Raw genomic sequence first — 72,089 nt, forward strand, 5'->3', positions numbered from 1 at the left:
AAAATTCTACAAACAATAAATGCTGGAGAGGGTGTGGAGAAAAGGGTACCCTCTTGCACTGTTGGTGGGAATGTAAATTGATACAGTCACTATGGAGAACAGTATGGAGGTTTCTCAATAAACTAAAAATAGAACTACCATATGACCCAGAAATCCCACTACTGGGCATATACCCTGAGAAAACCATAATTCAAAAAGAGCCATGTACTACAATGTTCATTGCAGCTCTATTTACAATAGCCAGGTCATGGAAGCAACCTAAGTGTCCATCGACAGATGAATGGATAAAGAAGATGTGGCACTCACGGGAACATATGTATATGTATAACTGATTCACTTTGTTATAAAGCAGAAACTAACACACCATTGTAAAGCAATTATACCCCAATAAAGATGTTAAAAAAAAAAGAAGATGTGGCACACATATACAATGGAATATTATTCAGCCATAAAAAGAAACAAAATTGAGCTATTTTTAGTGAGGTGGATGGACCTAGACTCTGTCATATAGAGTGAAGTAGTTCACAAAAAGAAAAACAAATACCGTATGCTAACACATATATATGGAATCTAAAAAAACAAAAACAAAAATAGGGGCAGGATAGGAATGAAGATGCAGACATAGAGAATGGACTTAAGGACGCAGGGTGGGGGAAGGGTACGAAGTGAGAGAGTGGCATGGACTTATATATACTACCAAATGTAAAATAGATAGCTAGTGGGAAGCAGCTGCATAGCACTGGGAGATCAGCTCAGTGCTTTGTGACCACCTAGAGGGGTGGGGTAGGGAGGGTGGGAGGGAGAAGCAAGTGAGAGGAGATATGGGGATATATGTATATGCATAGCTGACTCACTTTGTTATAAAGCAGAACCTAACACACGATTGTAAAGCAATCATACTCCAAAAAAGATGTCAAAAAAAAAATATATATATATATATATACTGTTCTCTAAGAACTGCATTGGGCCAGTGTATACATTTTGTTATTCAATACACTGCAATTCAATCTTAAATAGTTTATTTTTTCTATTTTTTCCTCTTTAACTGAAGATGTATGTCGAAATATATTCTTTAATTCCCAAAGGAAAATAAACTCTGTATATTTACTTCATTTCTTTTTATTGTTGCTTGCCAGCAAATACGTAATATTAAATATTTTTAATTTATTGAAATTCATTTTGCTAAATTCTACGTTAAATCTTATATTTCAAATATATTTGAAAATAATACTGATATCATGTATTGTTTCCTAGATTCATAATTCCATATGTTAGACATGTGTTTGTATCTCTATACACCCTCATAAATGCATTAAAGAAGCTTTTAAATTATGACATTGATATTATCTTTATTTCTCCACTAATTTTTCTATCACTAAAATTAGATTCAGGGGCATATAGTATAAATACCTATATATTTTCAATATATAGGATTTATTATTAGTAATACATGATTAATTACATGATAAAATGTAAGTATGAAGAATTTGAGTAGTTTATGGATGGACTTTGATCCTTAATAACAAGTATTTAACATTTTTAGCAAATATAATAAGTAAAGATAAAATTACATAGTGATCCTCCATACATTAAATATATAAGTTAATTGCATTAAGGAGAAGAGTTACAGATGATGGAAGATGTATCTTGACTCTTTTTTTGCACATCTGTTTATATTTCTTTTCAAGTTTAGTCCAGGATAGCCTGAGTATGATGGGCACTGATTAATTCATGTGTCCTTGTAACTAGAAAGATGGATATTATGGAAGAAAATAAATAATTCTCTGAGTGCTGTCACATTCAGGTGAAATAATTAGTTCAAACAATTTCAAAACTCTTCACTTCTGTGTCCTTGTTCCTCAAACATGGGACCTTGACACTGTCAAAAACAGTCCTAAATAGAGGAGACAAATACTTTTTATCCCCCAAATTGTACTTTTCACATCAGTATTGAATTATTGGGCTTTAGTTTATAAGTCAGTCTCTTTAATGCATAGCTTGTGTGAAGCATTTAATCATCGCTTAATAAACTGACAAAAAACTTTAAGCAACAGACCTCACAGAGCTGCCAATCACTTGATCACTCTTGGCCTCCCTCTAATCCCACTACAACTGCAGATGTACCCATGTTTAGTAGCACAATTCCAATTTATGGAACATACCACACAGAAAAAAAAAAGTTATAGACCTGTTGAGGACCAAAGAAATATGACTGGCAGTAACTGATGTCCACTAGCCATTTACTGTCAGTAAAGTGTGATATATACAAGAAATGCATTCCATTCTTGATTAGTTCTGTTAATTGGGGTCAAAAATAGCATAATCTGTTTGAATCTAAAAATAAATTCTTAATATTTCATTATGCAAATAACATTCTTTCCCAATCTAACCTCTAAATGAAGACTCTAGGAAGTTTTACTTTTTTTATGTGTAACAATTTGAAATGCACTTCATATTTCTGCCCCTGTCAACCTTTTGGTGGAAGCCTCAAATCAGTTATATGACCATGAGCAATTGGGTGGCCAGAAAAAAAGTCTTTATACTTCCTCTGATACCTCATGGGGATGAACAAAGAAAAGATAAACAAATGGTACCTCTCTCAGGTGAATTTTGTAACCAGACATAATTTGACTAACCTGCTCCATTCAGTATCTCGCTGCTTCTCACAGAGGGCACTATATGGCAGTAGGTTTACCAAGGAGTCTCTTTGATCTTCTGCTGTACCTCGTAAGTATTCCATCTGGAGGATGGAGATGATAACAACTAAGGGGGACAGAGGTAGAGAGAATGTGTACACTTGTGAGTAAAATACTGTGGAGGAGAAAGATAACCTGTTTAATGATTGCTTGTCCATCATCGTACCAGCAAATTCCCTATAATTTCAGGGAAAGATAAGCTCCAGCAGGAAATCATTCTCCCTACACATAAGACTTACATAGCTCTAAAGATTTTCCCATTGGCCAACCTCAAAGCCATTTTTAAAAAATATATCCACAAAGTTCATTCCTGCTTTGGGCCTTCTTATCTGTTGTCTCTCCTTCTGGGATATTCCTATTCTCCTGCTCTTCACTTTCCTGTTTCCTTTTCAATATTCAGGTTTTGAACTAAATATCTGCCACCTGGAAAGGCACAATATTATTTAATGTAGCACCTTAATAGACCATTAAATCTGTAATACAATACTCCATAGTCTTATCAAAGAGGTAACTGTCTTAACAGCAGTCATCACAAAATGAAGTTACCTCATCTAATTGTTCATTCTCTGTCTCTCTATACTGACATGTAAGGACTTGTCTACTGTGAAACCCTTCTTCCTAGAACAGTGTCTGGTACCAAATTGATACTATTAAATGTTCACTGAATAAATTAAAGGAACACAGAAGAGGTAACTTGCTGAGGTAGAGGGATCACTGCCAGGAAAATAAGGCCTAAGTCTTACTGGGCATGACCACACATTGCTGACTGGTGGCAGAAAAATCAGAAATACCGTTACCCATTGGCTAAAAATCGATAAAATGAATTCTACAGATATAAGAGATCACATTAGAGAATCAGACTTGATATTATATAACTATATTTTTAGTTTTTAAAATAAACATGATAAATGATTTCAGCCATGTTTGTATTTTATAATTTTGAATATTTTTCAGAACCAAGTGAAAAATCTAGTATACTTTATTAGTAATTAACTATATTAATTTATTTATCTGAAAAGATATCCTTCATAGATTATAGCCTCTTATTTTTAGTTGCACATATGGTATTTCTCTGATTTCCTATTCACGAGAAATTGTACATTTTACTTTGTCATGTGGTGGTAATTTTATTTGGAATTAATAAGTATTAACAAATATATAACAAATATAAAGACAATTTAGTTTTAAAATACAATTTAAATAGTATTGGAAATATCAAGACATACATTAGCAGCTGCGAATAAAAAGTGGTTTTAAATGTGAAGAGATGGTCATTTGGAGTAGATTACTGCTAGAACCTGTAACATTGCAGCATTCACCTAATTTTTCTAACTTGTCAGACTACTAGTGCTTTAGATTCCTAGCAATATGTATTGCTTCTCAATCCCAAACCTGAATTACAAATATCATTAATATATCATTCCACTGTTACCACCACCATTATCAAAATCACCCATACTTGGCCATTTAAAAGATTTTGAAGAAAAAAAAAAAAGAGGAGGATGTTTATCTTGTTATAACATATAATATGTATCTCTAGCTTGATCTCCATTTACCATTAATTTCATTTTACCTGCCTGACAGTTTCCTAATCAACTAATATTGAAATATTGATTATTCCTACTGATGGGTCACTGAACATGGAATACCCTCTTCTCTGTCTGGAAATTCCTCTCTTTTCCAAATTTTGTTTTTATTTCCTTTAATATCTTGTTCAAGTAGCCAGCACCTCAATAAGGTATCTTTTTTACTTATAGTACATAGGCTTTCTGATTTTGAAATTCTCAGTGTTTGTAAATTTTATATCTATTATTATCTTTTGTTTTTTATTTTTCCTTATTGGTATTTTATTCAGGTCCAGTGCAGTGATATGCTCATTTAGTAAGAAGAACATATATAATAAATGAAAATGGAATTGATATTTAATCAAAAGAGAAGGAAGCAGGTAAATCAGAACTAAAGACAATCTCCAAATAATATTGACTGTGAGTTTATGTGTCTGTACACACATAATACAGTTTCATTAGGTATCTAGGAACATTCTTGGAGTAACATATCTTCTCAGAGATGTTGAATATGTTTTCCACATCTAACCCTTGCAGAGATGGCAAGAAAGGTGTTAACACAAAGATTTGACCTGAAATCTTTCAGCTTTGTTCAGTTGTGGACTCCAGATTAAGATCTAGAAGAACTATTGGCCACACGGAACATTTTCAACTATAGGTTATGGCATGTGCTTGCATCCCAAGATTATAGCAGAACTGCATGGCAGGGAATCACACATTGCCAGAGGATTTATTTCATTTCCCTTAGTTGATTCTTCCAGTATATAAGACGTAGCTCTTATATACTTACATATATGGTGCCAAAATTATTTTTTCATAAAAATCCTGTTGTATCAGTACTAAAAATCCAATAGAAAGCAGAATAATCATCACTGTGTTGAAATATCATTCAGAATTTACCTCCCAAATAGTCTATGCTGCATAACCAAAATAGGCAATTTTTCTTCATAGGTTCTTATTTCAAGGTCTGTGATAGTTCTCTATAATTTGTCACTAAATCTTTTTCAGTTCCTTCAGATTTTTTTTAAGAAATTTAGTCTATTGTTTAAACATATTACTGATATAGAGAAAAGTCAATGAGGCTCAATATAATTTACAAATAGTATAATCTTCTTTTAAAAATTGTTCCCCCCAAAGATTTTAAGTCCTTTTTTATTATTTTCACTTATAGTATTATCTTATTCATCTTAAAATTTGCAGTTAATTTAATTTTTTGAAAAAGTTCTTTCAAATTTTACATTAGCACTCTATCCAAAAATGCCTCAAAAGAAAATAATAGTTTCTATTAAAGGTGATCTGCATCTTTGATGCAACTTGATTTATAATCTTTGCTCATTTGTTGTTGTTGTTTATATTTTTAATTCTGTATTGAATTATAACAAATACAGAGGAAAGTACACAACTCATAAGGCAACAGCTTGATGAATTTTCACAAAGTGAACACACCTGTGCAATCAGCACCTGGATCAAGACACAGAGTATCACCAGCCCCCAGAAGCCTCCCCATGTGACCCTCGAGTCACCACCCTTCCTTCGTCCCCCGAATAACCACTATCTTGATAACTAACACCGCACATGAGTTTTTGCCTTCTTTGGAACATATTACAAGTGAAACATAGATGGTCTCCATTCCTTGGTCTTCATTCCTCGACATCATCCCCACCAGTGACCTTTACCTTCACCCCACCCCCTGTGACCTTGCCATCTTTAATAACTATTCCCACATCTTGTTGGCAACGATTCCACTTTCTGACCATTCACTTCACATGATATGCTCTTTGTTCAAAATTTCTTTGATTTGTTGTCTCTGTGAAAACATCAGGTCTACCATGTTCTCACCATCCATCACCTCCCTGTGCCCTCACTCCTTCTGGTTCATCTAAGATTCAGTGCTCTCCAAACTCCCTGGCCTCTTCTCATTCCAATGCATTTACTGGGCAAAACCAACTCAATTTAACCCAACTCTGCACTTAACATGCACCTGCCCCCAGAGTTGAGTGTGGCTTCAGGAAAAGCACACACTGGGCTGACTGGTCTCACTGTAAGTTCAAGTCTTAAGATCTCAGATTGCGCCACCAAGCTTCCCTGGTAAACTTCATTCCATTCTCAAAAATAATGCTTTCACACTTCTGCTTCCCTTTTCAAGCTTCCCATAACTCCCCTCTTCTCCCACTCTCAGCTCATTACCTAGACTCATATTTCATTGAGCAAACAAATAGACAATAGTTTTCTCAGCTTCTCACCACCTAATCTTCAAACCTACCTACCTCTGCACCCATGCCCTCTGCCTTCTCTCTTGGTGCAATGTTTGATGTGTACCTTCCCCTATCAGAATCCAATCCCTCACTTGTGCCCTGCCTCTCACCTCCTCCTGCCTACTCAAAAGCACTTCCCCCGTAACTCTCTCCTCTGTTACACCGTCGGCTTCTCCCTCTGCACTTGATAGGTCCTACCAGAGTACAAATACACCTCAGTATCTGCTATCTTAAAAAATAACACTCTTTTTGATCCCTTATCTCTCTCCAGCTACCACCCCAATTCTTAACTCTTCTTGATCAAACTGTCTAAAGTGACTGCCTCTGCACTCTTATCTCTTGTACTCCCCTTTACCTTCTTCAGCCAAGTGCCTAAACTCCAGTTCACTATTGAAACTACTCTTGTCAAAGTCACCAGGGACCTCCATGTTGCCAAAGCAGTGGTTTCCTTCCAAAGACCCACACATATTTTTGTTGTTTCAGTCCTGATCTCTTTTCTGAGTTTCTCACTCATACAACATAGTGCCTACTCACTTACAACACCAAGATTTCCAATAGGAAACTCCAGCACCAGTACACATCAATTACGTACACTGAATCATATTTGTTCTGTTTAGAAAAATACCTCTTCAACCTCTTCAACAGGTTCCTATGAGAATATCAACTGTTAATTATTATTATTTTTTTATTATTATTATTATTTTCAGTACGCGGGCCTCTCACTGTTGTGGCCTCTCCCGTTGCAGATCACAGGCTCCGGATGCGCAGGCTCAGCGGCCATGGCTCACGGGCCTAGCCACTCCGCGGCATGTGGGATCTTCCCAGACCGGGGCACGAACCCGTGTACCCTGCATCGGCAGGCGGACTCCCAACCACCGCGCCACCAGGGAAGCCCCTCAGCAGTTAATTATTTTAATATCACTCCTTACTTCTGAAATATAACATGTCCAAATCCAAACTCTTTACCCTCAAAACTGTTCCTCCTCCACTCTCTGCATCTCAGTTAAACGGCACCAACCACTACTCAGTTGCTGTGTGCTCTTTATCCTTCTTTTGTTTATAGTATGTCCTTCTTCCCTCCATCCCTCCCTCCCTCCTTCCCTCTGTGGCTTATACTTTAACCCTCCTCAGCTCTCAAAGACCTGAAATGGGGCTTCCCTGGTGGCACAGTGGTTGAGAGTCCGCCTGCCGATTCAGGGAACACGGGTTCGTGCCCCGGTCCGGGAAGATCCCACATGCCGCGGAGCGGCTGTGCCCGTGAGCCATGGCCGCTGGGCCTGCGCGTCCGGAGCCTGTTGCTCTGCAACGGGAGAGGCCGCGGCAGTGGGAGGCCCGCGTACCGGAAAAAAAAAAAAAAAAAAAAAAGACCTGAAATGGCTGGCAGCTTCCAAAAGAAAGCGGCTCTTTAGGTTTCCTTTCGCAGCCTTCCCCGCCCCTCCGTGGTTCTGACAGTCTTCAGTGGCTCCTGCAGCCTATACATGTACCCTCACCTTATTCCGGACAGAGCGCCGTGGGGTAGGCTCCTGAGACCATGACGCTTACAGCATATCTGCCAGCGCGTCTTTGCTCTGCTGCCCCAGCTCGCCTCTCAGGTCTACGCTCACGCAGTCACCTCCTGAAGGCGCGCGGCCCACTTGTCTGTCAAGTGCGCATGTCCGACGTCCTCTGTCAGGTCGTCACGTCGGACGTCGTCTGTCAGATCCGCACGTCTGACGTCGTCTGTTCCGTCGCACGTCTAACGTCATACCCTGGATCTGAGCGTGCCACATCTAAGGTCAGTGTTTATTTTCTGTTGTTATTATTAGTGAGGGGCGTACAACACAGAACTCAGCTCTAGGGCAGCTCTTAACTTGATCACCTGTAAGTTGTGTATCTCCGTGTCATAGCTGAGGAAATCTATATTGTTGATAAAATCCTTATGTCTGTGAACAGGTACCTGAAAAAATGGTTGAGGTGGAATCATGAGAGAAAATGAATTCTAATTTAAATGTTGAAGGAGAAAATTATTTACTTAAAGAAAATTTGTGATGCATCCTTTAAAAAGTTAAGTATATCTCAGTTTGCAAGTTGATAATTTTCAAATCAGATTTTCATAGACTGAAATAGACTGAATATACAGACAGCACTTGCACTGTTTTATGAATATAATTCATGACACTTTATGTGGACAACAAAATTCTACCTGTTTCCTGGTTATTTGGAGAAAACAGTGTAAGGAAGGAGACAGAAATCACTAGGAGTAGTAACACCTCTCTATGAGACTTTTATTTTTTACCCTGTTTTATGAGTTGTCAGAGAAATTGCACCTTGTGATTAATTTAAGAAATAATGCAGCCTGTCCTAATACAGTTATCCATTACTGTTCAAGTCATGTTGGCAGCATTGTTTCCTGGAAACACTTAAAAAGTGAAAACATTATAAACATTTTGCATTCCATTAATAGGCAAATAGGTACAGAGACATTAAAGAACTTGGCAGTAATCACGAAACAAATCAATGGTCGAGCTAGAATTTAAACCCTTAGATCTAGCTTCAAAGCTTCTTTACTTTTTACTGCTTTTTTACTTTTTACTTCTGTGCTATGGTATCAATTCACACGAATTAGATTCATGTACCTATATTTTAGGGAATCTAGGATACTTTCACGATGACTCTTTCTTAATCTTGTCACAAAGTGTCAACCGAATTTTTCACGCAACCAAGTTATGTTAGGCCCTTGCCTGTTAGGAATTGTAATCTTGCAAGCCACAAACTTTCGTAATATGTACTCATTTTAGAGAGGTTAAATTGTGGGGGAAATGCATATGAGAATTCGTGAAATAGATGGTAGTCCTTAAATATCTTTAAATAAGCCTTATTAATTTTGACAGGACCAAATAGTTAACATTTTTGTAGAACTAATTCCTCCTTGCCTGTGTCAAGTCTTTGCTCAATGTTCACTGTCAGTGGTATTTTCTGGAACACTCACCACTCACCCACAGTATTCCTAATTCAGTATACTCTGCTCTGCTTTTCTTCTTTTCCATAGTTTTATCATTTTGTAACATGCAATAGATATTATTAGTTATGTTGAATATTGATGTCTGCCTTCGCTGATCACTGTCCCCTTAGAATACAAAGTCATTGAGGGAAAGACTGCTGTGCTGTTCACTGATGTATATCTAGCACATAATCGTTGTCTGGTACATGCCAGAAATTCTATATGTATGTTTTTTAATGTCAAGAAAAATTTATCATCATCAAAAAATAAATTCATACTGTGTGATCAATGTTCTTATAAGACTGGCTAGAGTTACATTTCTTTACTTATTTTTATCTGAGATATATCTGTACAATTTGCTTGTGTAGAAAAAGTGTATAACTTTTATGTATTTAATGTGACATTAAAACTGCCAATATACATCATCAGTGATCATCCAGCTGTTGAATAATTCTTTCAGTTTACAATTCGGTTAGGGAAGAACCACACACTAAGCTGAACAGTAAAAAAATAAACTAATTGGCAAATGTGCTTAACATCTCCAAATCTCAGTTTGCCTATCTATAAAATGCAGTTTGCCTATCTATAAAATGCAGACCGAAATAGTACACATCTCATAGGGTCATTATTAAGAATATGTGAGATAACTATTTCAAGGATTAAAAAATAGTGTTAACTATGATGTTGTTACACAAGAGTAGATGACAACTTCATCTGGATGGTTATTTTGGGGGATATTTATAAAAGCACTATCCTTGATGAGGATTTTTTTTCTTAGATTCACTTAAATAGATTCACTTAGTTATTGATTACTTCTCTTTAAAATGTCTTAGAATGGCAATATGTAACATAGGTAAACAGACTATATCTGTGTCCATCACAACATTCTAACCAAACTTCAAAAATATATCTGCACAAACATTTGTTTTCCCCACCAATAAATTTCTAGTACTCAATCTCATACTAGTTGATAATTATGACTTTGAGACCAATGGACATCAAGGTGCCAGTAATGTAGATTGTGTTTGTGTACGTGTAATACAGTTATAATAGAATCATAACCTCATTTTTACAAGAAACAAGATAGTTTCTCAGACTTTGCTACGGTAGACCAATATCAATTTGAATGAGGCATCATACTGTAGTCCTTAAAATAGCTCTGAGAATGGAGGGTGATGATATATCTCATACAAAGAAAATGATAGAATTGTCTTGAGAATGAGATAACTCATAGGTGAAGAAAACCTGAATAGTCACTCTACAACAGAGCGACTATATGTTTTTGTAAACTCTGCATGGTCACCATTTTGAATTATTTGCATACAGAAAGACACTGAGCACAATTTAACGATTAGCCTATAAGCAAAAAGTTAAATCAGACACAGAAACTATTCCCAGCTTTCAGGAATATGAAAAAGATTAATAGGGGGCTTCCCTGGTGGCAGAATGGTTGAGAGTCCGCCTGCCGATGCAGGGGACACGGGTTCGTGCCCCGGTCCGGGAAGATCCCACATGCCGCGGAGCGGCTGGGCCCGTGAGCCATGGCCACTGAGCCTGCGCGTCCGGAGCCTGTGCTCCGTAACGGGAGAGGCCACACAGTGAGAGGCCCGCGTACCGAAAAAAAAAAACCCAACAAAAAAGATTAATAGAGCATTTGGCATCTAAAATATTATTTATTAACCTAATTTTATAAGTTAATCAGTCACCAGTCCTCTTAATACTAAAAATTATACATGAGTTGGTTGATACTTTAGTGCTCTAGATAAATGTGATCTTTTTTTGTATAAAAAAATGTTCTGTAATACTGTGATTCTCAAACATTGATATATGCCAGAAACAGCTGGAGAACTAGTTTAAAATGCTGATTTTCTGTACAGTTTTAACTCTCCTGTGATTCAGATTCAATAAATTTGTTGTAGGTTTGGGAGAATCTGGATTTTAATAAGCAAACTCACTAATTGTGGTGCTGTTGATGGTAGACCACACTTAAAGCAAGACTGCACTAAGCCTGTCATTCAAAAATTTAACTTGTTCTTGGTGCAAGGGAACAAGAAGCTGAAGAAATGTCAGTAAAAATATATAGATGCTTTTTGGACAGTAAATTCACCTGAAATTGGAGCCCTTGGCATAAAATATGTCTCCATCAAAACAGTATGTCACGGGCTTCCCTGGTGGCGCAGTGGTTGAGAGTCCGCCTGCCGATGCAGGGGACACGGGTTCGTGCCCCGGTCCGGGAAGATTCCACATGCCGCGGAGCGGCTGGGCCCGTGAGCCATGGCCGCTGAGCCTGTGCGTCCGGAGCCTGTGCTCCGCAACGGGAGAGGCCACAACACTGAGAGGCCCGCATACCACACACACACACACACACACACACAAAAAAAAAAACAGTATGTTACTGTGTCTTTGCAAAACAAAGTACTATACTCTTAGAGAGAGAAACTCAGTTTGAAAATCATGGAGGATGTGGGCTAAAGCTGAGGTTTACTGCAGTAACAAGCAACCCCTAGTATCTGAGAGGCATAAAGCAACAAAAATTTACTTCCTGTTCATACTCTACATCTATCATGGACCTTGCTTATTGCAATCACTCAGGAACTTAGGATGATGGAGTGGCTGCCTACGTATGTGATATTGGCTTCTATGTCAGAGAAAAGGGGAAGGCTCTAAGAGTCCATGTTTTTATAAGTAAATACTAAGTTCTGGCTTCAGCAATTAAATGCTTATGACTCATTGGTCAAAACTAGGCACCAAGCTATTTCCAACTTGGTAAGAACCAGGAGTGCAATCCTACTATGGGCCTGAAAGGTGGGGCAGTGGGGGGAAATGGGACGATTTGGCTAACAGCAATTATGACTATCAAAAGTTGCCAAAGTCTCTTCTGAGAAGTGCTCCCGTGGCCTAATGTCTGAACAGTCAGTGAACCATTTATCTGTTAACTAAAGACACTTTATGACTCAGAGAAATCTACAGGTGAAAAAAGCTGTGCATGAGCTGATTAGACATCAACATTATGTCTACTCCAAACAGATGGCAGAAATGTAAAATCTTCTGAAATGGAAAGAAGAAGCTTTAATTATTGAAAGATGTTCTGCATATTATCGACAGAGAAATCTGTCCTATTGACTAATTTTTTTCTAGACAGAGATTCATTTTCTGACCAGTGCAGCTTCACTAGTTTTTCTGTAAACAAAATTCATCATCACAAACTGCCCTTTGATTAGCTTAATTAAAATTTCTGCTTCACAGTCACTAAACAAGTGAAACTTAAGGAGTGGGAAAAGGTCAGAAAGTTGCCTTACCATTTAGTTATTCAACAGAGAAAAACATAAAATTTGTTTAGATAATGGAAGATACCTAATTTTTTAAAGCATAATTCCTTTCCTCTAAAATTTTTAATAGACTCCGCACTTAAAATTTTGTGAGTCCCTTTTTCTTTTGAAGCAATACTTTCTTCTTCACTTTTTAAAAATAATTCTATTGCTTTTATAATTTTGTTTACTTTTATCTTATTTATCAAGACACTACTTTTCCACTGTACAGTGAGGAGTCAGTGAAGCAATTGTCTGTGTTTTTATTGTCTTCTTAATGTATTTACCTGAATCTATTCAGTTCTTAAAAGGAAACCAGTGTCAGTAAAAAATTAAAAAGTGTTCAAATTGTGCTTGCAAAAGAACAATTTAAAAATGTTTGTCTAATTTAAGAGGAGTTTCAAGTTCCATTTTCTAAGATGGAACATTTCTAAAGTATGAAATATATATAAAAGTGATTTTAAAGAGCCAGTTATTTCAGTAACCTCTTTCATTATTTTTATTAACTTCATGCTATTATAAGGTCTCAATTCTTTAAGGGAAAACTAAAAGGTAGAAATTTGAATGAGATATAATGTTAATAATTATAAGCTTGAACAAATTATTGACAAACTTGAAATTATACCATAGAGCTAATGGACAATTTAGGGTTATATTTTCTTCATACTGATCAAGGCCTAATGTACATTCTGATTTGATACTAAAAATAAGTTCAGTTTCATAAGTATCAGTTAATTAAATGAAATTGTAATGTAGTCCTTGTAGACATCAATAGAACAAAGTGTATGGACATTTTTGTCATGATCCCATATGTCTTATTAGTGATAACAATTTTCACACTGCATTCAGATTCACAAAGAAATTCCTTGAGGACCTTCCAGCATTCACTAAGTCTCCTGGAGGCCCTTCCAGCTCCTCCTTATTGCTGAGTCTCAAACTCAATGTCCCATGCTTCAGATTTCTACTATGGCATCATGCCACTTTTGATATCAAAAATTGTGCTAGTTAGATATTGATGCATTAAAAAAAAACAGATGAAACGAAACTCAAAAACAACTTATTATATCACAATTTTGAGATTCAGAAATTCAAGCAAAGCAAACTAGGAATAGCTTATTTCGGCTCCCTAGTGATTATTAAAAATTTTAAATACACAAAATAATTTTTAAGAAGGGGAAAGGGACAAATGGGAGTAAAATGTTTGTGTCTTTGTCTGAGAAGTGATAAAATTACCTATTTATATATTAAATTGGAATAAATCAGGGATATGACATATAATCTCTTGTATAATCATTAAAGGTTGTTAAGGAAAGTTAAAAAATCATGATAGTAGAGGAGATAACTGATATCTAAGGTTAATGCAAAAAAAGATAATGGAGGTAAAACAGAATACAAATCAAGTGGATCAAACAGCAAAAATATAGTAAGATATTAGATTTAAACACAAACATACTAGTAACTACAATAAATGCAAATATATATTTCAAATAAAAGACAAAGATTGTCAGATTTTTAAAATTCAGTCATATGCTGCTTACAATAGACACACTTTAAATACAAAAATATAGGAATATTGAAAGTAAAAAACATGCAAATATCAACCAAAAAAAGATGATATAGCTACATTAATATCATATAAAAGTAGACTTTAACCAAAAAAAATAGTGATAAAGAGGGATATGTGATAATGGCAGAAGGGTCTTAAAATTTTATGTGCCAAATAATAGTTTTAATTTTAAAATGCAGATAAATTGATGTAGATTATAAAGAGGAGACAAACCCAGAGTCATACTGGAAAACTTAAAACTTCTTTATTTCTAGAATTGAGGGATCAAATAGACAAAAAATTTATTAAGAATATAAAAGATTTGAGGATCAAAATTAATCACATTGACCTAATTGACATATATAAGACATTACACCAAGCAACTGCAGAATGCATACTCTTTTTCAAGAGCACTGGAACATTTACCAAAATTGACCAAATGCTGGGCCTCAACAGATGTTAAATAAATTATATAGAGTATGTTATCTTACCAAAATGGTATAAAGTTGAACCCAGAAGCAAAATATAACTAGGAAATACCCAAAACACGGTAAATTAAGTTATACACCCTGAAATAAAAAGTCATCAGTCAACAAGGAAATCATAATGGAAAATAGAAAGTATTTTGAAAAGTATGATGGTTAAAACAAACACATTAAAATAGAAGGGTCAACACTAATGGAGGATTAGAGGGAATTTTATACCCTTTACTGAATGAGAAAAAAAAGAACCAAAAATCAGATCGAATTATCTGTGTCAAAAAATGAGAAAAATGAAAATTAAACACGATGAAATGGAAAGGAGGCAATAATAAAAGTAAAAGCTGAAATTAATGAAATGCCATATGAACAGACAACAGAAAATTAACAATACCAAAAGTTTGTTCTTTTGGTTGTACTATAGCAAAATGGACACAAGATAGAAAAATCTAAAAATTGTTTGTTTTAAACTCTTCTGGCCTGCCTCACCTCCACTTGGTTGATCTTTTTATAGGCTCCCTAAATATATTACAACTCAGAAGTGCAAGTTTGAGGAAGTTAACATCTCATGGAGCAACCCTTGACCAATGTTGCAGAAGAGCTAATAAGGAACATTTCTCATTTCCAGGGCTAAGGCAGACAGTTCTGAGATGCATTCTTCACACCTACCTACCAGATTCCAGGGAGTCAAAAACCCTCAGTTCTCAGAGTAGTTAACAGTTTGATTATGCAAATCTGCATTGCTTTCCTCTTTCTCTCAGTTTCTTCACTCTTGTTTTATGGGATACTTTACTAATTAAGTTACTTCCATCTAAGTCTGCTTTTTTTTTTTTTCAACTTAGAAGTCAGTCTAATATATTTTAGGTAACTTGTATCTGTAATTTAAAAATTCTCACAAAAATTCCAGGCCACATGTTCTCATAAGTGAATGCTGCTAATCATATACACATTCTCCCAGAGAAAAGGAAAAGAGGGAAACTTCCAAACATTATATAAGGCAAGCATTACTTTGACATCAAAACCTGACAAGGAGATTTTTTAAAAAATCAAACCAATCTCTTTCACAAATATAGATACAAAAAATTCTAAAGAAAATATTAGCAAAGTGTTCTCTTTTAATACATAAAAGAGGACAATGGATCACAACCCTTTGGGATCACTGCAGTAATATAAATATAGTTAAGCATTTGAAAACTTCATCAATATTAATCACCATATCAACAGAATGAAGGAGAAAAACTATACAATGATCTTAATACATGGAAAATAAGTATTTGAAAAATCTAATATTCTTTCATGATAAAAATGCTTAGCATGCTATAAATTAAATGAAATTTTCATAATCTTTTAAAGATATCAAATTATGTAGGTCCAAATATCCTAGAGCAAATACCATACACAATGATGAAATGTTGAAAATTTTCCCTATAAATTTGGGAATTAGTCAAGAGTGCCTGCTCTCATCATCCACTAGAGGGCAGACAGCAGAAGCAAGAAGAACTACAATCCTGCAGCCTGCGAACAAAAACCACATTCACAGAAAGATAGACAAGATGAAAAGGCAGAGGGCTATGTACCAGATGAAGGAACAAGATAAAACCCCAGAAAAACAACTAAATGAAGTAGAGATAGGCAACCTTCCAGAAAAAGAACTCAGAATAATGATAGTGAAGATGATCCAGGACCACGGAAAAACAATGGAGGCAAAGATCGAGAAGAGGCAAGAAATGTTTAACAAAGACCTAGAAGAATTAAAGAACAAACAAGCAGATATGAACAATACAATAACTAAAATGAAAACTATACTAGAAGGAATCAATAGCAGAATAACTGAGGCAGAAGAACACATAAGTGAACTGGAAAACAGAATAGTGGAATTCACTGCTGCAGAACAGAATAAAGAAAAAAAGAATGAAAAGAAATGAAGACAGCCTAAGAGACCCCTGGGACAACATTAAACACAACAACATTCGCATTATAGAGGTCCCAGAAGGAGAAGAGAGAGAGAAAGGACCAGAGAAAATATTTGAAGAGATTAGAGTTGAAAACTTCCCTAACATGGGAAAGGAAATAGCCACCCAAGTCCAGGAAGCACAGCGAGTCCCATACAGGATAAACCCAAGGAGAAACATGCTGAGACACATAGTAATCAAATTGGCAAAAATTAAAGACAAAGAAAAATTATTGAAAGCAGCAAGGGAAAAATGACAAATAACATACAAGCGAACTCCCATAAGGTTAACAGCTGATTTCTCAGCAGAAACTCTACAAGCCAGAAGGGAGTGGCATGATATACTTAAAGTGATGAAAGGGAAGAACCTACAACCAAGATTACTCTACCCAGCAAGGATCTCATTCAGATTCGATGGAGAAATGAACAGCTTTACAGAAAAGCAAAAGCTAAGAGAATTCAGCACCACCAAACCAGCTCTACATCAAATGCTAAAGGAACTTCTCTAAGTGGGAAACACAAGAGAAGAAAAGGACCTACAAAAGCAAACCCAAAACAGTTAAGAAAATTGTCATAGGAACATACATATAGATAATTACCTTAAATGTGAATGGATTAAATGCTCCAACCAAATACACAGGCTTGCTGAATGGATACAAAAACAAGACCGTCACAAGAATGGATACAAAAACAAGACCCTATATGCTGTCTACAAGAGACCGACTTCAGACCTAGGGACAAATACAGACTGAAAGTGAGAGGATGGATGAAGATATTCCATGCCAATGGAAATCAAAAGAAAGCTGGAGTAGCAATACTCATATCAGATAAAATAGACTTTAAAATAAAGAATGTTACAAGAGACAAGGAAGGACACTACATAATGATCAAGGGATCAATCCAAGAAGAAGATATAACAATTATAAATATATATGCACCCAACATAGGAGGACCTCAGTACATAAGGCAACTGCTAACAGCTATAAAAGAGGAAATCGACAGTAACACAATAATAGTGGGGGATTTTAACACCTCACTTACACCAATGGACAGATCATCCAAAATGAAAATAAATAAGGAAACAAAAGCTTTGACATTATAGACCAGATAGATTTAGTTGATATTTATAGGACATTCCATCCAAAAACAGCAGATTACACTTTCTTCTCAAGTGCACATGGAACATTCTCCAGGATAGATCACATCTTCAGTCACAAATCAAGCCTCAGTAAATTTAAGAAAATTGAAATCATACCAAGCATCTTCTCTGACCACAATGCTATGATATTAGAAATGAATTACAGGGAAAAAAAAGTAAAAAAAACAAACACATGGAGGCTAAACAATACATTACTAAATAACCAAGAGATCACTGAAGAAGTCAAAGAGGAAATAAAAAAATACCTAGAGACAAATGACAATGAAAACACGACGACCCAAAACCTATTGGATGCAGCAAAAGCAGTTCTAAGAGGGAAGTTTATAGCTATACAAGCCTACCTCAAGAAAAAACTCAAATAAACAATCTAACCTTACATGTAAAGGAACTAGAGAAAGAACAAACAACCCAAAGTTAGCAGAAGGAAAGAAATCATAAAGATCAGAGCAGAAATAAATGAAATAGAAACAAAGAAAACAATAGCAAAGATCAATAAAACTAAAAGCTGGTTTTATGAGAAGTTAAACAAAATTGATAAACCATTAGCCAGACTCATCAAGAAAAAGAGGGAATCTCAAATCAATACAATTAGAAATGAAAAAGAAGTTACAACAGACACCGCAGAAATACAAAGCATCCTAAGAGACTACTACAAGCAACTCTATGCCAATAAAATGGACAACCTGGAAGAAATGGACAAATTCTTAGAAAGGTATAACCTTCCAAGACTGAACCAGGTAGAAATAGAAAATATGAACAGACCAATCACAAGTAATGAAATTGAAACTGTGATTAAAAATCTTCCAAAAAAAAAAATCTTCCAACAGGCCCCCGCGCATCTGGGTCGTGGAGCCGTCGGCCACGGTCTTCTGCGCAGATGGTCTCAGTGGCCTAGCACCCCAGTCCCCACCGTCTGTGATCGAGCACCGAGGCCCATGAGGGGTCACCACCGAGGTTTCTACCAGCCCACAAGCAAGAGCATGGCAGCCATCCCCTCCAGCGGCTCGTGCATGGCCACCCACAACTACTACCAGCACCGCCTGGACTCCACTTCCAGTAACAGCTCCTGTGGAAGTGCCGAGTACCCTGGGGAAGGCATCCCCTGCCACCCCGGTCTCCCCAGAGCTGACCCGGGACACTGGTGGGCTAGCTTCTTTTTCGGGAAGTCCACTCTCCCATTCATGGCCACAGTGTTGGAGTCCCCAGAGCACTCAGAACCAGCCCAGGACTCCACTGGCATGATCACCTGTGACCTGGCTCGGGAAGCCATGGGGAAGCAGCAGCCTGGCGGCCAGCCTGGCCAAACCAACTACAGGCCCCCATCCTGAGTGGCCACTACCAGCTGCCGGGCTTCCTCCCAAGGTGCTAGGCTGATCAGAGCGCCCCCTCCTTCCTCTCCCTGAGAGTGAGCAGGCTGCAGCCAACAGAAGCAGTTGGGTTTTTAACATCAAAACAGCAAAACACCAAAAAGGAAGTTTAGAGAGCCCCACACTTTACTATCCAAGCCACATGAGAGACTTCCAGCACCCTCTAACCTGTGCCTTGCACCGAGTAGAAAATAAACTCCAAGCAGCCAGCAAAAAAAAAAAATCTTCCAACAAACAAAAGTCCAGGACCAGATGGCTTCACAGGTGAATTCTATCAAACATTTAGAGAAGAGCTTACACCCAACCTTCTCAAACTCTTCCAAAAAATTGCGGAAGAAGGAAGACTCCCAAACTCATTCTATGAGGCCACCATCACCCTGACACCAAAACCAGATAAAGATACTACAAAAAAAGAAAATTACAGACCAATATTACTGATGATTATGGATGCAAAAATCCTCAACAAAATACTAGCAAACAGAATCCAACAACACATTAAAAGGATCATACCCCATGATCAAATGGGATTTATCCCAGGGATGCAAGGAGTCTTCAATATACACAAATCAATCAATGTGATACACCATGTTAACAAGTTGAAGAATAAAAACCATATAATCATCTCAATAGATGCAGAACAAGCTTTTGACAAAACTCAAAACCCATTTATGATAAAAACTCTCCAGAAAGTGGGCATAGAGGGAACCTACCTCAATATAATAAAGGCCATATATGACAAACCCATAGCAAACATCATTCTCAATGGTGAAAAACTGAAAGCATTTCCTCTAAGATCAGGAACAAGACAAGGATGTCCACTGTCACCACTATTATCCAACATAGTTTTGGAAGTCCTAGCCATGGCAATCAGAGAAGAAAAAGAAATAAAAAGGAATACAAATTGGAAAAGAACAAGTAAAACTGTCACTGTTTGCAGATGACATGATACTATACATAGAGAATCCTAAAAATGCCACCAGAAAACTACTAGAGCTATAAATGAATTTGGTAAAGTTGCAGGATACAAAATTAATGCACAGAAACCTCTTGCATTCCTATACACTAATGATGAAAAATCTGAAAGAGAAATTAAGAAAATACTCCCGTTTACCATTGCAACAAAAAGAATAAAATACCTAGGAATAAACCTACCTAAGGAGACAAAAGACCTATATGCAGAAAACTATAAAACACTGATGAAAGAAATTAAAGATGATACCAACAGATGGAGAGATACCATGTTCTTGGATTGGAAGAATCAACATTGTGAAAATGACTCTACTACCCAAAGCAATCTACAGATTCAATGCAAGCCCTATCAAATTACCAATGGCTTTTTTTATGGAACTAGAACAAAAAAATCTTAAAATTTGTATGGAGACACAAAAGACCCCAGATAGCCAAAGCAGTCTTGAGGGAAAAAAATGGAGCGGGAGGAATCAGACCCCCTGACTTCAGACTATACTACAAAGCTACAGTAATCAAGACAATATGGTACTGGCACAAAAAGAGAAACATAGATCAATGGAACAAGATAGAAAGCCCGGAGATAAACCCACGCACCTATGGTCAACTAATCTCTGACAAAGGAGGCAAGGATATACAATGGAGAAAAGACAGTCTCTTCAATAAGTGGTGCTGGGAAAACTGGACAGCTACATGTAAAGGAATGAAATTAGAACACTACCTAACACCATACACAAAATAAACTCAAAATCGATTTGAGACCTGAATTTAAGACTGGACACTATAAAACTCTTAGAGGAAAACATAGGAAGAACACTCTCTGACATAAATCACAGCAAGATCTTTTTTGATCCACCTCCTAGAGTAATGGAAATAAAAACAAAAATAAACAAGTGAGACATAATGAAACTTCAAAGCTTTTGCACAGCAGAGGAAACCATAAGCAAGACGAAAAGACAACCCTCAGAATGGGAGAAAATATTTGCAAATGAATCAACGGACAAAGGATTAATCTCCAAAATATATAAACAGCTCATGCAGCACAATGTTAAAGAAACAAACAACCCAATCCAAAAATGGGCAGAAGAACTAAATAGACATTTCTCCAAAGAAGACATACAGATGGCCAAGAAGCACATGAGAAGCTGCTCAACATCACTAATTATTAGAGAAATGCAAATCAAAACTACAATGAGATATCACCTCACACCAGTTAGAATGGGCATCATCAGAAAATCTACAAACAACAAATGCTGGAGAGGGTGTGGAGAAAAGGGAACCCTCTTGCACTGTTGGTGGGAATGTAAGTTGATACAGTCACTATGGAGAAAAGTATGGAGCTTCCTTAAAAAACTAAAAATAGAATTACCATATGATCCAGCAGTCCCACTACTGGGCATATTCCCAGAGAAAACCACAATTCAGAAAGACACATGCACCCCAGTGTTCATTGCAGCACTGTTTACAATAGCCAGGTCATGGAAGCAACCTAAATGCCCATCGATGGACGAATGGATAAAGAAGATGTGGTACATATACAATGGAATATTACTCAGCCTAAAAAAGGAACGAAATCGGGTCATTTGTTGAGATGTGGATGGATCTAGAGACTGTCATACAGAGTGAAGTAAGTCAGAAAGAGAAAAACATATATCGTATATTAATGCATGTATGTGGAACCTAGAAAAATGGTACAGATGAACCGGTTTGCAGGGCAGAAGTTGAGACACAGATGTAGAGAACAAAAGTATGGACACCAAGGGGGGAAAGCCATGGGGGGGTGGGGATGGTGGTGTGATGAATTGGGCGACTGGGATTGACATGTATTCACTGATGTGTATAAAATTGGTGACTAATAAGAACATGCTGTATAAAAAAATTAATTAAATTAAATTAAAAGAGTGCCTGCTCTCATCGAAACAAACCATTAATAGTAGGAAAAATTTAAATCATGTGCCAACTGATAAGATGCAATGAGAACACAGCATTACTTTTGTAAGATTCCTGCCACGATAAACAACCTAGACTAATATGACAACAATCAGGCAAACACCAACAGAGGGATCTTCTACAAAGGAAATGCCTTGTAATCTCCAAATGTGTCAAGGTCAAAGGAGTCAAGGAAAGAATGAGGAATCAAGAGACCAAAAGAGATTGAAGAGACATGACAATTAAAGCAAAATGAATTTGTGAGTCTGAACTAGAGTTTTTGCTATGAAAAACATTGTGACATTTGGTGAAACCTGAATAGGATGATTTTTAGTTAATAGTAATGTATCATGCTACTGATGGTTGTAATAGGGTTACTTATGAGAGTGTCCTTGTTTGCAGTAAAATATTCAGGGCCTGTAAGGGCTTCACCTCTTCAGTTTAGTCTCAAACGGTTTAGGGGGAATAACGAAGGCTTTGTATTGGTTACATGGACAACTTTTCTGGAAGTTTAAGAGTTTTTTTAATTCTAAAATTTACAGGGAAAATCTACATTGTTAAGGTGATTTTACTTTTTAATCATTTAAATAACTAATTGATTTCAAATTACGCTTCTTTAAAAGGAATCACAGTTTACATGGATGATCCTTTCTGGAGTTATAACTGGATCAAATCAGTCAGTGTTTCAGAATCAGCTTTTTTCCAGACAAAATGAAAGAATGGGTGTTTACTTTTTGATTTTACTTCTTCTCCTATTACTAAGCATGAATATATTTTTTTAATCTTTTTGGTCTTTAGCCTTAGGTTCTAAAAATTCATTGCATTTATTAAACATGCTCGTATTAATATATAATATATATTTATATTATATAATAATATAACTTGATATGATGCAAGAGAAAAACATAAACGGTGCCTGAAAGACTATGCTGTTTATATTTAATAAGCTCTATTTCTGAGGATCTTTGCTTAATTATAATGACTTAAAACCCACATTATGTTTGTGGATTTTAAGAATCAACATTTGATATATTGTGGTTTCATCAAAGGTGGATTTTATTTTACATTTTTTATTGCTAAAACTGAGAGAAAAGTGAGTGGACTGCACTGTATATTACTAAAATACTTTGGTTTTTCTGTTAAGAGCAAGGTATTGATATTTATCAGACTTTACAGAGAGACCATTAATTCTTCACAAAGTAATCTACTGTGAAATTTCCCCAAATGGTATTCTAGCTATGTATTTATTTTATTATAAATAAGAAGTTTGCCTGATCAATAAAATTATGCATATTCTGTGTGAAATAGAAGTTAATTTTTCACTGGAGTAATAATGGTATTAGAATTAAGAAACCTAGAAAATTGAACTTTGAATGACCAGTAGAATCAGTTTTGTCACGGTTATAATTACTTCCACAAAATATCATTTCTCCTTTTAATATGCACTTGGTGTGAATGACATGACTTACGATTATCATGAAATTGTTTTGGTCACTTTAACAATCACTACATAAATTTTCTATTTAAATGAGGAATGAATTGCCATTAATTCATTTAAGGGTGTATTTATCAAATGCTTAACTATTTTCTGCACGTAGTACATGGGGGTTATTTAGGATGAGAGACAGATGCTGTTACCATATGAGTGTTTTCTTATGATCCTAAGCAAACTCTCTTTTTCCTTTCAAAAGACCTGAAACTAAAAGTAATTTTAGTTTTTTTAACTTAATTAAATATCTATCGAGTGTCTATTATCTGCATTACTTCATCACTATATGAAATATAAATGTAGATGAAGTGTAACACTGGATTCATAGAGTATAATAAAATAAGGAAAATGGATAACATTAATACAATTTGCATGTGATAAATTTTATATGAGCTAAGCAAAGCCAATTGGCACAGCATTGGATAAAGGATAGATCATAAGGGAGATATAGTATTTTGAATAAATTTCGTGGGCCAGGAGACTAGGGTGACTTACTTGGCTTTTGTCTCTAAATCTATGAAAGGCTTGTTGATGCTACTTTCTTCTCAGCCCTTTCCATGGACTTTCCTATAATGTTTTATGTCCAAGTAATATTTTTAAAGTATTTTGAAAATATCTATTTATGGAAAGTGAATTTTCTTTTGTATAATAATTGAACAGTCTCTTTTGAAATTTAAAGAAGAGATTTTAAGTACAAAATAATACAGGTATTCAGCAGATACAGCAAAACAAATCATGAAAGTGTTATACAATGGTACATGGTCATGTCAAATGCTAAGATCATGGCACCAGAATGAATGAAATTTGAGTATCAGAGAAATTAAGCTGATTAAGATTTGATGAAAGAGTAACCAGGCAAAGAAGGAAGAGCATTTCAGTGTGAAGGTACATCATGAGCAAAGATCTTATGCCAGGCATAGATATGGAATGCTTGATAAGAGAGCAGGCCAGTGTGGCTGAAGTGAAGATACATGGCAGTGAAATATGAGATTGGACATAAAAGTAGGGATTGAATTTTGTGGAACCACGCAGGCCATATGAAGAATGTTGGTATTTATCATAAGAGCAATGGGAATACCATAAGTATTTTCAATGGAGAGGTGACGTGTAGCTTTGTAATTTGAAAAGATTGCCTGCTTAAAAGCAAAGCATTACTAGAAAAAAAAATTCAGTAAAATGATAATAGTTTAAGTTACACAGTACTACCACTTCTTTGAATTTTAGAAACATGAAACAGTTTAAAACAGTTAAAACATTCTTTCAATTAAGTGCTCAATCTTTGGTTCTCTTTCCCCTTCTTTTGCTTCGCTACAAAGGGTTTCCAGGTGTAAGCATTCACACTACTCTTGAGTTGCCACTGGTCTCTGACAAAATGGTTTTTCCGATAGTTTTCTGACCTAGTATCTACTGTGTTGTAAATGGTTTTATTATGCTATAAACCACTCATCCAATTCTGGCTAGACTGTGCTGAACATTGGTGGCTCCTTATTCAAATTCCAGCATTCTTTAGATTCTTGGATATTCTTAGCACCTCCATGTTCCATCCCTCAACAACCATCCCTCCCACCATTGCTACCTAGGAAATGAGAGTGCATCTATATCCTCTACAGAATTGTGTAACCCATAGGAGGTCATTATGTCACCTCTGATTCTCCTCTGTAGCCACTGCCTCCACCCATATGTATGGTTGTAGAATATGGCAAAAGGCCAAATGGAGCCTTACATGGATTTCATCCAGGGAGCTGGGTCACTAGTTCCAGTGCTCTCATGTTTCCTCTTACCCTTGTGGAAGTTTCTACTGAATCCCCAGAAATATCATCATATTCATCCACCAGAACCACAAATATGTACACATTGAATTTCCTTACATAGAAGTCCAGAAATAAGAGCATTGCTGTTGGATCCTTTGCCCTTCTCCTTCTTCTGAGGATAGGATTGCCCCCAGATACCCCTGTGATATCCTGAGTTCTCTTTATTTCTTGCTTATAGTAAAACAGATATCCAAGGATACTAGTCCAGGCCCATAATTTGTTAATAAGAGGATAATAAATTTAGACAGTCCTTCCAACTTTACACTATTATACTACTAGAGAATTTTAAAAATCCCCCAAAACATTTTTTTCATTGGTCATAAAAGCTAAGCATTGATATTTTTTCATTCTTTTCATTTCCTACCACAACAGTTTTAATTCTCTCCTTTCATTCTGTTTCTACCTCATAGAATATATATGACATTAGTTAACCAAAAATTGTCGAATACAGGGACATTCAAAAATAAAACAATGTAATATATTTTGGTTGAGATTTTATAATTACACGAGGAAAACATTGCAGTGAAATTAGGTGTCTATTGCAGTGATCTAGAAGGGAGAGGGTTAGAAATTGTAAAAAAGTTGTTGGTGATAGAACTGGTAAAAAGTGAATGAATTTAAGGGACAAATCTGGCCCACAACCTATTTATGTAAATAAAGTCTTATTGTAACATTCATTTATGTACTCTCTATGACTACTTTGCATTACAAGAGCAAAGTTCAGTTGTCATGACAGAGACCACATATCAACAAAGCCTAAAATATTCACTGCTTTGTCCTTCACAGAAAAATTTTGCCAACTCCTAATTAATAGCATAGATACAAATTCTATGAATTATTTATACTAATTTTTATTAAAGATATCAGCAAGGAGATTTTTACCTGTTGTGAACAGTTGGCTTTGATCTTGTTTTTAACTTGGTGTTCTAGAAGCAGCATTGACGTAAATATTATTAACTTCATTTGGAAAGGAACTTTTTAAAATTTTATTTATTTTTTTATTTTTGGCTGCGTTGGGTCTTCGTTGCTACGTGTAGGCTTTCTTTTAGTTGCGGCGAGCGGGGGCTACTCTTCGTTGCCGTGTGCAGCCTTCTCATTGCGGTGGCTTCTCTGGTTGCAGAGCACAGGCTCTAGGTGCGCGGGCTTCAGTAGTTGTGGCATGCAGACTTCAGTAGTTGTGGCTCGCGGGCTCTAGAACACAGGCTCAGTAGTTGTGGTGCACGGGCTTAGTTGTTCTGCAGCATGTGGGATCTTCCCAGACCAAGGCTCGAACCCAAGTCATCTGCATTGGCAGGCAGATTCTTAACCACTGAGTCACCAGGGAAGCCTGGAGTCCTTTTACAGAGTCAGTAATAATTTATAACCTCCTTATGATTCCATTTGACATGAATAGCTCAGTTTGTCCACATCCTGTTGCAGATCTGGAATTAGCTGTTTCTCCAAGGAGTTCTGTATCCTTTTAGTGAGAAATGTTAGTTAGTGAGCACAATCTTGATACTAGGAATGCTCATTGGTTATTGGGTTGGTCATTATTTTTAGTATTTTTTAAAAGACAGAACTAGAGTACACATTTTGTTTTAAGATAACTATATTGATGCTTCCAATTCAATATCAGAATTATTCTTACTTAATCTCATTGATCTTACCTCTGTATTTCCTCCTATCGATGTTAAAAATCCTTGTTCTCAGTGACTCCAACATACTCATTTGTTTTACCCTGTGTAAGAAATATACTACAGTCTCAGAATAATAAAACCAATAGGACCTACAACAATATGATGACTAAAATAATGTTTTTAATATACCTAGAAGTTTCCTTTAAGTCAACTTTACTTTTAACAATTACTCAATATATTTTAGTAATTACTTTAGTAAATTATTTTTGACTTTAGTGGATTTCCATTAAAATTGTCTATAGTTCTGGAAATTCCTATAATATTTTGAAGTTAAGTAAACACAAAACCACTTAATAAAATATCTTGGGGACGTGCAGGCTCAGCGGCCATGGCTCACGGGCCCAGCTGCTCCGCGGCATGTGGGATCCTCCCGGACCGGGGCACGAACCCGTGTCCCCTGCATCGGCAGGCAGACTCTCAACCACTGCGCCACCAGGGAAGCCCCCCTCATTCTTTATCTGTCTTCTGTTTCAGAAAATCTTTATTCCACCTCTATAAGAATTTCAAATCTCTTTCTTTCCACCCCCCTCTATGTCTTCTACACAATCCCCACTTAGAACATTTCTTTAGATCATAATCAGCCTAAGAAACTATGATGAAGAGGAAAATATTATACCACATTTATTTAAGTACTGTTTTTTCAAAAGAAAAACAACTGCATATTTTTCCCAAACAGTACTTGAAATATATTATTGAATGCTACTTTAGGAGATCAAGAATCTATACAGATATAATAAAGATATATACATATGTATTTTAAATAGGACTTATTCTTGTCTCTATGGGTTATAATGTTTAAATCATATTAATATGAACTTCGTTTCTTTTAATACTCCTCAACCTTCCCTTTTTCGGTAATATCTTATCCTCTTTGTTGTTAGACACGTTAAAAGGTACAACATGCAATACTTATGTGATGAAAGCTTTATTTTTTTCTTAAATATGGATTTGGAAACATGATGAAAGCTTAATGTTCACTTAACTATGTATTTGGAGATATCGCAGTTGAAAATGTGATGTATCATGAGTATTTCCTCTTGAGGGCTTTGAAAATGTGTCCTTACTGATTGTAATGTAAAATCCACAGTCAGCTGCAAGTTACTCATGACTATATAGCTAAGTATAAATGATTTGACTGAGTCAACTTCTTATGCATATAGAAAAATGCCTTGTATCACAATTATATTTCAAGAGCAATTCAATTATAGCCTTTTTCAAAATCAAGGAAAGATATTCTGAGTATGCTGGGTTATTTGCAATAACTGCCTCTCAGCTTCATATTAATATAGATGATAAACACAGTTCTTTGTATAAAATTTGAATTTTATGAATTGTAAATTTGAAAGGTTGTCTTTATTGGAACATTATTTATATTAATTATTTTACTTAAAATAGTTTATATTCATAATCACTGATTTAATATACTTCTGATTTTAGTGAATGCTCAGACTACTGCTATAAATGATACTGAAACTTTTATTTAAATTATGAGGGATCTTTCATACAAGAAAATTAAGTAGCAAGACCAAGATCATTGATAGAAACTTGTGGTGGAGAGAACACCAGTTTCCATCTAATTATAGCTGTATAATTCATTTTATTTATACTACATTTATTTATACTAAATTACAAAACCAGATTTGAAGAAAAAATTGAATTTAGGCAATTAGAACATGTATGGCTAAATGAAAACCAAAGCATTTATAATTATTTTTCTCTTCTCAATGTTATCTTGGATCTTCAGATTTGGTCTTCCACCACACTTGACCTTGTGTATACCTATTATGTGTATGCAATTCTATTTGAAATATGGGGGGGGGTTATTTTGTTTTGTTTCATTTTTAATGTAGGAGTGGAATTTTTGAAAAATGACTTAAAATCTTTAAAATTTAATAAATTTATAAAAACTGCAGTATGCCAGACAGAACTTAGAGCCAACCAACAATGTCCTCAAATTTCTTCTGTTCTTGTTCAGTACTTCTTATCTCACACCAAGGTGTTCATCCAGGTGTAATCAAGTTATAAAGAATCTTAAGGAAGGCTCTTAAAGAGAAATCACAGAAAATTATTACAGAGCCTAGAGCATATACACTGAAATAGATGAAAGGCTCTACTCCTTGTCATGTAGATAGTGGTGGATAAGTGCCCATTGTTTGCATATAACCTCCAAATTTCTTTCAACAGCTAAAGTTGAATTCTTTAATGATAATTTGGTAGCTCCAGTATTTATAGCAGGTAACATGATGACAAGTTCTTTAGTTTGTGAATCAATAGTGATCTATTGGTCAGAACTGATTTAATACAGTAATAACCAATAAGTATAATATTGAGTTATGGTTAATTATATCCAATAACAATAAGAAGTAGAAGGAGGAGGAGGAAGAAAAATAGAAGAGGAGGAGAAGATGGAGGAGGAGGGAAGGGAAGAAGAAGTAAATGCAGTTATTCCTCATCCAAACACTTTAGCAAGGTATATAGGAAGAAGGGGAATGCATTTATTGCCATTCAGAATTCTGCTTGTCTGTGAGGGTGAGTAGATCTCCCTTTAGCCTGCAAGTGTTATCAGGAAAGAGCTAGTCTGGGCCTCTTTCTTAGAGGAATCAAATGGAAGTCCAATCCACAGTGTTCAGTTTGTGACCTGCAAAGGCAAAAAAAAAATGTCTTCTCTTTTAGAAGATTCTTGGTCTTGTTTGTGCACTATGTAATTCAGACTATTTGGGTTTTGCAGTAGGTATTAATATACATGGAAGTTTTAGGAGAAATAAATTTGACATTCAAATATAGCAGTATTCTACTTTTTTAAAATAGAATTTTCTGTATTGTCATCTATAATTTCAAAAATTCTCTCATAATCTTAGTTTAACGTATACTCACTTGTTTTCTATTTCCATTTCTTCTTCTATTTCTTTAAAAAGTGCTTCATATGCTTTGGGTATGCAACACTAGAACTTTCAATAAGGAAGCCATAATCTATATGCTTTGTAGGGAGTGTTTAAGAAGAGTTAACAAGACTGTAAAGATATTTGTCCTTAAAAGTCTCATTTTACTAAAAATTTGGAAACTGGAATAGCCTGAGGAATGTAGGAAAATACGGAAATTTACAAAAGATAACTTAGTTCTTAAGAATGACATGAAATAAAGTTAACAGTTTTGTAATCCTCATTCCCTGAATCAATTCCCTTTGAAAACCTCAATAAGAGCCTTTTACACTTGATACGCATCTCTAAATTTGATCAAAGAAATGCATTTTAAATTACACAATTTTAAAAAGAATTTGATCGATTGCTTTGCTTTTTTAATCAAACTACTAAAAGGTTTAACTAATAGAAAATGATTGCAAAGGAAATAAACCATTTATAGGTGGATATTAAGCATGTTTTGCAACTAATTGCTCAATACTCAAAACATATTTCTTATTTTATTCTGTTTAAGAATGTTAGCAGGGCTTCCCTGTGGCGCAGTGGTTGAGAGCCCGCCTGCCGATGCAGGGGACACAGGTTCGTGCCCCGGTCCGGGAAGATCCCACATGCCACGGAGCGGCTGGGTCAGTGAGCCATGGCCGCTGAGCCTGCGCGTCCGGAGCCTGTGCTCCGTAACGGGCGAGTCCACAGCAGTGAGAAGCCCGTGTACAAAAAAGAAAAGAAAAAAAGAATGTTAGCAATAATTTAAACATCTCTCCTTTGTTCTGAATAAATTTGTATTAATTTACTCTCCAAATTATTTTTACATATTCTTATTCTCATATATATTTATTGTGATCAATTTAAATTTACTATATTTTAAGGATATGAAAACAGTTTTAAAGCTTATTTACATGGATGATGATGCATACAAGGTGGCACAGACCTATTTAAATTAAATGTAAATCAGGTATAGAGTAAAGTTAAATTTAGCAGATTTGAACAAATTTTACAGCACTGAATATGTTCCCTATTCATTAATAGGCCAAACAATTATTAGAGCTTTTTGATAAAGTTTTGTGAAGTCCCTCTTTTCTTGTAGTGGCAATTCAAAGGTACAAACTCTTAGACTGAATATATCCTGTTGAATTCGCTATAAGAGCTATTTTAGGAATCAATACAGTTGACTCTTCCATTTTTAAGGTTATATGATCCAAAATTCCAAATTAACATAGCTCTCCAATCAGAAGTCTATAGGTTCTGGCTTCCAATATTAATATAGATGTCTTAGCATAGCAAAGGTGATTAATTCTGGCACCTTTAAGAAGTTATGGGCTGCACAGTAGTGGAGCAAAGTTTTTTGCTTAGTTTTGTTTTTTCTATTCTTACTAGTTTTATGAGAAATATGGTTTTGTTCTTCATAGGATGTGCTCTAGTAAAGTTCATCTACGAAAAGTTAAGCTTGCAAGATTAGATGGATCCACAGGTCTAGAAAAGCAACAATAAAGGGGTCCAAGTCAGTAGGAATTTTGAAACTGCTAGGTGGCATTTCAGGGGCTCCAAGGAGCTCTGGTTTTTTATGTCTCAGTGCAGAAAAAATTCAGCAAGAGGCAATGCGATTTATTAGAATAGGACGCTTGTGAAGCTTATAAGTAGGCAGGTGAGTGTAGCGCTGCCCCGAGTACTTAGCGGGTTATATTTTTATAATCAAAGGAAAAGAGAGGAGGGAGAGAAGACCACCTTCTTCCTCATTCTTCTAGTCTTCCATCATTAACTCCTCCTGTGTCTTGGGAAGGGGAGTTTTTGATCCTATATGGTGCATCTGGGACTGTCATGGCACTATGGAAAAATTATTTCAGGTCTCAGTACAATGAGTCTTTCATTTTGAAATGTCACCTTTCCATAAATTGTTTTTTTGTGTGCGCAGAGAGCATGTCCTAGGGGTCATTAACTTGTTGACATCACTGGGAAGGTTGTAGGCCTTATTTTCCACTATTATTTTATTGTCTTGAAGCATGCCTCATGCCTCCATTGCATGGTTTTGTTACTAAGCAAATTAGCTTGGTTTTGTTGTTAGGCAAGCCAGTCTGGCTTTGATGCTAAGGGACTCACTCTGCTTTATGAGTCAAGCAAGCCCATATTGTTTCAAGATTTTTCCATTACTTTCTTGAGTGATCATTAACTTACTGCGGTCTCCCAAAGCCCCCTAAAATTTCCAGTCTATCTACAATCCCCTAGTGGGATCTAAACTAACTATTTGATTATCCTATTCTACCCCTATCAATTTGGCATGAAGAAAGTTCTATAATAAATGCTAGATGTATGCTTCATGTATATAGAGCATTACAGCAAAAGGAAACCATCATCAGGCAACAGAGAGAAGTTATGTACAAAGTGCCTCAAAACCAGGAAGCCTGACACATACTAGCAAGTGCTGGTCAGGTAGCATATTCCTGCCAGCTTCAACAGCGGAGCCCTCCAGGAATCTCATTGAGCCCAAATTCAAATCATCAGTCTCACTGTAATCAATGAACAAAGCTGACGAGCTAGTACAAACCCCACAAATCTCCTCAGTTCCAGGTCACAAAGCAACACTATTTTTTTTTTTTTAAGTTTTATTTATTTATTTATTTTTGGCTGTGTTAGGTCTTTGTTGCTGTGCGCGGACTTTCTCTAGTTGCAGCAAGCGGGGGCTACTCTTCGTTGCGGTGCGTGGGCTTCTCACTGCAGTGGTTTCTCTTGTTGCGGAGCAAGGGCTCTAGGCACGTGGGCTTCAGTAGTTGTGGCACGTGGGCTCAGTAGTTGTGGCTCACAGGCTCTAGAGTGCAGGCTTAGTAGTTGTGGTACACGGGATTAGTCGTTCTGCGGCATGTGGGATCTTCCTGGACCAGGGCTCGAAGCCGTGTCCCCTGCATTGGCAGGCAGATTCTTAACCACTACGCCACCAGAGAAGCCCCAAAGCAACACTGTTAATCAATATGTTCGTACCTTGACCAGAGGGCAGTGTCATACATGTATATTTCTTATTTCACTAAGAGAGCTAAGGCTAATTCCAGACCTCCTGAAATTAATTCTTACAGTATAGTCAACCTGCCAACTGATAGTTAAAGCCTCCTTGTGACAAAATGCTCATTCTTAGTTTGTCAACAGTACTTGCCTTACAACATCATATAGTCAGATAATCAGAAGTTACATACAGATTCCAAATGTTTGTAATACCCAAATGTTTGGGTTTAGATGGAATTATACAGCTAAACCATCCAGTAATACCAGCATAAACTTTTTCATATTTTTGTGCTAACAGTAGTGTTTCATCTCCCTGATAAACAGCTTTCTGTACTTTATGGTATACGTTTGCTGAATGGCTAAGAAAACAATCTACCATTAATGAGGTCTAAGTCTTCTTCAGGCCCATTCTCCTCTATAAGGATAATATCCTGAGGGGGCTTTAATTCAGTGTCCCAGTACATATTGCAAAGATTTCCCAATTTCGGAGATTTGAAAAGCTTACCATATTCCACACAGCATACTTATGTAGGTCTTTATTTAAAAGCAAATGAAAGAGACAATACAGGCAAACATTGAGGTTCCACAAAACATCCCATGAGAAAGCTCCTCAGGAGTCTTAATTCACACATGCTGACCTTGTTCTGTCTCCAGCTTAAACCAGCAAGATCTGTGCAAAGACTGTTAACTTTGGGAGACCTCAAAGCAAAAGTCCTGAGCAGGGCTTTTATGCCTCTCTGGCTGCATAATAAGCCAGACTGACTTAACTGGTTAGGCTGGTTGCAAACCATCAGTAAAGAAACTAAGTTTGGGGGATTTCTAGGGGTAGTTTAGAAGTTTAAATAAATCTTCATAAATTCTACTGCCCTTACCTTAGCCGGGGGTCAAAAACCGGACATTCAAGAGTCCCCAGAATATAGTGTCTCCAACCTACCTGTAACTGAAACTTATCTCACGTATTTATGGTAATGAATACTAACATTATCTTATCATGCTTACAATACATATATGTATATAATACCAGTATTATAATTGTGCAAACTAATAGGTAGAAGGTAAGACATCAGAAATAGAGAACTCATGGTAGGATTTTTGTTGCTGTTTTTGTTCCTGTTGTTTTGTTTTACATAGTGAATTAGTTACAAAATCAGCAATAAAACCCAAGACTTCTGAATCACAGTCCATCTCCATTGCATCTTGATGCCTTGCAACATAAATGTGAACTTCCTGGGGTCTGAAAGGTGTAACTCATTTATGAAATAGATATTCTACATATCATGCAAAGAAAACAGTTGTAATATCCTAGAAATACAATATAAAGATTTTCTGATGTTAATTATTTAGCTCTGTCATTAACTGTTTATCTACAAATCAAAGTTAAACACCATTTAAAATTAATGTATATTTCAATGACTAAGTATACTGTTGACTTGTGTTAATTATCTTAGCTTTATGTATGTTTTCCATATTCTTTTTCATATTACATTATATGTTGCTACTTTATGTAACCTTTACTTAAAGCAAAGACAGAACATATTTTTTTTCAATATCTGGATAATACCATTTTTTTAAAAATTTGTACCTTTTACCTTATAAAGATTTAGCTCATTATATCTAAGTCATCTAGCATTTGCTTCAATGAAGCCATCCATGTTTTTTTATATCTTCTATTTATTAAAGATAATTTTTCTGTCTCTGAAACTCGGAAAGACTTCTATTACTTTCTATGTTAAAATGTAACTGTAAATCTTCTTTACTCTTGAATATTAATTTTCTCAGGGTTAGCATTCCTTCCGTCTTTCATCAGAAAGAGATAAAATTATAAGAACATGATTTATATTTAAAGACACTATTTTTCTATCATATGACTGGTTCAGATGATAATACCAGTGATACCTTATACAAAATCAAATTACTAAATTGTAGGTCTGTAAAATTCTAGTAAAAATATGTCTTTATGTGTGATACTTAAGTTAACAATAATGTTTTATCGTCATGCATTTATTTGATACATTTGATTTAATTTGCTCTCATCTAAACAAGTTGCTGAAATTTGTTATTTTCTGCTTTCAAGAAAGCCTCTTTTTGGAAAATATTGATTAAATATAAATATATTATAAATATTATATATATTTGTATTATAAATATAATTCATTAATTTAAACCAAAATTTTGTCTATGAATCGTGCCACATAATCCATATATAGTGTCTGTGTATGAAGTACAGAGATCAGCGTCTCCCCTATGAAGAAACAATTTGCAATCATGATTTGTGCGAACTGAATTCAGACATTATATGTGTAATTGAGGTCTATGATTAACAAGCATTCAGAATTATATGGTTATTAAGACTGAAGGACAACTATATAATTCACAATGTATTAGTAAAGAACTATCTTTGGGATAGAGAAATGAGAAACAAAGCTAGATTATGATGCAATTAATATAAATAATTACCACATTATATTTTAAATATAAAAAGCTTTCATCAAAATTATTTAAGGTACATTATTAGTTTAAGAACAGATAGCCTAATTTAAAATGGCATATTTGAAAATAATATGCACTGGCAAGAAGGAAAAATTAAAAAACAAATTTTGAAATGTTATTTCTAAATATTCAAAAGCTTGATATCAGAAAAGCAAACAATTGAATCATTATTTGAGATTCTTATTGCTACTTTTGGATAGATACCTAGAATATTGAATTGATTTCATTTTTGTTATTAATAGTAGAGTAAGAAAGAGGCCATAAACACATATCTCGAGGAAAGGAAAGGCCAAGTTAGTTCTAGACCTTCAGCCCATAATACTAAAGTTCAGAGACAAAAAATAGATCAAAGTTTTCTTTTAGGAATACTCCAGGCCCAGCTTCTTCCTTGTAGTACTCTTGCTGGATTATAGGAAAAAGAGTAAGCTTAAGACCTAAGGTGATTCCAAATGTTCAAGTAAATGGTTTAGAGGGCTCAGCACAGCTCTATCCATATCAGATACAGTTTTCTTTATCCAAGAATGAGTAAGGAGAAAAATATTGAACTGATGGTCCAGTCAGAGAATATGCCACAAGGATATGAACAAAGGATAAAACAAAAAATATAAGCATCAAATATAGGTAAAAAATATATATGAATTTTGGAAAAGTATTACTGCAGAAATCAAAGTAAACTTTCTCCCCAAGAATATTCATTTAAGTGTTATTTTTTTTTAATGGAAGCAACTTAGATGCCCCCAAATATGGAAATATTAAGTAAACTGAGATGTCCACACAGTGAAATACAATAGAACTTTTAAAACTGATGGTAGGGGGAATGACTACAAGTGATGTATAAAATCAGGTTAAAAATATTGTGAGTATGAAATATTCATATTGTGTATACAAACGTATCTATTGAAAGATAAAACAAGATGATAACATTGATTCTCCCTGTATAGTACATTTCTGGTTTACTTTTTACATACTTTTCTTTGACTTTATTTTTAAACTTCCTCTACAATAAATAATAAATTATACTGTAATCAAAACCAGATATTTTAGAAGAGACTTTAACAGAAATATTGGAGGAAAAAGCGTGAAAAAGTAGCCCATGATGGGAATGATAGTTTACTATTAAAAGATAACAATGAAGAAAACTCCTTAACTCATTTCTGCAAATAGGAAAGAAGAAAATGAATATTACTTTACCAGCACATTGAGAGAACAGTAGTCATAGGAAACAGTCAGAAAACAATATAAAACAACCTTGGGTTTTTTACTTAGGACTGCCCCTGAAAACTTACTACATGAGACCATTTTGTCTCTGTCCAGGTTAAAATTTGGCCAGAACACCCAGCTGTTAACTCTTAGTTAACAAAACTTCCCTGCTCAGTTTACTGCTGAAACAGTCTTGCTCTATAGTTAATGTGCCCAAACAGGTATAATAATTAAAACTCTCAAATAACTTCAGAGTTGAAATTCTTCCATATTCCAGCTAGACCAGCTTCTCATCTAACAACTCCAGAGTTGGAGAGATATCGGGGAGAAGATGTAAATGATAATGAGATCTTTTTTTTTTTTTTGGCCGCACTGGGAGGCATATGGGATCTTAGTTCCCCAACCAGGGATCGAACCCGTGCCCCCTGCATTGGACCACTGGACCGCCAGGGAAGTCCCAATGCGGTCTTTCTTAAGTGAAGTTCTCTCATCCGCAGTTCCAATGTAAAAGAGATACATTGGACATTTATGACTCCTTCAGCTTATGGTCCAAATAGACTCTCTTAATTAGGCCCTTCTCTCTCCTGCTGTAATAGTCCATGATACACCCAGCCCTTTGACCAGCCATTAGTAGGAGTCCTTTTCCAAACCACCCCAGACCACTACTTTGCTGTCACAAACTCTTTTATTTTTCTTTTTTCTTTTTCCTAATACAAGTTCATTTGTTCCTCAAACTTAGAGACTTCAGCAACACCTATCAAATTCTCCAAGTAGTCTTATATAAGTTTTTATCATTATATCTGAGGTAAGGGGGAAGCATGATCCCCTCACAGCAAATTTATAACTCTATCATGAAAGCCATTTCAGCTTAGCTTTTATATCATCAAATGTTTAAGAACCCAAGGGTTTTGATACGGTTTTTGAAAACCCTTTTACAAATCTGGATAGGTGAATAAATGCATCATTTATTTTCCTATTTCTGGCTGAAGGAGGGGATGGGATGATAGGGTCCCTTTGACCACAGAAGTTTCCCCTCCTCTTCAAAACTATGCATCCTGCATATGTACCTGGTTTATGCCTTCTACAGAATAGCTCAGCACCACCTGCCTTTAGGGCTTCTCCCCATTGACCTATTTCCCCAGTTGATAGCCTCACACAGTAGTTCTACAGTCCCCACAGTCATAAAGCCACAATCTTATAACACATACCATTGTCTCAGTCTGTGCTGGGGGTGAGGAACAGGCTCCCATGGCCTCCATTAAAAGCATCACTGAAAGAGTTATAGAAACTCCCACGCCAAGGAGACCAAACCAATGTAGACCTGTCTTCCCCCAGGTGCTATCAAGAGGAGATAGTCAACACAATTCGGAAGTGTGAAGGACATAACACTATATAGGATGGACTTTATCTAATGGGGAACAAGAAATAGGACTGTTCAATGAGCAGTAGTTTTAAACTGCCTCTTTGGAGATATTCTTCATGACTGAACCAACATCTGGGTTTTCTTGGGAGTTGGAAATGCTTGTATTTGCTTTTCCTCATTCTCTGCCTCATTTCTTTTCCCCCTGTGTTTTCTTCATTTGAATGACATTCACCAATAATACAGTAGCATGAAAGTTTGCCTCCGGCTCTGTTTTCCAGGGAGTTTAGGCTTATGCCCCCTGAAAGTAGGTAATTTACTGAAAAGAATTTAGGAGATTATTGTGAAAGGAACTTGGATTGCAGATGGTCAAGAAATTACAAATGCCACTGACATGTAACAGCTATTAACATCCTATAGAGCTGCAGTTCTGAGGAACACACTTCATTTAACTTTGGACCAGTTGTCTAGTTCAAATCTAAAGTTTTATGATTCCTCACTTTATAAGTAGATCTATTATATTCAGAGATGCTGTAAATCCAGTCATTCAACCTATGAAAATTCCAAGAGGTCATGATCCTGACTTTGAAAAGGAAGGTACTAAGCAGCAATAAAATTAACAACTTTTTGCACAAAGATATCTGTGTAGCAAGAATCACCCACAATGACTTCCATTTATTTTGACCTCATAACACCAGAGCACTGAGCCAGTAACAGCTCAATGTCAGAAAGATGAGCTGACCCAGAGGAAGCAAAGCACTGACATTGGCATCCAAATTATTATGTATTGAAAAATCATCTCGGCTTGCACCTGGCACATTGGCTCTTCTTGTTGACATTGAAACTGGAAATTGCCACTTGGCATTATCTATCAAAGTCTAGAAGGATAGAGGTTCGTTATAGAATGTAATGCAATCAGGGCCAGCCTGTAATTATGGGGACAATTCTCAGAATTTGCATTAACACTGAAATGACAGTCCCTGTATTCATTCAATAATCACACTCTAAGAACTTAACAGTAAATACTAAAGTGATGTCTTTACATTAATAACATCAATTTAGTGAACTTAAAATTTTGGAGCAATATTGAACTACTAATTATAGCTCAATTGATGTAAGAAGAAAAATTCCTAAATATAAATATGTCATAAACACAATAATTATACCCTGAATGTGTTATTTTATTATTGTTACCAAAAATCAAAATAATTTGCATAGTTATAATAGGAATAGGTAACGTTTGTAACTTTTGTTTTCAGAGCATATACCTTACTAAGGTACTCAGTCTTCATTACTGCTATCACATATTGTGTCTTCCACTGCTTCCCCATATTTCATATTATTCACTGTTATTTTTAAAAGCAACATTTGGAGAGAAATTTATAATCTTCATAGTTATCAGATATTACTAATGAAATATAAAGCTCCTCGTATTTTAATAAGTAAGACTGGGGAGCCATAAAACTAAACTGTACCACTTTTTCTCTTAAAAACTCACCTCTTAATTTCTTCTATCTTTTCCTTAAGCTGTTTGTAGGCATATTTTTACTGTTTGTATTACTTCTAAAATGTACTATGTACTCAGCAATTCTATTTCTTTAAATAACATTGTGATTTAATATTTAAGCAATACTCATTAGTCCATAAATTTTAAAATCGGAATTCTTTGCAGATCTAGCTATTGCTGTTGATCATTAATCAGGAGTTGCATAACTCATTAATTTGTGGTAGGGTTTTACAGAATTCATTCTTCTACTAGGTGAATGCTAAAGGGCACAGAAGGAATTAAGAGTCAAGACTAAAATTAGGTAGTGGCAAAACGGCCAATAGTTAAAACCAATAACCATCACGTTGATAGATGGTGGTTAATTCAGAGTACTGTAGAGCAATGCTACAAAGTCAGAAGGATTGCTGCTATGCCAGCAACAGCTTACAAGGAAATGAAATGGCTTCAAATATAAAGGCTCTATGATCAAAATCAATGTTTCCTTTGGTATGTGAAAGTCCTAATAATGTACCTTCTAAAGGACATGTGAAAAGAGTTTACATTTATGACCCGCCTCTCCGTTATGCTCTTCTTCATTATACTTATACTCAAAATCTCCTAGGAACCTCTTTCAAAACACGTGTGAATAGTCTCAACCCACAGTGCAATCAGATCTAGTGAATCCCAAGCACATGTGTATTTTAACAAAGGCCCCCAAAGGCCAGACACAATAAAGAATATTTCATTTGTTATCTCATTTTATTTAACCCACACAGAACCCTGAGAGAGAGGCATTATGAACCTTACTTTCCATTAGAGGGAAAAGGAGACTCAAAATAGTAATTAATAAGGAAACCCATCTAGTTATTCTGCTTATAATCACTATGCTCTACTATGTTCACTCCTTAGTCACTAATGGTTTATGTAAAATCAACTAATGATCTCCATCACTGTCATTTCATAATCAGAAAAACAGAGTACCATTGGAAGCATATGCCACATGAAAGATAGAATTCCCACGGGAAGCGGACTATCACACCTGAATGACAGAAGTCTCACAGAAGGTTTGCAGCTACACCTATTCCAACATGTTTGTGTTATGTTCCTATCACTTGTTCTTCCAACTCTGCCCTCCTGGTACCCATGCCTGTGTGACTCCAACACACCTAAGCACAGAGGCGTGGGTGTCCACTCTTGCCCCCCCTTCAGGATTTGGTGGCAACTTTGTGCGAGTTTACTCCACCTTAAAATGGAGGAAACTATGATTTACGTTATACTGTAAAACCCTTTGCTTTGGATTGTTTTCTTCCGGAACAGATGCAAAGATATCACAGTTGTACCCTCAGGTTTTAGGGGGAGAGTCCAGCAGCGTGCAAAAAGTGTTTATTGTCAGCAAAGAGATGGTCTTAATTGGTTTCACTTCTGATTGAAAAAGTCCATTTCTGCCCATCTTAGCTACTCAGCTTAACTTTTAATTTCACACTTTATTGCCTTTATTTTTGCTGTTCTGATCACTTGGACTGTTCAGTTATCTTTGTTATGCTTGGTTAATAACTATATACTTTGGCAAGGCAGTCTTTGCTTCAAACAGCTATCCTTCCTGATTTAATCAATGTAGTCTATTTCACTTAATATTCCAACAAAGAGTAACATGGGGAACTAGAGCATAGAAAGAAAAGAATCCATATACTAACAATTAGTCCTTATAATTAATGCCTATGATCTTAAACACATAACAATTTAGGCCTTATTCAACCACTTTTAATGGCAAAGTATCTTCATTAGATAACAGAATATATTAATATCTGACAGAATATTAGTCAGTGATTAGTCAATAAATAGCTAAGCTAAAAAAAGAAGAAAAAAAGCTCTTTGTAGCTGATTAGTTCTTCAACTTGTAAAAGTTTTGCTTTTATTAAATTTCCATTTGCTATATTCCCATGACCAAATCATAAATCTCTGGCAGTTTTCCCAAATCACAAATATTATAATATAGAAATTTTCATTTTATCTCAGCAATTTTAGTAAAATGTTGTATTCTCAGAGGTTGTCACCATAGATGTACATTACTCAATATTGTGTGTTTTTGATTGAGCTTCGAAAACAATTGCACTGTTAGACAAAAAAAAAAAAAAAGAGGGCTTCCCTGGTGGTGCAGTGGTTGAGAATCTGCCTGCTAATGCAGGGGACACGGGTTCAAGCCCTGGTCTGGGAGGACCCCACATGCCGCGGAGCAACTGGGCCCGTGAGCCGCAACGACTGAGCCTGCACGTCTGGAGCCTGTGCTCCACAACAAGAGAGGCCGCGACAGTGAGAGGCCTGAGCACTGCGATGAAGAGTGGCCCCCGCTTGCCACAAACAGAGAAAGCCCTCGCACAGAAACAAAGACCCAACACAGCAAAAATAAATAAAATAAATTAATAAACTCCTACCCCCAACATCTAAAAAAAAAAAAAAAAAGACTTTTCCCTCAAACAATACATTTTTCTTCTTATTCTGCTGCATACACTCAGAGTTATGAGGCCATATTTTCTAGTATCCTGAGAACCTGCACCTACATTATAAATTAAGGATTGCTCTAGTCTTTTAGAGATTCTCTGTGGAGAATAACAACTCAAATTTTCTCTTGTGTTTGCCCAGCAGTTCAAAGGAAAAAGCAAATTAACTGGAAAAATAAAATAGCTTTTCTTCTTCTCCAAATGATGTTTCTAAGAATATTAGAAAGTTCTAGTAGTTGGGAGTAGGAAAAAGGAAATATCTCTTCAGTTATTGAAATTTTTTCTTTTATATTTGTGGAGAGTAACAATGACAGTGATGACAACAACAGACATTAAGTGCTCACTGAGTGCCATTGTATGTGCTAGGGACTATGTAAGATGCTGAGGAGTAAATTATGAGAGAAACCAGACAGGCTCTGTGACATCACAGCCTTAAAAAGTCCAAGGTACTTTCATTCGATGATCTCAGATAAAAAAATTCACAAAGCAGTCAAATAGTTTCCCAACTTACCTACATACTTTTATGAGTTCACTTGTTTCCCAAAGTAAAATTTGTTGTTGGCTGTTCCCAAAATGTCTGCTAAAAGTTTGAAAACCAGTATTTTTGCCATTTTAATTTAAGGATATTGCCAAATACACAAACGAACAATTTTTTAAGTTCTACTTTGTGTTTAGAAAAGAAGAATAATTGTCCTAAATTAAGAATAGCTGACAAGGGAGAAGAAAAATGGAAGTAGTAATCATTCATTATTAACATGAGGGCTACTCTTGACTTTTCCATTCTTACAAGTATTCCATTGGCTTATTATATTACTCCCCTAACAGTCATTATTCTTACTGATGTGGTACTGCCTTTGTGTTTACCACAATTGAAAACTGGAGGATAATTCATCTACTCTGATAAGTTGCACCAGGAAGCTACAAGGATCTTAGTAATAAAAGAGTTATTACTCTTAGATTAAGTATTATGGTTGTTGTGTATGAATAAATACTGCTGAAACCTTTCAGCTTCTTACTGCTGTCTCACAATATTCAGAATTTCTGTTCTCACTTTGGTATAACAATAACTCATAAAATATAGCTAGTCTTTTTTTAATCTTATTTTTTGAGATATCGATAGGTTGCTAGCTGGTAAGATATAAATATACCAAGTTTCTTTTAGACCACTTAACTTTAGAGAAATAGGTTTGTTTTCTGTCTAATTGTGTAAATAACCTTTGTGTTACTTAATATTTTTTGTAACCCTGGAGGTGTCTATAATATTAAAGAATTAAATTCTGAATCATGTAACTTCCAAGGACTATTTGGCCAGAATTTACTGACTAAATTAAAAATCTCTTAACACAATATTATAACTTAGTCCTCTTAGCTCATACCTGTGATTTCCAGAAAACAACTTAATCTCTTCTTTTCATAATCATTCATTCAGGCTATGTTTATCCTCTCACAGGAGTTACAAGACATTCTTTATTTTTCTCTTTAAACCACTTACATACTGAGAAACCTTAACACTGAAACAATATTTATAAAAGGGAGAGTTCTTCAAGGACCTGTGACAAACAAAAATTTAAAGTTCATCCACAAATCTAAGTGCTGTCTTATATGTACATGGACACCAGAGCAACTGGAGATGCTAAGAACATAATTACTGTATTATTAATTATTAATAGATAATATAATATAAAAATGTGTCTTGAATAATTTTCTGTGTAATATTTACTCACAAAATAAATCCTTATCCAAGAAATTAATAAAAACAAAATATGATTTTCAAATTGTAAACACCTATTCTTTTTTGTAATATATTCAGAGAAATAATATAATTTAAAATTAACATAGATAGTGATATTAATACACATATTGATACAGAAATATATAGTGTTACCTTAGGGAATTAATATTTTCATACCATTTATTATCATGCTCAAAAATATGGATAATCTACAAATTTGATCCATTAGTTTATTATACAAACCAAAATTAATTATATTCCCATTAGGTATATGGCTCATATACTCATATATGATAGAGAAAAGGCACAAATAAGATGAATAAATATACATTACAGCATATTTTTAGGCAAATTTAAAGATAAGATATTTTTAATTCTCTGATTTTGCACTTGATTTCCATTCTGTCTATTGTGTCTCATATCTCCAATACCATTTCTAAAATGCCATTTACCAGAAGCAGAGAGTAATCTCTAGAGTTCCAGGAAATTTGAGGCCACACATGAAGTAGATTCTCTTCTTCCCCTTAAAAGCCTTCATTAGGAGATTACCACTTGCATGCTAGGTCTGTTCCATCAGGCATATTGGCCACTAGTGTGGCTACCAAAAGCAGTTCGCTTATCAGTCACTTCTGAGCATTCTTCAGGTCATTAAAAGCCATCAGAACATGATGTTGCAGAGCAACCTGGTTGTTGAACATGAAATTTTTTTAAAAAATTGCTCTGCTGTACATACTCTGCAAATAATTACTACAGAAATCCATATTGTGGATGGTTAAAAAAAAGAGGGTGAAAAGTGCTAATATCTTTCCATAAATCAGCACTGTATGTCACCAAATAAAATTCCCTTTATTAACAGAAATTCTATCTAAATCTTTTACATAATGTGCTGGAAGCTAACTCATCAGTGGTTATGGAAAGCCACACAGCTGGATGCTCCTTGCAGATCTGCTGAAGTATGCCTCCTTTAATCAACGGCATTTGGATCTTCCTTTAGAAGCCTTGCAATGATTTAAAGAATTTGACCACGGCAATTACCAGGCTGACACATTACACAGTTTCATTAAAGATCCTTTCACTGCTCATTAGCATTAGACAGACATTACATAAGAATTCTCTATGATTACTTAGCAGAATTTTCTTGTTTATTCTACATGTTTCCAGTGGTTTATACTATCTGTCAGAGATTATTGTATAGTTTTGGTGCTGTGTACTATATTAACAATGTGACGACTCTCAGGAACTTGTATATCCCTAAACATGGTACTGATTTAATAAACTGTGTGACATCATAGAAGACAACCTTCACTTCAGTATAAGATGGCTTTTACTTTCTAATTGGAACTTATTCTAGAGTTTTTTGATTGTAGGGGAAAACCATGACATTTTTCATTCATCCAGAAGAGATTATTAACCTTTTAAAGTAGTAATATTTTAACAGAAAGTGTTGTCATATGAGTCTCACTTTCCATTACTTTTAACACCACAGATAAATTATGTTTACAGTCTTTTATAGTTATTATCATTCACACACACTGAAAGCTGTTAAAAGACTTGCTTTGTGATTGTCAAATATCCAATCAGTCCTGGGTTTGCAAATCTAATCTCCATGGCAAAACTGTTCATTGATAAGTTTAAGGCCAAGGTTTAGACTCAACTGGATAGAGAGTCTTTCCAATGAGAAAGTTCCCACTTTCTGCCTTGTGAAGTTCTAACATGGACCCTAGAGGAAGGTAGAACATCTTGATCAACATTTCCACTAAGACCATCCAAAGTGAGAATGAAGTAACACCTGTAAAGGAAATCAGGGCTGCTGAAGAAGGGGGAAATGAATACTGAACAGGCAAAATAGCAAAAAATAATGGACGTTTCAAAACTAAAGCAAATAAGTGCTTCTGTCTGACATAGTTATACTTTTAGGTTCTCTATAAATAGGAAGAGCCATTATAATTAGTGTTTTAACAATATAGGCCCTATAGTCAGATATACCTGCCTAATATCCTAGTTCTACCTCTTCAAGTTATAGAACTTTGAGCATGTTTTATAATTTATCTATGCCTCATTGCATCCCATTGTTAATTTCATAGAAATCATGAAGATTAAAAAACTATATAATTCCAAACATAGCATGAGCTAACTACTATTACTAGTATTACCTACTATTATTAGAGGTAACACTTATGAAGTACTTTACACCAAATAAGCACCCAATCAGTGCTAGCAATAGTGACAGTTAAAGTAACCATTATTATTTTTATTAACCAACAAAATATATACTGGTACATCAAAAGGGTATTTTTGCAAATAAGAACTAACTGGACGAGGAACTTCCTTCGGTTAAATAAGAATTTAAGTATCATAAGTTGCACATGCAAAAATTGTACAATCAAGGTGGATGAGATGACCTTGTCTTTACAGAATAACAACAATAATAACAACTGCTAACATTATTATTAAAGCTACCTTTAAATAAGCACCTATTTTGATCCAGACATAATGCATAATACTATCTAATCCTGAAAGATAATAGTAATATAGAAAACAATAATAATACCAGAACTGCCCAAGGTAGTGAGCAAAAGAGGATCCAGATTTTTCTGGGGCCTGAAGATTTTAGTATGGGAAGCTAAAAAATAATATAAAATTATGAATATATAATTAGGCACAGGGTCTTAGAAGGATTCTCTGTTAGCCACTTGGTTAGTCTGCCTCTGAAAGGGAGTACTATCATTATCATAACTTTACAGATAAGAAACATAAGACGCCCAGTGTTGAGACAGCTTGATCAAAGTCACACAGCTGGTGAATGTTAGAGCTAGGCATCAAGCCTGATTTTGTTTTGTTCTGTTTTGTTTTGTGGTATGTGGGCTTCTCACTGTTGTGGCCTCTCCCGTTGCAGAGCACAGGCTCTGGACGCACAGGCTCAGCGGCCATGGCTCACGGGCCCAGACGCTCCACGGCATGTGGGATCCTCCCGGACCGGGGCACGAACCCGTGTCCCCTGCATCGGCAGGCGGACTCTCAACCACTGTGCCACCAGGAAAGCCCCAAGCCTGATATTGTGTTTTCATTTTGCAGATGAGAAATCTCAGTCTCAGTGAGTTTATGTAACCTGCCAGAGATTGCAGAATTATTGAGTGGTGTGGGCAAGATTAAAACCCAGATCTGTCACACTCTGAAGTCCATACTCTCTACAGTAAGCTTTTGATGCCAACTGGTGAATAATTCTACCACAGGATACTGAATATTTTTTTCAGATTTTCATTGCTTTTGATCAAAGAATCAAACGAATGAGACTTACCCTGGACCCTGAAGGAAGTAAGGCTAATTTCAAAGGTGAAGTTGCTATTTTCTGAGGGCACTTTAGCAGAGGTTATTTTTGATATGCTTTAACAGGTATCTTTATATCTCTTATTTGCAACATAATTTTATATCCACCAGTCATCTGTTATGTCATAGAGCATTTGAGATTTCTAAACTAAAAGTCCCATATTCATTTTTATCCTAAGCCTGAGCTTTAAACAGAAAACCCACCATAATATAAATAATCTATTCTTTGGGGATATAGACAAGCTTTGTTCCAACTTTAGAGTTCAAGAAATTGTTCTTTTTATTTGGTTTCATTACTAGAACCCTCCATAAACATCCTTCTCCCCTGCATAGTATTGTGTATGTAAAAAAGTGAAGTTGATGGTTCTCCCCTTAAGAACAGAAATGAAAAAGTGAATGAATGCCAAATGTATCTTTTTTTTTTTTTTTTTGTGGTACGCGGGTCTCTCACTGTTGTGGCCTTCCCGTTGCAGAGCACAGGCTCCGGACACGCAGGCTCAGCGGCCATGGCTCACGGGCCCAGCCGCTCCGCGGCATGTGGGATCCTCCCGGACCGGGGCACGAACCCGTGTCCCCTGCATCGGCAAGCGGACTCTCAACCACTGTGCCACCAGGAAAGCCCCACCAAATGTATCTTAATATAATATTTTGAGGCCAGAATAAAGTTGGTGGGGAGTGTGAATATTTCCATAACCTTATTTCCCATAGTGTGTATAGGCATTTAAAATTCTTACATAATTTGACAAGCTAGAGGAAGGTGTGATAGGAGTCTGGTATTCCTTTATATTCATGCGCCAGAAGGGTATACATCAGATACAGAGGAGATTTTAGAATTCATCAATTAGGGACTTCCCTGGCGGTCCGTGGTTAAGACTTCACCTTCCAATGCAGGGGGTGCAGGTTTGATCCCTGGTCTGGGAGCTAAGATCCCACATGACTCGCAGCCAAAAAAACAAAACATAAAAACAGAAGCAATATTGTAACAAATTCAGTAAAGACTTTAAAAAATGGTCCACATCAAAAAAAAAATCTTTAGAATTCCTCAATTATCCAACAATTAGATTGATATGAAACAGTAGCCATAACACTTCAGGTTCTTTAATAGGTCTTGGTAACCCTTCTATGTTTTCCTCTCATATCACTCAACACAAATATACACTATATTTATAGGTATAATGTTAATCAGTAACATCCCTGAACTATTAGTTCCAGGAAGGAACCCTTATGATAAAGGTGGTGTAGCAATGATCTCATGCCCATGGAATTCACTGGTCTTACTTTACACCATATTGGAATTGTGATGGAATAAAACAATATAATCTTACCTAAACATTTCAGTCAGATGTCGGTCTGTGATTTTTTTTAAACATTTCACAGAAAAATAAGAAAACTAAAGACACTATAGAAAGTTTTTTATTAAGTTAAAATTATACTTTTGAAATAATCACTTTATTCTGAGATTATGTTTTTCCTTCTTTTTAGTTGCTAAAATATTCTTTCCTTTATGTGACTAAAGTGAATGGAAAAGTTATTTTTTAGTTGCTTTTACTTAGAAAATTTTAATGTTAACATTCTCTGCAGAGCACCTAATTTTTAAATAAAATGTTACTTGACTATAAAATCTAAAAATACAGGAAACCAATATTACATAGAAAGTAGTATGCCATATATTTTTGGTTAAAATAATATGTGCGTACCTTAAAACCCTTAGTGAAATAACCCTTCTCAAAAAAGTAACTAGTGTCAGATAACTTCTGTTAGTTTTCTTTCCAGTATCTTCATATGGATAGACAATTACGTGGATATGGATTTGCCTTCATGAACTGCAGTGCTTCTGCAAGCACCATCATTGGTGGATTTATAGAATTCCTTGTTCACTATTATGTTAAACTGTACAGAATTATCACAGGCCAGGGACATATTTTCTAACAAAGGAAGTGTAGCAATGAGCTCATGCCCATGAAATTTACTGAGCCTACCATATGTCACATCTAGAAGAAATATGCTTGATAGGCAGTGGCACTTTGGGGAATCCAGCAGGAGGTGAGAAAGAGACAGAGACAGGTTAAGAAGAGAGTGGTAGGGAGAGAGAGGAGAGGAGAGAGATATCAAGGTATGGATCCCCATGGTGTCTTTTGTGAGGCTGCCTTGAACTAGTTATGTCCTTTACATAAAGGTCACTTATCATCAAGGTGGCTCCCCTCAAGGTGGTCTGCTCTATCATGACTCACTTCTGGATTTTAGTTTCCTCCATCCCTTTGATACTTTAGGCCTAGGGGTACTGATAACTAAGCTGCTGTTAGGACTGGATCCCAGCACTATACTAGTGTTTCCCCCGACCACCACCCCCAAACCTTTATAATTAGTACTTTGGAAATAAACTCTTTTTGAAGTATCTAAATGTATGTGAGTCATCTGTTTTCGTAGAGTTTCTGTAGGAACTCTGAGGATCTATTTTCATTTCACTCTAAGAGCAGAAAACACTGAAGATAGAGGAGATTCAGGTCATACACACAAACACAGACACATACATAGAAAAACAGAAAGCAGGAATAGAGAAAGCAGGGCAGAGAGATAAACCTGCAAGTATAATACTTCACAAATAGAAAAACTATTAATTGTATAATGTATAATTTGTAGCGGCAACTTTGTACAACATGTTGGAGCAATAGATGAACAAATTTAAAAAAAAAACAGTGAGATAACACATAAGAAGATAGAAATTTTCTGCTGAAAATGATTCATGTAAAAGAAAGAGACATTACAACTCAAATCAAAATAACACATAATTAACAAAAAAGAATCAGCAACAATTGATCAATATCTGAAACAAGGGACATCCTATCAGGACAGTACTGGACTAAGAGTACTTCAGTTTCTTAATGTGGACAAAACTGGAAAAGAATATATATTATTATATTCTCTGGTATAGTATTAATTTTGAATTAAACATTATTGACTATTGTGATTATTAACACCTCTTTTTGCTTTTAACTTTGTTTTCATAAGGTTCCAAATTTTTAAAAATTTAGATATTGTGAGGGTAAATAGATAAATAGTGTTCGGGTTAATAGATTTATCATCTGAATTTTGTTCCTGACCACATTGTGTTTTAAGATGTTGTATTCTAGAATGGAGTTGGAAAGGGAACTGATAGGATTATTATGAAGAATATATTTTCTTTTCTTTTTTTTTTTTTTTTGCGGTACGCAGGCCTCTCACTGTTGTGGCCTCTCCCGTTGTGGAGCACAGGCTCCGGACGCGCAGGCTCAGCGGCCATGGGTCACGGGCCCAGCCGCTTCGCGACATGTGGGATCCTCCCGGACCGGGGCACGAACCCTGTGTCCCCTGCATCGGCAGGCGGACTCTCAACCTCTGCGCCACCAGGGAAGCCCTGAAGAATATATTTTCTTAAGACATTTTACCAGTGTGTAGGTATACTGCAAGCTACTTATAAATGGCAAAACATTATTTATGGAAAAATAAACAAGCTCCCTTTACTCTATTAAATGATAAGAATTTGCCTCTAATATTGAAATATTACATTTCTCTAAGAGTTCCTGGCCATATTCATTTCCTATTGCACTTCATTTTTTGCCTTTCTGGATACATAAAACAATAAGATAAAACAAGTTATATTATATAATTTCATTTATCAGGGTGATGTTTTATAGTATAGAAATAGAATTTTAATATCAGCTATTATTTGATATACTAGATTGATTGTGTAAAATTAAACTGCAACTTTCTGCTATTTTTTATTTTAAGTTTCTAGAACTAAATAAATAACATTGATTTCTTCAAAGGTGAAACTAAAGTAGACAATATCAATTTTAACAGAGTTAATGAAAGAAATATCTTACTTTTTAGTCAATGATTGTTACGGATGCATTAATAAATTATTGTTATTAAGTAAAAAAATGAGTCAAGTTTCAAAATTATATTGTAGTTTGATACTCTAACTGAAATTACTTGGAGAGAGAATACTAGAGAAAAGGAACAGAGAAGACAACTGGGTTAGAGGCAACAAACCTCACAGGGCTCTTCTCTGAGGAAGAGTCAGAGGAGAAAGGGAAGTAAAGCATTTATCTTGCTGAGTTTTGACTACTAGAAAAGAGTCATGTAGCCAATACTCAAAATTATTTTCTAAAATCTCATCTTATAAATATTTTTAATCTAAGCAATCACATATTTTATGCATAAATACTGCTATTTTAAGAACCTGGGATGTCTCAGATGCTGCCTAGTTTAGAAAGTAGGAGGTTATAGTCATTATCAACTTCACATTAATTAATCATCTACATATGAAGAACAGAATTATTTGTCAATTTTTATACTTTTTACTATCTTGTAACTTCTCCCCTTTTTAGAAAAGAGAATGGTGGTTTGTGCTCATGTTTTCTCCAATTGAAAATATTCTTTGTGAAAATTACTGTAATAGGAACATGTGTTTAAATTAGCTTGTATAAATGATATTCACCTACAAATATAATTTCTCCAATTTTTTCATTCAACATCATATTCGAAGATCTTTGTTGTATGTTTATATAGTTTTTTTGTCCTAAAATTCTGCACAGCATTCCACTAGAATTAATTTTTAATTTTCCTTTATGGACACATAGGTGCCCCCAATCTTCTGCTTCCACAAACCGTCATGCAATAATAAATAGTGACACTGTCCGTTGGTTACACACTCAGTAGCAGGATTGCAGTGTCCTAGGAAACACACAATCATAATTCCAATAAGGATTGGTAGCTTGCCCTCCATAACAGCTCATCCAGTTTTCACTCCCATCAGCAAGATAAACCTGCTCTCAAGTCTCTACATTCTCACTAACACTTGGTATTATCTCACTTGCCTCCTCTTCCTGAATTTGAAAGTGGAAACTCCCTTCAGTCAGTGTGCTGGAGCAAATCAGAATGTAGGGCTGAACTCTTGTTTCCTGTCCTTATGGGATCACTGCTCTTCACTGACCAATATTTAGTTAGCGGAAAACCATCATTTAATATATTTTGACTATTTTATTTTTTTTAAGTTGTTTCAGGTGAGAGGATAAATCCAATGTTAATCGATTGTGGCTGGAAGTAGAAGGGCTATTTTTCTTTAAATTTTTATTTTGTATTGGTGTATAGTTGATTTACAATGTTGTGTTAGTTTCAGGTGTACAGCAAAGTGAATCAGTTATACACATACATATATCTATTCTTTTTCAGACTCTTTTCCCATATAGGTTATTACAGAGTACTGAGTAGAGTTCCTTGTACTCTACAATAGGTCCTTGTTGATTATCTATTCTATATACAGTAGTGTGTATATGTAATCCCAAACTCCTAATTTATCCCTCCCCCCACATTTCCCCTTTGGTAACCATACATTTGTTTACAAAATCTGTGAGCCTGTTTCTGTTTTGTAAATATGTTCATTTGTATCATTATTTTGTTTTAGAGTCCACATATAAGTGATATCATATGATATTTGTCTTTCTCTATCTGACTTACTTTGATTAGTATGATAATCTCTAGGTCCATCCATGTTGCTGCAAATGGCATTATTTCATTCTTTTTTATGGCTGAGTATTATTCAAACCAGGACTTTTTTAATAGTTAAGAGGAGAGATCATGATAACTGTAAAAGATATCAATCATAAATTATGGTATGCAAACCAGGACAAACATTCACCCCGTAACACTGATGTTTTAATTATTTGCATTTAATTATTTGATTATTAGTGAAATTGAACATCTCCTCATAAACAGATTAGCCAGCAAATTAATTCTGCTAATAAATACTATATCATTTGAATGTTTCTCTCATAGTTTCCTATCTCTTTCTTATTAACGGGTAAGAGTTTCCCTAGATTTTAGATTCTAATCCGTTGGTTTCTGTCATCTTCTCCCAGTCTATAATTTACCTTCTTCCATTCTCTATTGTTTCCTTCACTGAAGAGAAATGTGAGTAAATCTATTTTATTCTTTGGGGACGGTATTTTTAGTGTAATATCTTACAATGCTAAAATTGTTATTGCTTAACCAAAGTTTCACAACTTAACATATCTTTATGAATAATCTTCTATGTGCCGCTAGACATTAATAATCAGTAAAGCAGATATGGTGCCACTTTTAGGAAGTTCACAGAAAATTAAGGCAGGTAGGCGTTCAAGTACCAACGTGGATGGTGAATGTTAAAAACAAGAAAGAGAGAGAAGTAATGTTCTAAGATAATGTAAATTAAGAGACTCTAACCCAGTATAGGAGCCCCTGAGGAAAGGATGCTTAAGGTGGAATAGTTTAGCCAGACAATGGGGTGTGGATGGGACATGTTCAAAGCATGGAAAAACATGGCCAGAAGCTGTTTTAACGTAAGGCAAAACAGAGAAGCCGGTCTATCTAGGCAGTTTTAGCTGTGGTTATGGTATTTGGTAGTTATACCGAGATTGTGATAAACTACTTTCTTTCAGACATTTCTTTCTTAAGGAAAAAAGAATTCAAAAAAATTTTCGGTATATATACCAGAATGTGGTGGAAAATGTATACAGGATGAACTTATTCCAATTTTATATTAAACATATAAGTTTTTAGTAGTTGAGTATATGTAAATATATATTTTATATGCATATATATTTTAAAAGTTTTATAAGTAATGGAATACTTTGAAAATGTTTCATATTTTATATATTAGCCATGCACCATATGTAGCCTAAATCTTAGTCCTCTATCTTAAAAATAAAATTATTGTTCAAATAATGTCTTTTGATTCTATACTCTCTTCCTAATGAATTCTTTGTGCTATTTGAAGCATGTCTATAAGTTTAGGAAAAAAATTATATCTTCTAAATTAAAAAACAAAATGTTTTCCAAATTGTTTATATCTTATGTGGCTTGGACCTAAATCTAGTTGACAAGTACTTAAGATGTGGATTTGCTTCTTTTAATAAAGTGCTTATTTAGAAAATATTATAAATCGTTGTCTTTAGGAACAAAACAGTCATATTTGGTAAAGCAACAGTGACATCCAGTGACAGTTCAGATTTATTCAAAGAATATTTTTTAGATTTGCCATACAAGCAAAAGAAAAAGTTATTAAATATTAACCTGTACACTTTTACCTGTTCTAAGAATGTGTCTGAAAAAAAATCATTGGATGAAAATAAAAACCAGTCAATTATTTAGAGAATGAAAAGATAAGCCACAGACTGAGAGAAAATACTTGTAAAACATATGTCTGAAAAAGGACATATCCAAAATACACAAAGAACTCAGTATCATATGTCAAAAGGGGATTGCAAATTAAAACAACAATGATATACTACTACGCACTTGTAAAAATGGCTAAAAAAGTTTTTAAAGTGATTATACCAAACACTGGCAAGGATAGAGAGCAAAAGGAATTCTCATTCATTGCTGTTGGGAATACAAAATGTTACAGCCATTTTGCTGCCAAAGTTTGGCCGTTTCTTACAAAGCTAAACACTGTCTTTATGATCCAGCAATTGTGCTCCTTGGTATTTACTCATATAAGTTGAAAACTTACGTCCACACAAAAACGTGCACACCAATATTTATAGCAGCTTTATTCATAATCACTCAAAACTGGAAGCAATTAAAATGCCTTTTACTAGGTGAGTGGATGAACAATTGTGGTACATCCATACAACTGGGTGCTATCTAGCCATAAAAAGATGAGTTATCATGCCACAGAAAGGCACAGAGGAAAGTTAAAAGCATATTTCCAAGAAAAGAAAACCAGTCTAAAAAGACTATCTATTGTATTATTCTAATTATAATGACATTCTGGAATAAACAAAACTATAGAGAGATTAAAAAGCTCAGTGGTTATCAGAGGGTGGTGACAGATGGGAGGGATGACTAGTTGAAGCACTGAGGATTTTTAGCACAGTGAAACTATTCTGTATGATACTGTAATGGTGGATACATGGCATTATGCATTTTCAAAACCTGTAGAAGTGTATAATACAATTGTGAACCTTAACGTAAACCACAGACTTGGTTAATAATAATGTACCTATATTGATTCATCAATTGCAACATGTACCACACTAATGAATGATGTTAATAATAATGGAAATTATTTGTGTGGGGTGATATGGAAACTTGCTGTACTATCTTCTCATTTTTTCTGTAACTCTGAACTCTCCTAAAAAGTAAAGTCTATTAATTTAAAAAAGTCAATCAATAAAATTATCATTTCAAGATTAATCTTTTCCACTGAATTAAGGTATTTTACTGAATGGTGGATTGTCGCCAAGATACTGAATGGCATTATTCATAATTTTTATTGAATATGTGAAGTAGTGAATATTGAGTAACATGGTGACTGTGTAACTATATGACTTTTAATTGCAAAAATTAAATTGTGTGTTGTATGTGTTTGGAAGGATGAGGACTTCACAGTCATGTTACTTTGCTATGTCCTCATCATTGCATTATTCATTATTTTCATTAATATCATTGATATTGAAAACTTGACCTCATAATTCACCATTTCTAAAAGCACAGTGGAAAAATTAATACAATAGATACCAAAAAAAAAATCACAATTTAATGCAATCATGATAGGCTGAAAAAAATGGACTGTCCACTATGAAACTAACAAGGGTGCGTACAAAATGTCACATCAATCACAGAATTATACTATAAGGGAGATGTAATTTGATAATAGTTCACACTGGAAAGTAAATGTTAGAGAGATTCTTAGTTGAACACAGATTCAATAAAACCTGTTTGTGACGAGGTTTTTATCGGATTGGCCAAAAACTTCGTTTGGGTTTTTCCACGCCATCTTACGGAAAAACCCGAACGAACTTTTTGGCCAAGCCAATATTAAGTCTGCCTTAATTTCATTTTTATTCTGTTTTATTTGAAAACAAAGGGAGGAAATAAGCCAACCGTGAACTCCAGCTGGTTAGACTGCATCTAGAGTACTGTGCTCAGTCCTTGTTGCCTCGTTTTAAGAGGGCCATTGACAACTGAAAGCATCTTGAGAACAGGTAAGATGTTGAAGTATGTAATATGAGGGGTGAAGAAACTTGAGAATTTTTAAATTCTCAAGAAAAGCATAGATAATCAGTTACAGTTACCTTTAAATATTTGAAGGCTCCCTCTGGGAAATAACATTTCCTTCAGTCTTAAGGGAAACTGTAAGCAATAAGTGAAAATTACAGGGAAACAACTTTTAACAATTTTCACTTAAGATAACATAAGTTGTTCATGCTGAATTTGATTATATTAACAAAACATTAAGATACTTTACCGGTGTTTTTTATTTGAAACATAATTAGAACCCATCTCTATTTTTTTTTTTCTTTTGCGGTATGCGGGCCTCTCACTGTTGTGGCCTCTCCCGTTGCGGAGCACAGGCTCCGGATGCCCAGGGTCAGCGGCCATGGCTCACGGGCCCAGACGCTCCGCGGCATGTGGGATCTTCCCGGACCGGGGCACGAACCCGTGTCCCCTGCATTGGCAGGCGGACTCTCAACCACTGCACCATCGGGGAAGCCCCCCATCTCTATTTTTATGCAACATATGTAAAATCAAATGATGGAAATTTTGAGAGAGACACATACAGGTTTTTGCAGCTAATTACCAATTATGAAATTATAAACAAATTATCTCAATGTCTGTCCATATGAAAGGCTGTCCTTCTTGTAATATTTAAATTGACTAGTTTTCTTCTTTCATCACCAAATTAGTATGGGCATATTGCCTCAAGTGAAAGATGCAAAAATACGTGAAGATAACTTTAATGATCTCTAGTCATACATCTCCTTTCCCACAACCTTGAATTAATAAATTTCAAATATCTTTTGTATATTCTTCCATACTCCCTCTATATTCATATGAATATATTAAATACACGCACATGTAGAAGTTATTCATTTCCTTTCCAAAAATATGGATCACAAATAGTACATTGTAATGTAAAATAAAATCTCTTGATAAACGTATTAACTATTCCTCAGATCAGGTTTGTTAATCTTCTTTCTATTGATGGATATTCATAGTTTACTTTTTAGTTTTATATTGCAGTCATGCTGCTTGCCACAAACATCTTTGTATATGTGTGTATTTAGTTACTATTGCTTTTATTTTTTTATTATATTATTCTGTAGGAACATTTTTAAAAGTGGGAATGCTAGTTTAAGGATTATGAGTATTTCTTTTGTTTAATAGATATTACAAATTACTTTTTTAAAAAATTGTAGCAAGGCTTTCAAGAAAAGGAAAGAGAATTTCATTTCCCTCATCATGTTATAGCACTGGATATTACCAAATTTTAAAAGTTTGGTAAATCTGAAGACAAAAATATTATTTAATTGTTGCTTTAATTTGCATTCCCTCGAGTGAGGTTGAAAATATTTTTTATGATGTTGTTTGTTGCTGTTATATTTCTTCTTCTGTAAATTTCCTGCTGTATTAGTTAGGATAATCTAGGATATACTGATAATATGTTAACCCAGAAACTTTGATGGTATAACACAGGAGAATTTTACTTCTCAATCATGTTACATGCCCAAAGTGGATTAGCAGCAATCCCAAACCCACAGACTAAAAAATGTTCTTCAATGTTGTATTTGAACCACCTGCAATATTTGTTCCAAAGGAGCTTCCAAAGAAGCAAAGAATTTTAAAGGAGGCCTATCAGCTCATAGCAGCCTTAGCTTCCAAATAATACCCATCACTTCTTCTTACACTAACTAGTCCCATAGCACCAATCTAACTTTCAGTAGGGCTGGGAATTACAAGCAAGCTGGGTTTGGTGAATATTTGATAGCTACTAACCATGTCTACAACAACTGCCATTTTTATAACTTGATATCTGTCTTTTCTTAAACCAGTTTATCAGGAGTATTTGTAGGAGATATTAACTTTTCATAGATTATGTTAAGATATACTTGTTTAGTCTATTATTTATTTGTCTTAGTCTTTAGCTATTTTGTGGTATCCTTTGCCGTACAAAAAAACCCCTCCATTTTTCTAAATGCTATTACTCTTGTACAATATTTATTCATTTTCTTTACATTTAAATATTTACTTCATTGACATTGATTTTTAAATAATGAAGTAAGAATCTGGCTGTTCTTCTGTTAGATGATTAATCGACCCCATCAACAACATTTATTAAATAACTTCCCACTGAACTAAAATATTTCCTTTATAATACTATATTAGGTTCCTTTATAGGGTTTATATCTCTTCCAAAACTGCTTTTTATATAGTTCACTAGATACTGTGTGCCTTAATATGACAATCCACTTTCTTTTGCATACAATGTTTTCATACTCAAATTTAATATCTAGTAAAACAAGAACAGAACCTCCTCTTCCAATTCTTTAAAATTTTACTAGGTATAATTCTTCTGACCTATAAAAACCTATTTAAAATCTAAGGTAAAATCAAATTATTGTGGACTTGTTTGAAATTATTCATTAATTTTACAATCACTTTTATTCAGCTACGTGGTTTCTCTATTTTGTGCAGGTCTTGAAAAAAATTATATAGGTTTTTCATTTTTGCCATAAAATTTATTTATAGGCATTTTATCATTTACTATTTATTATTTATTACCATAAGATGGTATTTTTATTTCCATTTCTCAATGGCAATTGTTAGTAGAGATAAAAAGCTATACTGACTTTTGTGTATTAACCTAAACAATCAACAAATTTTCTTATTGATATACTCACAGTTTCTTTAGTTTTCTAGGTATACACTCATGTTATCTAGATCTAAGAGTAAGTTTCTCTCTCTTTTGCATATACAACTTGTTTTATTTTGTATTGTCTTGTCACATTACGTAGAAAAATAATGTCCAACAGAACGTTCTGCAGCAATGTAAATATTTTAAACCTTCACTGCCAATAGGTAGCTACTAGGCACACATGGCTAATGCAACTGTGGAACTGGATTTTTAATTTCATTTAACTTAATTAATTTTAATTTAAATTGTCACATATGAACAGCACCTACTGTACTGGACAGTGTGTATTGAAAATACAAAAATAATTTTGAAAAATATCATGATAATGAACATCCCTGTCTTCTTATTTTTAATTATCTCAGTATTTTACTATTTTATATGTTGTTTGCTGGTTTATCTGTGAGTGTGGGTGAATATTCTTCATTGTTTTTAAGGAGTCTTCTTCCATTCCTATTTCCTTAATAAAGTTTAGAAATTTAATTCAGATTGGAAACAGAGTTTTAGCAAATACTTTTTGGCATACGGTTTCTCTTTTTTAATATGTATATGTAATTACTTAAGATTGATGCCCTAATTTTGAACAAAACTTATATTTTTGTGTAAATCCTTTCTATTTCTGTTGTTATTCTTTTCACATTATGGGAATTTAATTTTCTGAACAATGTATTTAGAAAGCTAAGTGAATTGTTCTAGAGTTTTTTAACATGTTATAATATTAAGATTATGATAAATGGATAAAATGACATGAGAAAAATTCCATTTTTCTATGATCTAGAATACTTCATATTACATAGAGCTTTAACGTTTAGATAGAGCTCAATTATAAAACAATAAGGCTCTTATGGCTCTCAATGGGAGATTTACAAACATCTTTCCAATTGTTTTCTGTAATTATTGATCATTATTTGGTGATTGCTTTCTATGTTTTTGAAGTCATTCTTGATAGTTTATATTATATTTTTATAGGAAATCATCTATTTCTTCTAGGTTTTCTAAGTTATTGCCATAGTATTGCTCATAATATTTTATAATTCCTTTGTTCTTTTATCCTCTTCTTTTTCTAAAGTTATATCTATTTTTATCAATCTAAATATTTCATAATTTTGCTATCTCTTATAGTTCTTTTGTCAGATTTGTTAAAAGTTTATCTAACTGACATTTTTAAAGAAGTTTTTGGCCAATTGGTTTAGACTACTTTATACTGTTTTCTATTTAATTATTTCAACATTCATTGATCTACATTCTCTGTTTCTTTGGCTTCACTTTCTTTCTTTTTTTTTCCTAATGTTTTAATTTGGACACTTCATCAGTCTTTCTTATTTTTCTTCAATCTGCATTGGCTATATTATGTCAGTCTTATAATAACTTTTTCTTATTAAAAAAATTTAGTTAAAGTCCCATTTATGGTTTTTCTCTTTGATCCCAACACTTTTATTTTATTTTATTTTGAAAGGAAAAAAGTCTTTATTTCACGGGAAGAAAAAATACCAAGTATGACACAAGGCTGATACCCACCCAATGGCCAGATATGTTTTCCTGAGGGATTTCATTGTGTTTATTCCTCTAGCATTTTTCCATTTCTGGCTTTTAGGGTGGCCCTTCTGTGAAGTTTTCTCATCCCAGCTGTTATGATATTTAATACAGAGTTGCCAACTTCTGATCTGGCAGGGTGAGGAAAATAAAGCTTTCCAGTATTTCTGAATCCTATCCCCCACCCTAATTGGAATTAGTGCTTTCATCTCTGGTCAATCCTGAATTGTTTCTAACCCTAGCTTCATCCTTCCTCTCCTGCAGAATAGCAGAACACTTACTAATGGTAAAGATCCATGTCCATGTCCAGAGTTCAAGTTACTTATGCCCCCCCCAAATCTCAATTTAATCTTTTTTCCTTTTCTATCCCTCTCCTCCCCTCTACCCAAGTAAATTATGGTGGTTTTCTTTGGGGGAAATATTTACGTTAAAGAGGTTTTATTTTTTCTAAGATAAAAATTAGATTTTTATTTTTAAACTAACTAGGAAAAACAGAATAATCTTTAAAAAGGGTAATCATCTGGGGATCCTAATGTTACTCCATGGGATGGCTTAACACTTCCAGTCAGGGAAGTCATGGCATTTCATTCTAGAAATACACAAGAATGGCTACTTCCTGCTCCCTCCTGCCCTCAGCCTGAATTGTTTAATGTTAATGTGAAGTGGTCCTGACTGGTCCTGTATTTTTTGCATGGCCTGCTGCAGAACAAGGCAGATAAGGAATTAGAGGTAAGCAGAATTAATACTTGAAGGCCTCAGAGTCAATGGTGAAAAAACTGATATGATATCTAATATGCTAAAATTCAAGGACAGGGCATTGTTGTAACCCAGAAATTACATATCTAAATAGGGTTATAGTAGCAAATTTATAACAATTGTACAGGCAATGGTTTGAAATCCAGTCGGTAGCCGCTGCCTCAAACTTGAAAGGATCCAGCCATCAAAAGATGTCAGTGATCTTGGGGGCCAGACTGGGAATATGCTCAAAGATTTGGGTAATATTGTGAAGTATTTTAACATCTTGGATCATCTGGTGTAAGTTGGTTTGAATCTGACCTGAGCTGGTAGATTGTTCCATATCTCATCAAATCAGTTTCTTAGTTCTGAGAATGGTCAGTTTAATTAAAGGGTCGTGTCTCTTTTCAGGAGGTGGTATTGCAGGTGGGCTCCCAAAGTTAGGTATATATGGTGCTTATTTGCATCAGGTTACTTAATAAAAGGCATTTCTATAGAAACAAAAGAAAAAAATGGTTAATGGTTGGAGCAGACTATAAACCCAGTCTGAGTCCCAAGGGTGACCAATCAAGATTTCTAGATGTTGAGTTTAAAGCATCTTCAGATGGAGTGAGGGAAGGCAGTGGAAATCTAATGCAGGTTCTTGGTTAGCAGTTTGAATGTCTCTGGTAATCCTTCTGAGCGGCCACATAGCAACAGACACAAAGATTGTCCATACACAAGCTATTGTGATGATTTCTCTGAAGTTTATATTAAGTTGTCCTACCTTAGCTTGCATAGTTTGGAGGAACGGACAGTTTTAGTTTGAGAATTTCAGAATTCTGGAGGGATCAAGTAAGGAGAAAAAGTAATTCTTTGACTTTTGTTCACAAAGGTATACTTTAACAAATTGCTGTAAGTCATAGCTTAAGAGAAAAAGTTTTCTTAAATCTGGAAAACAAAAGATGAAAGGGCCAGCAATGTTCAAACAAAAAGTCATAAAAAAATTATAATCACATTCATCAATTCATTCAGTCCTATGTAATTAATTTTTGATCTTGATCTTTTGTTACTATTTTATGAATCCAGTTTTTCTTAGAGTTCTGTAAATTCTTACCTAGTTCAGAGGTATGATCTGACAGCAGAAACCTGTATTTGTCAGAGTCCCTTCCACAAATCTCCTTGAATATGAAGCACTTTTGCAAAAGCATCAGAGTAAAACAAAAGGTGACTGAAAGACTTAAAAATGCCCATGGTTAAAGATCTGATAAGTGTTCATTATAATGCAATTGATAAGGAAATTTGGTTCTTTCTCTAACACAGGACATTTCAAGATGATAACTAGAATTATGACTGATAATATTACATATCAGATTTTCAGTTTCATATAATTTCTGAAACACATATTCATAACATATATCCATAAAGAAGGTTTAGCATTATTTCTTATTTGACAATGCTTCCCATATAACTTAACATGTCAAATAAGCCTAATTAGTTTAATGTTTCTCTTTTATGAGGAGAGGCCCTCTGGAAATCCCAAAGTTACTTCCAGGTCAAAAGACTTCATTTAGAATTTGATTTTGGGAAGTCTGTCAAAAATATCAAAAGGTTTTGGACATTTGACGAAATAGGATCACCAATTATTATGAAACAGTACTTAATTATCTACTTAACCAAAGTGACAAAAGATTTTAAAGGCAAATACAGGAGGTTACATAGTTGTAAGCAAAACAGCTCTTTTAATGTTGAGGAAACTCAGTTTTCTTAAGTTATCAAAGACCTGATTAAGACAACATGAAGCACAAAATTATTCTGATAAAACTCATAATCTTTGCTTTGTAGCCAGATCACTTAAAAGGTAAAGAAATACCTTTCACAATCTCTTATGAGGAGCAGACCAATATTCCAAAAAACCTTTGTCCTTTTGGCAGATGAAAGAAAATTGCATAAGTGTACTTTGATACTAAATGTTATTAAAAAAAACTCTTATAATAACAATTCAATTTTAGCCAACCTGACCACACAAGGTAAAATTCTCTTTTTCTCTCTCTTCTCAACTTTCTATACCATTTTTTCCTTTATTCACCTCTTTCTCATTCTGAAATAACCAGCTTTACTTTAGGACAAAAGACCAAAAAAAAAAAAAAAACCCAAAATAATTACTTGCATTTCCCTTAAAAATGCATCTCCATACATCATAGCTTTCTTACCCAAAACACATCTTACTTTTCTTGCATATTGAGATTTTTTTTCCTTATTATTTCTAGGAGTTTTAATTACATATATTAACTAGGGTCCTTAACCCTTCAAAACCTTAATTTCTAGTGAAAACTAAGAAGTAAGCAATTGTGAACTGTCTCTTACACCAGCATTTTTTAAGTTTGGCAAATCTGTGAATATATTTTATAATTTGTAGAAACATACATTTCCTCATAGAATAATTTTTCAATGTTGCAAAAATCATGTTTACTAACAGACTCAAATCTCTATAATAAGAGGTCAAAAGTAGGTAAACTTAGACTTGTTTGATAATTAATGTTTTACTAGTTTATCTTATTTGGAAATGATCTAGATAGTCAATGAATTCCCATCATTTATTTTAACTCAGCAAAAGTCTAAGCCTGGAAGTTACCAAAGATTTGGGAAACTATTTTTAAATAGACATACTATAACACATAATTCTTGCTGAAAAGTTCACCTAAAAACTCTTTTCCTACTTACATCTATTTAAATCATTTGCTCCCAACAATTATGTTTAGATTACCTGTGAAAACTTCATTAGGCAGTAGAAAAAGTCAGCCATCATCCCAAGCTACTTTTCTTGCTGACAGATTTTATAATAGAGATAACATGAATTTATTTGACTAGAAAACTCAGGTAGAATATAAATAGTTTATCTGCACTATATTTAATACTGATAACTCTGAAGACATACTTATTTTAATTAAACCAAATATAAACTAGCTTTTACTTACCAAAAATTATCCTAGATCATGTAAACTTGAAAAACTTTGGGGTTAGTTTTTATATTTCTGAGTTTAAGTAATAGTTAATTCATAAGAGTTTATTTTTAAGACAATTAAATAGAGTTCTTTTATGAATTAATTTTGGCAATACCATCCGGAGGTAGAGAAGAAAAAATAATCACATACACCTAACATACATACATAGACTTTTGTAAACATGCAGACAGACACAAACAGAGACCCTATAGCTTCTGTTCCAAAATTTTAGCCATGAATCAGGTACAGCAATATAAAACTCACTAGTTTACAAATAACAGCTGAATCCAGATTGACAGACAGAACAAGTAGAAGTTACCTGCTTCAATGGCTGAAACTTTATACTAACATTTGTGGAGAAGACTTTTTAAGATTTGTGTTTGTCCTTGACAAGTAATCTTAAGGAGGCTGCGGACTAGATTTTGGGCAAGAGAACTTTTACAGCAGTTTGTATTTTAAAAGGCCCCTTCCCCCCTACCTCCCCCTGCCCGGCTATTTAAACCCTTCAGTCTCAAGTGACTGTGGGCAGTGTTTTAGTTGCCACCTGGGGTGTTTACATTTCCAACACATGGTAAGGTTTACATCTTCAAGTGATAGAGAAAGAATGTAAATTTTCTCCTAGGAGTTTCAGTGCCTTTTGGATGGTTTCAGTAATCCCAATAAAATGTAGTAGCACAGCCCTATAATTAGGGGAAGCACCTTGTAAAGATAATTTCTCTGGACTCAGGGTCAAATGGGACATGTTCAGGGTTGGACATAAAGAGGGGCATCATTTTGGTCACTATGGTCATGGAAATGATAAGCCCATTGGACCACGCCAACTTTTCATGGCAGGAGACAAGCCTCATCTAAAGTTTTCCATTCACTGGTGAGCCTTAGCAGTGATCACCGTGATGGAAGAATGGGCAGGGTACCAGGCAATAAATACCCAGATGAGGAGAGGGAAGGCCCTGGTATGAATATCGATGGCTCTGGGGGCCTTTGCCTTCCAGTTTCCCTCTTCCTCCTCTCTAGAGGCCTCAAGAGCCCTGACAGCCTTTCCCTTGGCAGTAGGGATACCTCTTGAGGAATGTTTCTTAATTCTGACACATTCAGGGGAAGGCCAAGGGGGCTCAAGATCTGTGGTATCTCAGAGGAAGCAAGCATATATCCTTTATGGATCTTTAAGAAAGTTATACATTTTAAGGTCATTAGAGATACTGACCAGTTGAGGCATTTGGGGAACCATGAGTAATAATTCAGAGCCCCTTCCAAACAAACACCCAACAATGGCTGATTAGCTCCCCTCTTTCCTACTTGCTACATAAAATCTTTAAGAAAGGTTTGAATTTCAGTTAAGGTAATACTTTTTGATGTCAGTTTTACTTACTGTTTTTCTTCCATTACCTTAATCTTATGTGTTGTTACTGCAAAGGTTTGGATGATGCCACTGTGAGCCCTCTTCGTGGGTGGTCACTTTCCTTTCCAGAATTGTCCCAGCTGATCTCTCTGGGATTGGAATCTGCCTCCACTTGTACGATACACAAATGGTCTCTGGGGGAAGCCCCTAGGTTTCTGGAGTGTAATTCCAGAGTCTTGGCATGTTGGTATGCATGCCACTGAACAACACCTAGGAAGCTTCCATGGGGTTTTGCATTTATCAAGGAACTGCTGTACCTCTTCAGGGTTCTTCAGCGGTGCTGGCACCAGATATTCAAGACATTTATATTTGTCCATTATTATTTCTCTATTTTTAGCAATATCATACCAGTGATTGGACCCACAATATCCCACTGGGTCAGGGAACGAAGAGCAACAGTAGTGAGTGAAGTGACCATAGGCCTCTTTGTATTTTTTCTCTGATGATGCCACTGGCCTCCTTTCAAGGCTCTTTCATTCTTCTGAGTTAGGACATGTAGTCCAGCCATGACCCACAAACTCAGGGTTCGCAGATGGACGTCTCCCATCCTCCTCACCTATGAGAATCCTTTCCCTGTGCCTTTAGCTCAGAACCTCTCCTTGGTCAGTGCCAAAAGCTTTTCAATTCAATCCACCCTCCTTAGCTCTTCTTGGTCTTGAGGCGAGGAAGACCCTCATGCACATTAGTAGTTAATTAAAGTCTATATAAATAGTGGTCTGATCACCTCATTAGACCATATGGCCTTGATCACACTGCTCTGGGAAGATCATTGGAATATTATGGCAGCCCTGACATTTTGGGTTGAATACCACAGGTAACACATGACAGAGGCAGTACCCAAAAGCACATAAGTGGGACAGAACCTCAGCAAGCAGTGTCCCTTCCCCAGATAGTGTTACCCACCTGAATTAGGTGGTTAGTAAGCAAGTTTCAGGTAAAAGGCATACAATTGCAAAGGTAATCTTGGAGTCCTGCTGACTATGCCAATTGTTTTGTGCTGGTCTCAGCCTACCCAAAACCAATGTTATGGCTGGATAGGCCCTTATGGTCCTCATTATGACTGCAAGATGCCCTGCAGCAATAATTATCAGGAAACTTTTAAAAAAAAAGAAAGGTTTATTTCTTACAAGACCTGGATATTACATGGCACACCTGGAGCTACACAGCAAGGTCTCAGACAGAGAGATTGAGAACGGTCCTGGGATTCTGCTTTTACCGAGGTTGAGGGTGGGAGCCTAGGGTTTCATGGGCTCACTCTTTATTAGTGAATTTAAAATATGAGAGTGGAAATTCACAGCAAGGAAGGAAAAAAGCAAGTGGCTGAAATGTTCAGTTATTGAAATCAACCAAGATCTTTAAACAAAGGAGCCTTAGTGGGGGTAGGCCACCTGGTTTTTTATCTGGTTATATGGCTGGCAATGTGTATATTCGAGATAGCCATTTTTGAAGTGGATGCCCCTTTGAAGTGGCATCTCAGCAATCAAAGCTTAAGTCAGGGACTTGCATTACAAAAAAGAAAAAAGAAACTGTCAGGGTTTACAGTACAGTCACTTTGGTTCACTGAATCAGAAACAAGAAACAGAAAAGGAAATTTAGTAATAACTTGAAAAACAAACTGTGTAAGTCACAGATGGCAAATTTCTAGTTATGTGCAAGGACAGGAAGAAACAGTCCAGGCAAGAGCAAATAAAAAGCAAAGCTTCATTCTGTGATGCATCACAGGAATTTCACAAGTAAGCAAATTATTCAAGTGTATAACCAGGATTATTGCATGTAAGAACCATGAAATAATCATTCTATTATATGAAATACATGTTCTATATACATTTACAGTCTGCAAAAAAGATGAAAAAGAAGATAATCAGTGGAAAGTTCCATGAAGCAAACTAATTAAATAGCATCTAAAACACTAGAATATTAGACGTGTGATGGGACATTAAGAGATCTGGATTTATTCTCTCTGTTAAAGACTGAATGAGATTGGATAATGGATGGAAGTACATGAAAGCTTTTTCCAAATAGAAAGATGACTGTTTTATTTCTAAAGAAGCAAGAGAGCAAAGGATTTATATCCTATTTAAGGAGTACTTTCCTGGCAAAAATGATAAACATAAGAAAGCATTGGTGAGAGAAACTGCAGATTTCCTCTTACTCACAGTCATTCTGCCAAGGATAGGTGTCTGTATATCTAAAGTAGCTTAATACATTTGGCTTAGTGATAAAGTGGTGTGAATTACGCCGCTACAGTCTCTATTTGATGCTATGGAGCAAATACACAAGTTAGCTAATATACAAGCCAAGAACTCTTGGCCCTAATGTGGATCTTAGAGGGCATGAATCTAATTCCAAATTTTTATCTTGGGGTGATCTGAGTCCTAGAAAAGTGACAAGGTTGCATTGTGAGTAGGAGCTTGGGCTTAGACATCTGACAGGAAAAGCTGAGTCAGAACTCAACTCCCTAATAGATGGCAGATATCTATGTCTGAGGCTGAATGGTCCAAGGTCTCAGCTGGTGGTCTAAGAAGGCTTCCTGAAGAGTGAAACCTGAATTGATAGGTAGAGCTGAGGCAGTTTTCACTTTAGGCAGAAGGAAAGTACATACAAAAAAAAAGGCAATAATTCAGTTCTTTTTTTTTTTTTTCCAAGAACTGCAAGATTCTCAGTATATCTAGAATATAAGGCGCAACTGGGGACTCTGAGATAACAGTTCTAAAGGAAAGGCAATTCTTAGTTTATGAAGCCCTTTTTAAGGCAATATTGGGAATTCGTATTTTAGTCAGAAGGATTTGGGTGATATCTTAGCAAGTTCAGAACAGTGCAAAGGAACTGCATGAGTATAGGCAGTAATTGAGTGTATTTTCTCTAGAAAACGTAAAAACAATAATAAAATCAACTTATTTAGTCTTTCTTTTTAATGCACCAGCAATTCTAAACAGTCAGTGATAAAATAGTCCTCCCAGAAAAATATTTTATTGGTCTAATTCTAAACAATTTCTTCTGCAGTTATTGCTGAATTTTAATGCTATATATGCCAGTGTGGCAGATTGTAGTTTTCAAAAACAGCTGCAATGGTATTTCCAGTACCATATGCTCTTCCAAAATTTTGTCACTCTCCCATCAAGAGGTGGAAACTTTCTCCCCTCTGTTTGCCTTTGGGTGGACTTCTGTAACTGCTTTGTTGAGTAGAATGCAGCAGAAGTGTGAATAGGTCTTAAGTGTCTCTTTCTTGTAATGCTTGCTTTTGGAACCCAGTCACCCTTACTATGAGGAAGCCAAGGAGTAACTTGCAGAGGTTACATGGAGGTGTTCTTGATGACATTTGACCAAGATGGCCTTAACGTCCCCTCAGCTGATTAAACTGTACACAGCTTTCTTCCTGTCTTTCTGACATTCCTCTTTTTAGAGCACTAACTTTAGAAGATTTGCAGTCATCTCTTCTTTCTCTGCCTTTTTGAAATGTAAATCTCTCAGCCTCCTGCCACTTTTATAACCTAGGAAATTCTTTCTTGAGGACCTGGGAGCCATTCCTTTAACATGCAATCATTCAGAAAGATATCACCCTTATTTCCCAGTGTCTGAGGGAGGGTAGGAGCCTAAATTTGATAAATTAACCAACACAAATGACCTAATTCCATTGACCAAATTCTCCCCTAATGTCCTCTAGTACTTTTCTACTGACTCACCCCAGCACTTAAAAACTCTTCAATCTCTCTCCCTATTGCAGTAGTCTTTAACTCTACTGCAATATACTTGAATAGTCTTCCTCTCTGTTTAACTCAATCCAATGCATTTTTTTCTTTGATTCACTCTCTGGTGAGGCCCCAGATGACAGCATCAACTGTTCAATATTTGAGTAAGTGAATATTAAGATTCCAGCACCCGACAGTCCTCCTAGCTACCCCAGATGGTGCCACTTGGAAAAGATACAAACTGTCTTCACTGAGCCTACCCATACTTATAGCTGTGCAAACTAAATAAATGATTGTCATTGTTTTAAGCCACTAAGATTTAGGATGGTTTGTTATTCGTCAATAGATAACTGGAATAGTAAGCTTCAAATTAACACAGTTTTGCTAATAACCCTCTTATAAACATTGTTTTTTATGTGGATGTTAATTCTGTTAACTCCAATAGTACATAACACTCAATTAACAAATGTGCAGAATCATTCCAACTCACTTTTTTTAAATTATTTTTTTATTCTTTTGGATTTATGTGACAGTTTTATTGGAAAAATCATACTCAAGGCAGAAATAGAGACACAGACAGAGAACAAACGTAAGGTCACCAAGGGGGGAAAACGGGGGTGGGATGAATTGGGAGATTAGGATTGACATATACACACTAACTAATATATATAAGATAGATAATAAGAACCTGCTGTATAGCACAGGGAACTCTACTTCTCTTTGCTGTACAGTAGAAACTAACTGTACCCCAATTAAAAAAGAAAAAAAAAAAGAGAGGGCGCAGGGGCAGAGATATTCAGAGTGAGACTCTCCAAGTGTTGGAGCCAGAGGTGTTGGGGGAAGAAGAGTACTGAATCAGGCTTGACTTGGGAGTTTTAAGATGAATAGGGCTGAGTTTCAAAGACTATAAAACTGTTCTAATTACCAGCTCACTTCTTGTGCCATTCGATTCTCCAATCCTGGGGAACCACATATTCCTGCATTTAATGAATGGATTCAAAATAAACTATGATAACACAGTGATTATAAAAAAGGAGAAAAAAACTTACGTTATTTCAATTCTGTCATTTTATGTAACCACCTGGGTTTTGTGCATGTGTGTTTAAAATTTAAAACATTGAAATAGAGTATGAACTGGAAGGAATAATAATTTTTGGCAAGTGCAAATTTTTATCCCACACATGAAAATTTTTGCTAAATTTAAATAATATTTTTAAAACTAAAATTCACTCCTCTTTTTTTTTTTACTGTTAATTCGTTATTGGGAAACTAAAGAACAAATCAAGAAAATAAAATATTACATCAGAATTATGAGGTAGTAGTACTTAAATTGTTTTGCAGATGTTCCAATTGTATTAAAATTCACTTACTAATTATTGGACACTTATTTACATAAAAACTTATTTTATAAGACTGTACCTAAGGATGATAGACACAATTGTTAAGTAGATATAAAAACTACTGTATAAATATTGTACTTTTTTCTCCTATAAAAATTTGGAGGAACTTGTAATCATTTGCAATATTTTTGTATAACCAGCAACTTGTTCATAATTATTGTAAATTTCAGAAAGAAAATTGAATACACCAACATGAAACAATTAAAATGAGTTTTCACTTGAAATGTTACACTGCTAACCACTATGTCATAACAGATATAAGTGGAAAACCCTTTCAGTAGCCAAAATAAACATTAGAAAGTCAGTGAGTTGAAAGTTCCTTTCTTTATTTTCCATAGGTTAAGTCTTAAGTGACTAACTCCTTTTTCAGTCCTCTCATCCATGTGGGAAGGTGTGAAGCCAGTCCAGCGTCTCCTTTTTCAGCACTTTGCTATTCTCCTCACAGTTAATACTATCACTCCCCAACAAACTCCTCTCCTCCTGTCAATCCAGTGGAACTCAACAAGGAAAAAACAACAAAGCAAAAACAGCAACAACAAAAATATACTAGGAAGCAATTGCAGCAATGTCTGCATCTATTATGGAATACCCAATGTCTCCAATGTTATGTATAAATTAACTTCATGGTCATTAAAAAATAATAATTTTGTCATATAAGAGATGGGTAGATGTTAAGAAAAATAATTCACTCTCGTGTCATAGGATAGGTATACCACTGCAATGATTATTTTATATTATATATTCTGAGACTACTGAAACTATGCCTATTTTGTATTATACTTAAAACATAGTATTTAATAGGTATTTGTAAAGTTGATGCATCAAATATTTACATAGGGAGTGACATAATCAGTGTTTTATTTGTAAAGGATCACACTGATATCAATTTGGACACTAAATTATAGGAGGCTAAGACTGCAGATAGGAAGACCAATATGGCAATTATTGAATAAGAAATGAAGAACCAAGGTGGTAGCTGTGGGTTTGGAGGAGACGGAAAAGATAAAAATACTGTTTATGAACTATAATCCACAGGACATAAGGGAGAAGGAGGAATTAAGAGAATCTTCTAGGGTATCAAGAAAGATGGGTTTAGGGCTTCCCTGGTGGCGCAGTGGTTGAGAGTCCGCCTGCCGAGGCAGGGGACACGGGTTCGTGCCCCAGTCCGGGAAGATCCCACATGCCGCGGAGCGGCTGGGCCCGTGAGCCATGGCCGCTGAGCCTGCGCGTCCGGAGCCTGTGCTCCGCAACGGGAGAGGCCACAACAGTGAGAGGCCCGCGTACCGCAGGAAAAAAAAAAGAAAGATGGGTTTAGGAAATCAATGATATAGTTCAGCTTTATACATGATGTTCTGGAGACATCTTATGACTATCCAAGAGGATATATACAGTAGCTAATTAAAAATATAACATTTATGTTTAGAAAAGAAGTATTAGAGAAAAATATTGGAGATTCG

General features: G+C 35.2%; 1 protein-coding gene across 2 annotated transcripts; it reads left to right on the plus strand.

Annotated features, from left to right (window-relative positions):
• The first annotated feature begins 18,919 nt into the window (after positions 1–18,919).
• LOC114896472 (pancreatic progenitor cell differentiation and proliferation factor-like) lies at positions 18,920–19,267 on the plus strand. 2 transcript variants are annotated; one of them, XM_029224467.1, is made up of 2 exons: positions 18,920–19,052; positions 19,090–19,181. In XM_029224467.1, exons 1-2 carry the CDS (start codon positions 18,920–18,922, stop codon positions 19,179–19,181), a joined length of 225 nt encoding a protein of 74 aa, XP_029080300.1. The 2 variants fall into 2 exon arrangements, with proteins under 2 accessions (XP_029080300.1, XP_029080299.1); XM_029224466.1 differs by having other exon boundaries at positions 18,920–19,267.
• Positions 19,268–72,089: the final 52,822 nt, after the last annotated feature.

The sequence above is a fragment of the Monodon monoceros genome, unplaced genomic scaffold, assembly GCF_005190385.1.
Source record: "Monodon monoceros isolate NGI ecotype Baffin Bay Population unplaced genomic scaffold, NGI_Narwhal_1 Super_Scaffold_16, whole genome shotgun sequence".
NCBI classification, from domain to species: Eukaryota; Metazoa; Chordata; class Mammalia; order Artiodactyla; family Monodontidae; genus Monodon; species Monodon monoceros.

Bases quoted from the DNA above. Each gene is read 5' to 3' on its own strand.
- LOC114896472 (XM_029224466.1), top strand. From the start codon at position 18,920: ATGGCAGCCATCCCCTCCAGCGGCTCGTGCATGGCCACCCACAACTAC.